Source organism: Rhinopithecus roxellana, chromosome 3 (assembly GCF_007565055.1).
Source record: "Rhinopithecus roxellana isolate Shanxi Qingling chromosome 3, ASM756505v1, whole genome shotgun sequence".
NCBI classification, from domain to species: Eukaryota; Metazoa; Chordata; class Mammalia; order Primates; family Cercopithecidae; genus Rhinopithecus; species Rhinopithecus roxellana.
The window spans coordinates 51079997-51152085 of NC_044551.1; the positions used below are offsets into that span (position 1 = coordinate 51079997).

The following is a 72089-nucleotide window of genomic DNA, read 5'->3' on the forward strand; positions in this document are numbered from 1 at the left end:
CATGCATTTTAAACACTTGTGCTAGAAATATACTTAGAATAAATGATTTATTTGCATAAATTTCCATATGAATACCAATGTAGAATGATGTCCTCAGACAATTTCAACACTCAATTACAGCAAATAGTTCACCTAAGACGAACGACTATTCTAGAACAAAGAAGCTAAACTGAAAAAACACCCAAATAATCCAAGAACTAAGATCAGATCTTAGTTTAGGAGGAAATTAACAAAGCTTTAGATGCATTTTTCAGACTCAAGAAAATTTGAATTTATACTCAACTTTAGATTGTATTATGGTTTATTATTAATTTTCTTAAGCACAATCTTAGTTTTGTTTTATATAGAGAGATACTTTCTCTCAAGGTATGCTAAAGTAGATGGATAAAATATAAAAAGACAACAGTTTAAACCTTTGAGTCTACGTAGTGAGTATAAGTGATACTTATACCCTTCTTTTTTGTTTTTTTTGTTTTTTTTTTTTGAGACGGAGTCTCGCTCTATCGCCCAGGCTGGAGTGCAGTGGCCGGTTCTCAGCTCACTGCAAGCTCTGCCTCCGGGGTTTACGCCATTCTCCTGCCTCAGCCTCCCGAGTAGCTGGGACTACAGGCGCCCGCCACCTCGCCCGGCTAGTTTTTTGTATTTTTTAGTAGAGACGGGGTTTCACCATGTTAGCCAGGATGGTCTCGATCTCCCGACCTCGTGATCCACCCGTCTCGGCCTCCCAAAGTGCTGGGATTACAGGCTTGAGCCACCGCGCCCGGCCAGTCACCGCGCCCGGCCTCTTTTTTGTACAATTGAAAATATGTATAATAAAAAGAACTTTGGGGAATTTTTTTGTTTTTCACCAAGAGGTTTTGGAATCTGCATATCAGATTGATTTTCCTTGGTTTTCAATGGTTTCTGGAAATTATCAAAAAGTAATTTCTCTGTCTCTGTGCTAAAATATTAAGGCTGGGAGAAAAACAGCTTAGCTCTTTGTTCTAGGAAACATCAGCTCTTGGGAGATAAGTCTGTGAGCCAACTGAAATAGCTTACTTTTCAGGACTAGCGGCTTGTGCACCAAGGCTCACTTCAAGATTTCTGCCTTGGCTGGGTATGGTGGCCCATGCCTGTGATTCCAGAACTTTGGGAGACTGAGGTGGAAGGATCCCTTGAGCTTAGGTGTTTGAGACCTGCCCAGGCAACATAGTGTGATCCAGTCTCTTCAAAAATAAAAAAAGAAAATAAAGAATTGGCCAGTCAAGAGGCTAACAGGGTTTGGGGCTCACGTGAGTCCAGGGGTTCGAGGCTATAGCGGACCATGATCACGCCATTGCACTCAGGCCTGGGTGTCACAATGAAACCCGGAGAGAAGAAAGAAAAGAAAAGAAGAGAGACAGAGAGAGAGGCAGGCAGGCAGGCAGGAAGGAAGGAAGGAAGGAAGGAAGGAAGGAAGGAAGGAAAAAGAAAGGAAGAAAGAAAGAAAGAAAGAAAAAGAAAGAAGGAAGGAAGGAAAGAAAGAAAAGAAAGAAAGAAAGAAAGAAAGAAAGAAAGAAAGAAAGAAAGAAAGAAAGAAAGAAAGAAAGAAAGAAAGAAAGGGGGAGGGAGGGAGAGAGGGAGGGAAGGAAGGAAGGAAAAGAGAGGGAGGAAGGAAGGAAGGAAGGAAGGAAAAGGAAAGAGAGAGAGGAAGGAAGGAAGGAAAGAGAGAAGGAAGGAAGGAAAGAGGGAAGGAAGGAAGGAAGGAAAAAAAAATCCAATCTCAACCTCAACTAGATCTTGCTGCACAGTAGAATAAAATAGTTTAAGACAATTGTGTAGGTATTGGGAAATTTAAACATCATATGAATAGTAGATGATATTATACTATTGTTATTCATAGGTAATATATGTGGTTCATGAAATATATGGGAGGCTTTTTTTGACCTTACAACATGCTGAAATATTTTGTGACAAACTATTATTTATTTTTAGATGGCATAGAAAAACCAATGATATATAGATAAATAAAACACAAGTATATACAGAATAAATATGAAAATTTAGAGTGTAACTGGAAGATATACATATGTTAATCACATTCATTTTCAATCTTTGTATGAAAACTTTCATAATAAAAAGTTTAGGAAATGTTTACGTTCAAAATCTTTCTAAGAAAGCGTAGCAAACTTACTACTTCCTCATTGTTAATTGTGTCTCTCAGATGGTTATTTTGAGATTCCTGCAGTTTGTCAAAAATCTTGTGAATATTTTAGTTTGAGAATCTAAAGTATTTTTAGTATCCTACCAAAGAGCTTTTCCAGTTTTTTCAAAATCTCATTCTCAGAAATCTAAAAACAGACATTTACACTTTATGTCAAATGTTCTGTATTATTTCTTGAATAGATTCTTTAGGAAAAAATGCACATACACACCTATGCTTACATAGACACATACACAAACACATATACATATATATGCATAATGACACATATATTTAATATTAAGCAGAACTCCCTTCTAATATTTTAAATGAGAGAAGAAAAACAAAATAATAAACACAGCTATTTTAGCCTTTAATGAAAGCAATGGTATTCGAGAAACTTGAAAATGATAGAGTTCTCTGCTGAAGCACTCCACCAAATTCATGAATCACTGCTTCTGTGCTTCAAGAGTGTTATTACAATTTGAAAAAGGGAGAAAGAACAAGGAAAAAAAGTTTTAATTCTGATCTGAAAAAAAAAAGGAATAAAAAATCATGGCATTGACATCTGAACTTTCAAACAGGTTAACGAAAGGCCTATTTTCAATTGACAGCCCCTGACTTATATTTAATTCAAAATTACTATTCTTGCCATTTCAAATTCCAGGGAAATTGGCAATCTGGTTTTGCAAATGCTAAAAGTGAACAAGATCGTCACAGAAAGGCAAATACCATATGTGTCAGACTTAAAATAGAAGCAATTTTATTTTGAGGTTTGGATGATAAAATATCCACTAATATTGTCTTTGGCATTTACAATGCTAGATAATTCTAAGAAAATAATAATAATGTCTATGGTTTATATATTAAACATTTTAAAAATATTTATTATGAATGGATTTTAGACAGAACTGTACATAAACACACAGATATGTACATATGTATGTATGTATATAAATGCATATGTGTATATATGTATGAATATATATATGCAAACACATATTTGTGTAGGTATACATGTATAAATTCTATGTGATATATGTACATTATATATACATATGTACATGTGTTCACACATGCACATGCACACATTATGTGTATGTGTTTTTTAGAGAGAAAGGGTCTTGCTATGTTGTCCTGGATGAACTTGAACTCCTGGTCTCAAACAATCCTTCAGTGTGATCCTCCTGAGTAGCTTGAACTATAAGCATGAGCCACCATACCTGGAATCATGTGTATATTTTTAAAGCTTTGTTTTGTCAGGTTTCAACTTAAGAGAACAGAATCATTTTGAGTTTTTAAAACAGAATTTAAAAGGGCATTGCTTATGAAAGTAATCCAGTGCTGAGAAGTCATCAGGGTGCAATCCAAAGAATAGCGATAGCAGAAAACCACTCTTAGGAGGCCCTCTAGGAGGCTAGCAGAACAAATGAAAGGGCAGTTATTTTCAAACACAAAACCCAGTCTGGAACAAAACTAGCAAATTCTGCTTATTCTTAAACTTGCAACCAGAAGGAAACAAACTACTGCCACTTTTGCTCCAGCAGGAATTCAAAATGTATGAGAGGACAATAGTTTCATGGAGGAAAATGAGAAAATATTGTGATAGTTTCATGTTCTATAAGAGTTTATTAGATGAAATTCATAGGAGGCCATTGTTTTGAGCTGAACATTTACACTAGGCCCTAACAGACCAGACCAAATGCAAGATGCCACACAATCAAACTGAACTTTAAAACAGGCCAGTTTTAGAAAAAACAGGAGATTCAAAACAACCAATCAGGAGGGGCCCAATTTACCTGAGCCAGCAAGACAAGGAAGTCCCTTCTGTTTCAACCCTATGATAAAAACCAATTTTGAAAGCCCTATCCACTTGTTTCTTATTCAGCTCCTTTCTGCCTCTAAAGCTGACTCCCTCTGATTAGTTCGGTAGAACATCTTTCCAGGTCTTTCGATGAGATGCTGCTCTCTTCATAAATCACTAAAAAAAAAAAAAAAAAAAAATCTTTATTTTTGAGTAGGTGGGATATTTGGAAATGTGGTAGACTTTCTAAATGGCTTTCAAATATGTTTAGCAGCGTTTTATTGGCTTGCTATTGATTTTTTGCATGACTGGGAAATATCCACGATGGGCAGAAAAAGAAGTTTTCCTGTTTTGTAGGATTATCTTAAGATATTTGTCAAACTCTGGGTGGCAGGCAGCAGGAAATATCTGGGCACTGGCAGAATCCAGGCAGGGCTCTCTGCCTTTGTGCAAAACATGTTGTTCTTAATTCCCAAAGTGAGATGTCTCAGGAAGCAGTTGCATACTGCAATCAATGGGCCACACTGAGTCCATATGTACTGTACTATAGGAGCCAGCGCCAGATCAAACACTCAGTGGAGACCAGTTCAGGGAAAGGACGTGAGCATGGTAGTGTGGGTGGTGGCGAGTATGTCAAAGATAACCCAAACTGGATATTTGGTAAAGCTGTAAGTTCTGATAGTAGGGGAAGAGGTACGCTTCATTCCGATTTTCACAGAGATGACTTCAAGAGAAAAAAAAGGAGGATAAAGCGGGGAGTGATCTGGGACTCCAGAAGAATGAGGGAAGTAAAGAATTACTAAGGGTTGGTTAGCGTAAACGCAGGGGGCCAGCAGTGTCTGCTAGCTGGCAATGATCAGTTAGGACTCTATCCTCCCGTAAAGAGTGGAAGACACTGTCCTTCCTGACAATTACACTTCAAAGGAATGGTTTTCAGGTCCTTGAGACATCACTCCTGAGCTGTAGGAAGTACACATAAATCTCAAATGGACACAGGAAGGATTCGCAATTGAAAGCCCCTTTTAGTAATGGTCTATTTTCTAAAAAAAAAACAAAAAAAAAGGCCTCTATCAAGTGCTAGCTAGAACAAATAGTGAGTTGTTTTCACAGCCCTAAGCTTTATTAGACAGAAACTCAAAAGGAGTCCCCCCAGAGACACAGCCTTAGGCTGCTAGAAGCCAAGTTAAAGTTTGGTCAAGTCTTAGAGCAGAAGTTTGCACAGAGTCTTTTTTGCTGTGTGATGTCAGCTCCTCCACATAAGATGGTATGGAGTAATTTAAATTAATACCAGTTGTGTTAGCCACTGACAAACAACTTCAATCATGAAAGCTTTATTGATGGGATACTGTGATGGTGAATAAGGTATTTTGGAAAATACAAGAATTGTTAAATTAAATTTACAGAAGGCTCTTGGTTTGGACTGAGCTCCTGCATTAGACCCTACAGACCAAAGTAAAATGGAGTTACTCATAATGGAGTTCCACACCAACAAGCCAAAATGAGGCTGTTTATCTGACCTTCCAAGGAATTAAGAGAGAGAAATAGCCAAATCCCCAAACAGGACAGTTTAGCCAGCATGATAAGGAAGTCCCTTTTGCTTTAACCTTTACAAAAAAAAAAGCAACTGCAACAACCAATTCACTTTTTGTTCTCTGTTTCTGCTTTTGTCAAATATTTTCCATCTATAAAGCCAATCTCCGCTCAGTTCATCAGAACACTCACTACTTTACAGAATGAGGTGTTGCCTGATTTTAGAGTTTCAAAGAAAAGCTGATTAAGATCTTTAAACTAAATATTTGTAATTATGCATTGTATAGACATATAATGCTGTCAGGAGAAAGGCAGTGAGAAAAGGTAAATACATCACTAGAAAGATAAAGCTTCCTCCATGTTAGAAAAGTTCAATGTAAGCAATTATTCATCAAATAATGGTTTTATATTGGGGTTTACCATTGGCAATAGATTGGATTCTAAGCAGTGGAGTTAGCCAAATCAGGCTGTGTGAAACTAGAATCACATTTTGACCTCATTATGGCTGATGTTGCGTGGCTGTGTCCCCACCCCAACCTCATCTTGAATTGTAGCTCCCACAATTTCCCTTGTGTCATGGGAGGGACTTGATGGGAAGTAGTTGAATCATGGGGGCAGGTTTTTCCTGTGCTGTTCTTGGGAGAGTGAATAAGTTTCATGAGATCTTATGGTTTTATAAATGGGAGTTCCCCTGCACACGTCCTCTTGCCTGCTGCCATGTAAGACATGCTTTTCTCCTCCTTTGCTTTCCACCATGGTGGTGAGGCCTTCCCAGCCATGTGGAACTGTGAATCCATTAAACCTCTTTTTCTTGATAAATTACCCAGTCTAGGGTAATGTCTTCATTAGCAGCATGAGAACTGACTGATACAATGGCTACACAAAAAAATGGAGTACCACAATGGCGGTTGAAAACACTGATGAAAAGCCACAGAATAGATCTAGTTCTCTATTAGATTTGTGAAATCCTCCACTACATGCTCTATGTTGAGCATTCACGTGGGATATAAATGTCTTCACAGACCATCCACATTGTGTGAATTACTTCACGTATCTAGAACCCCAAACTCCTTGTTATCAATCTTCTAGCCTTCCTTTTTTAAAAGCCTTTGATGAATAAGATACAATATTATTAACCACTGCCAGTATCTCTATACTGCCAGTATAGAAATCCATACACCATGAGCTACCACTTTTCCCATACAAAATAAGACAACTGGATATCTCAGTTAAAGTTTAAGGAGAGTTGAAAAAAACTGTAAAATAATGCCTCTTTTACATTTATAGATCATTTGAAAAAATAGTTTCATAATCATATTTACATGTTATGAATTTGTTAAGTGAATTGTAAATCATAAATTAAAATATTTGAAATAAATATTTTTAAAATATCTGAATTCTACTTCTTAATATGATATAGAGGAACAATCAGAACAATTTAAGCCCAATTATTTGAGTTCCCAGACTTTCTGCTAGCAATTGTGAGTTCATTGCTTCTAATTTCAAAGGCCTTCAATTTGTTCCTTTGGAATTATTCTTTCCTTTTCTGTTTGTTCCCTATCTGTTCTTTATGTTTCTTTTTTTTTTTTTTTTCTGTTTCACACTTCACTTAGAACAAAGTATAGCTCTAGCTACCGCTTTCTCTTTAGTTTCTCATAAAGCGGCATTCCTCAATCAGGATCCCTTTATACCAGTGGCTCTCCACTAAGTGCTCTTTTGTTCCCAAAGTGAGCATTTAACAATATCCAGATACATGATTCCTTTTCACCAATGTGGGTGTGCTACTGAGATCTAGTGGGCAGAGACTAGGGATTCTGCAAAATCCTATAGCACATAGGACAGACCCCAATAATAAGGATGTTTCTGGCTCATAATGTGAGAAGTGTCTGTTCTACACTTTTAAACATCCAAGACCCCCATTACTCATTAAACATTCAAGAGTGCTTTCTTTGTTACAATACTTATATATTTAGAAGGAAGTAGAGTTTACGATGAAGATTTCTGTCTTAAGGACCACACATCTGTAATACTGGAAAGGCTTGAGTCGAGCCTGAGTAAAAGAATTAGGGAGGTTCATGTGAAAATGATAGGCATGAAATCAGCTATTGATATACAATTTGTCAGAACGGAGAGAAAAAACTACAGTCAGAAATATATAGGTTATCCACTGTTGCATAATACATTTTGGAAAATTCAGCAGCTCAAAACAGTGGACAATTATTATCTCACAATTTCTGTGGGTTCAGAATCCAAACAGTTTACTTATTCATTTTTTCAAGGTCTCTCATGAGACTGCAGTCAAGGCTTCTGCCAGGGTTACATTCTCATGTGAGGATCAACTGGAAAATAATCTGCTTTCAAACTCATGTGATTGTTGGCAGAATTCAATTCCTTGTGGGGTGTTGGATTAAAAGCTTCAGCTTGTGTGTGGCAGCCAGCTGGAGGTCATCCTCAGTCCCTTGGTCCCTGTTGGGAGGAGGCTGCCCTTCACTCCTTGACATGTGGACCTCCCTTACACACCTGTTTGCTTCATCAGAGCATATAAGCTAAGGAGGCAATAAAGACAGCCTGCTAACAAGATGCTGTTTTCATCCTAACATAGTATAAGCACAGAAGAGTTATCTCATTGCATTTGCCATATTATTTTGGTTAGAAGCAAATTATAGAACATAAGGTCTCACCCATGCTCAAAGGGAGGGTGTTGCACAAGGGCATGAATACCAAGATGCAGACATCACTGGAGTCATTTTAGAGCCTCCTTGCAGCACAAGATAAAAAGGAGTATTTGATCCAGAGAATCTCCTGAGCTATCACTGTCTGAACATTATAGAAAGGAGGTAGGAAATAAGGAATATAATTATCAGGTGAAATCAGCAGAACCGTGCACAATGAATTAATTGTAAGGAAGAGGATGTTTCTAGTAATTGCCAAGGATTATATATTATTTGCCACATTGAATAAGATAGTCTAACATAACACTTAAAGTCAATGATACCATAAACAAATCAAAGTTTGTATCAGTAAGAAGCCTAAATGTGTTAACATATGTGTTTCAAAACTAGCTGTTATAATAGAGTGTTAGCACTGACACCTATTAAATGTATTCTTAATCAATTATATCAGGGTTTTTGAGATTCAGGAAAAGATACTCAATATAGAATTGTTTATGAAATACCATGTCCCTCTGCCTTAAAGAACTAACTTATGAATGAATTAAATACAACTGGAGCTACTGGAAAGATAAAAGTATATTGACTAAATATTTGTCTGTATAAGCAGGCAAGAAAATCTACACTCTGCTATTGCAGAAGCCATAAAGTAACATTTTATAAAATCAGAAAAGTATATTTCACTTATATTTGAGTAAGAATGCATTATGAAAGGCTTTAGGAGATAGTTACTTAGTATTATTTCTGCCAAGACTTTATTTCTACACTCTGTCTCACTAGGATCTTATCAAGGTTCTCCATCTATGATTTAAGTGACGTGGATTTCTGACTGGTAACGAATAATCTTGCATTCATACCAGGACTGTGATCTTTCTTTATGTTTCCTTGTCTGCAGCCTTCATGTTTAATTATTCATTTCTAATCATACTTAATCATTCTTCAGCCTCTTATTTTGCCATTTAAAATCTGTATGATATTGAAAAAATAGAGAAAATGAATCTCAAATATATATTTTCCACCATGATTCCTGTTTTTAGGAACTTTAGTTTTTAAAACACTAAGCTTGTGGTAATTTGTTACTGCAGTCATACAAAATTAATACCCTTGTCTTCTCTGTCTCTGCTTCAAACTCTTTGCATTTTCATCTATTCTACCTAGAATGCCATTTGCTCTGGTCCTTACAAAAGTGCATCTTTTTCATCATGTTGGTAACATCTCAAAAGTTTCTTTCCAGAAAACGTTGTCCTAGCCACTCTGAATAAATAACATCTGTCTTCCAATAACCTGAAATCACAAGAATCCCGAATGAGACTTTTCCTTTTCTTTTCCTTATAATGGAATACCCAGAAAGCACCTTACCTGTTCTATATTTAATGTCTATCTTCTTCCACAAGAATATTAGCTCTACAGTAATAACTTTTAAATTTTTCTTATGGTAATTGACTTCAGTTACTAAAATTTTGTCCTCAGTCTAAGTTACTGAAGAATGAGTAGAAATAGTTTCACTGAGAAATGTCTATATCATGTTTGTTTGTTTGCTCTTCTTCTAAATATTGGCTTTGATCAATAGTCAATATTGTAGGTACCAACCTCCCTAAAGATGTTTTGTGATTGTATAGTTCCCAGCTTACTTAATTCTTTTGGTTATTGCCACTGACTCTCCAAGGAATCTGATACTGTATTTAAGGAAAAAAAATGAATAAGAAGTAATTATATGCATTACTTTCTGAAACATTAATGAATTTTAAAATATCTTTTATAGGAAAATAATATAATTATGCTTTTCCTTAATTATAGTCTTATACTACTTGTTTTTATAAGAAGCTCATATAATTAGTCATTGTTATTGGAACATGCAGTATGGGATGTTATTTAGTTAATAAAATTTCACCTAGCCCATCCCTCCATTTTTTATTATTTCAATCTAGTTTGTTAAATGATATCTTTTGTTTTTCATTTCTCCCTATTTTCCCCTTTTTCTATTTCAAGCAAATTGCCAGACTTTTCATAATCTCTCACTAGAGGGATATTGCCATATCAAAAGCAAATGATCTTGATTTAATTAATAGTTGCTGCCTTTTAAACCCCAAGCATAATGAATGGTATACATTAGGTTTGGTTAGGGGTGAACAGACCGGGTCAGGCAGGGAAGTTAATGACCTTTAAGAACAGTATAATCTGAGAGTGTGTCTTTTTTGACTTGGAAGGGGAGACATCTTCTTGTCTTTCTACCATACATCACCCAGATGACTGGTCCTAGCATCTGGACCTGACATTTCCTAGTATCATCAAAGTTTCTTTCACCCCAGTAATCACCCCAAAGCAGACTATTCCTAGAATCTGATGGAAACTTTTAAACTGGGACAATGTATTTCTCAGTATGAATTTGTGGGAGGTGATCAAAGAATCATCACTATGCTTTAGTGATGTGTGTAAAATCTTAGTCGTTTTTTTAATTTATTATTTATTTATTTATTTATTTTGAGACGGAGTCTTGCCCTGTTGCCAGGTTGGAGTGCAGTGGCGCGATCTCTACTCACTGCAACCTCCACCTCCTGGGTTCAAGCGATTCTCCTGCCTCAGCCTTCCGTGTAGCTGGGATTACAGGCATGTGCCACCACGCCCGACTAATTTTTGTGTTTTTAGTAGAGACAGGGTTTCACCATGTTGTCCACGATGGTCTTGATCTCTTCACCTCATGATCCACCCACCTTGGCCTCCCAAAGTGCTGGGATTATAGGCATGAGCCACTGGGCCCAGCCAAATCTTTGTATTGTTATCATCTTTAAGCAGAAAGCCTCCATCATGAACAAGATTGAATTTCCCATAAGCTGAGTAAAATGTGGCATTGCAATTAAATGAATCTAGATTTAAATAAATTTTAAAATAAATTTTACTTCATTCATACCTAGGTTTGTATAAAAACCATTCTTGTTATTTCACCAAATATATCCTTTATTGATATAGCTAATCATGTATTTTTTCTCTTAGAAGGAGTTTTTTTTTTCCTCTGACACTAAATTACCTATAAGCATCACAAACTTCTAAGGCATGTCAACAATATAAAGCTCTAATTAACTAACTGGCCCACATAAAAACCATTTAAAGGGGTAGAGATTAATAAATCCAAGGACGAATGAATCATTTATGAAAGCTGAGTCTGAATTAGCATCAAGTAGTGATCCAAAGCTCAAATTATATGCGTTTTGTGAAGTTACAGAGTAATGTCTGACATTTGAAGGTCATATAAAAGACAGTCTTCAAAAGATGGTGATAATTTTACATATATCTATCTATATGAGGTTAGAAAGACTGCATATTTCTTCTAAAGAGGTCTAAAGTTTGAAGGATAGTAGAGATTGTTGTGTATTCAACAGCTTAAACTGAAACTGCTTCTTATTATTTGTGACTATTTCCTGCTTCATTACCTTTCTTCAGAAAGAGGGAATAAATGCAAAATCTTCTGTCAAAACGCAACCCTTGTTCTTACATTACTCACACCTGCTTTCAGCATAAATGTCATGCAGTATGTAATGTGAAATTTTCAACAGAACTCAAGGCAGACTTTTTTCTAATTGCAACAAAATGTGCCTACCTGCATCTCTTCTTTCTCAAAGCTACTCATCTTCTTTTTTGTGTGTGATTTTTAGCATGAGACTTTTTGTAAAATTCAGTTCATATATGCAAAATATCATACAAACTAATTATAAGAAAATAGTGGAAGCTTTGAAAATGACATACCAAAACATTGCTACCCAGCAATGTAACTTTTATTTAGAAACTTCCTACATAGGCACTATGGCAGCAGTTTACTCAATTAGGCCTTCTTGTCTGATCCAAGGCACTTGTACCTACACTGTGAATTCGATAATGGATTATAAACAATTCTTCCCAAACAACCATTGTGTAACCATTTGCACATCTTTATGAGAAATGTTTCTTTAAGGAGGAAATTGGGATTTGATATTTAAGACATTTGAAAGAAGAAAGTCAATAGAGTGATAAAGATGAGATGGATGGTAAGACAAAAGCAGTGACCCTGTGTCTTAGCAGGTTGAGCTTGTGCAGTGTTGCATATCAGCTTATTGAAGACGGCTTTTAAAAGGTTATTATTCTATTCTACTGCAATTGTTGAGAAACTATTTTTTAACTGCAAATTTTTAACTCTCAATTTTTTATCTTATATGCCTGTTTCTTCCATTTGTCAACAATGAAATAATACACTGTGAAGTTATTGGTCTTACTCAGCATTTCTGGGTCTGGGAAATGGTCCACTTGAAAAATGTCCAAGACCTCTTCAGGCCTGTTTCAGTGGGAGAGGTATAACCCTTCTCTTTTCCCCAATGCACAGATGCAGTATTACTAGGAGGGCACTCTGTACCATCTTTATATGGGTGTAAAATACCAAGAAAGCAGGTCTGAGCAGAGTGTATTGACTATTAGAAAGTGGAAAAGAGCAGAAAGTCTCAAATGCCAGCCAAGACCCTTCAACTCTGCAGACATGGCTGTAGGACATTTATAATAAAATGCAAGTTTGATCAAATTGGAAATATGAAAATTATAAAACAAAAAGATCACAGATGTTCACAAAACATTGATACATACCTGAGGTTCATAAACAAACATGGGATTGTATATATTTTTTTCAGATAGGTAAATTATTTGGATATTAAATAGTACAAAATCTGAATTTTGAAGGAAACAAAAGTAGTTTATGTTTTTTAATAAATCAGAACTTGCAAAGTTAGGTAGCTTTTTCTAGACCATGCAAATAGTAAGTGGTGTGGTTTAAGATGTGTGGAAAAAAGATATACAGAGATATATAAAATTCAAGCTGAGACTTAGAACAATGAAACAGCTTATAAAAATTAGCTTATGGTCCTAAAAATAGCTTTCGCATAAATTATATTCTCAGACTTACAGTTTTATCTTATTTTATGGGGTTTATTATAAATAAAATTTTTACGCAGTGACTGAATTTTGGATAAAAATATAACAGTCCCTTCTTGTGCATATATTACTTAACCTATCAGTGTTGAAAAGTTCTGATCATTTTTTACCTTTTCAGATACATTCTTTTTAATTCTCATGCATCGCTGCATGGTTTTGTTCATGCAGCTCAGTGCACTTCAGTCTTCTAAAGGGCCTCCGGTATCAAATAAAATCTTACGTTCTGCTGTGATCTCCTGTAGTCACAGATTTAATCTCATTCTACACATCTCCATGTGGAGATGAGAATCTTCGGTTTCATGGACAATATCGCTATCAAATTGCAAACCAGAAAAGGGGGCAGCATAATTTTGTCTCTCTGTCTCACTCATGACATTTACCGATATTAACCACCACATCTCCATATTTAACAAACGCATTCCCTTTTCTTCATCCTTACACTCAATCACCTTGAACTCTTGTCCAAGCCACCATCAACTCTTGCAGAGATGACTGCGAAACCATCTTTTAATGCATTCTTCACACACCTGGCATGGCAAGGGCAGTTTTTAAAATGACATTGAGTGAAACTTTTCTTCTTAGAGGTATATTATTCATTCTTATTTTGACTTTCAGCAGTAATATTTACTTCATTTAAATTATAATTTGAAACTCTGAATTTTTAAAAAATTTTACATTTAGCTTTCACATGTTCTGTTTCATTTATGTCTAAGAACTATAAATCACATTTAATATTCTAATGCTTATTGTCCTTAACAGGTTAATTACTTAAACACCTTTAAATATTTTAAATCACACGTATTTTTAATGTATATGGTCTCTTGTTAAAGTGCTTAAGTAATGGGTTAGCATACAAACCTACATAATTCTTATAAAAATAATAAATTATAGTTATAAATATGGTTATTTGTAGCTTATTTAAGTGATACAAGTATGTTTATAAATTTAATGTGATTTTGGCTTAAAATCACAAATCATATATTTTAAAGTGAGATCCAAAGACTGATCTACTATTCAAATTTTGTACATTCTCATACATTACAAATGCAAGTAACTTCTGTTTAAGATCAGTAATCAGGTCCTATCAAATCAGATGTTTTGTGTGACAACAATAACCAGGAACTCAATTCTATTTATTTATTTATTATTATTATTATTGTTTTGAGATGGAGTTTCACTCTTGTTGTCCACGCTGGAGTGCAATGGCACAATCTCGGCTCACTGCAACCTCCACTTCCCAGGTTCAGACAATTCTCCTGCTTCAGCCTCCCGAGTATTTGGGATTACAGGCACCCACCACCATGCCTGGCTCATTTTTTGTATTATTTTAGTAGAGACAGGGTTTCTCCATGTTGATCAGTCTGATCTCAAAGTCCCAACCTCAGGTGATCTGCTGGCCTTGGCCTCCCAAAGTGCTGGGATTACAGGTGTGAGCCACCACGCCCAGCCAATTGTATTTATTGTAGGTAGATACATGTACAATACATGTCTAATTAATGTCAAACTTCCAATGATAATCAATGTAAAATGCAAACACAATTCAGAAAAAAATGCCTACATATAAGTAACAAACTATTATGTTAACATTTAAACATGCTTAAAACAACCTTTTCTCTTCTCTAAACATTTAATTTGGTTGTTATGAACAGGTTCTGTGCATTCATTAGCATTTATGTAGTTTGCATACCATCCCCAAACCTTTACATTTTCAATATGGCTTGGCAAATAACCTAAGATAAAAAAATACATCTGTTCAAAACATTGCACACAAAAATTCACAATAATAGACCAGGTGATTTTCTCGAGGGAATGTCACTCACTAAGTGACTGATGACTGAAAGGTTGAAGAAAATTGAAAAGAGAGGAAGGAAAATCATTGACGCAGCCATCATAGTTGTCAAGCACATGGTGACAGAATGTTGGCAAATTCAGACAAGTTGTCAGACTCCAAATTAAAGATAGATAGGAGTAATAACAAAAAATCAGTCACTGTAATTAAACACTTCAACAGAAAAAGTAATACACGCAGAAAAAGCATTTGACAAAAATGTATTACCAATTCCTCTCACAACCCTGGCCAAATTCAAATGATCACCTATTAATAGTAACAATACTTGTAATTACTAGATAAAGACAATGTCTGCCAAGATTCTCCTTTTTATTTTGAAGTTTGTAAGTATTTTGTGGGGGGTTATTTTTTGATTCTGTAAATATCTACAATCTCATGAAACCACTAATTTATCCATTAATGTACGTTTATCTCTGTAGACTGCGGATCCCTATTTTATTCAATGAGTTATAATCTCTTACTATCAGTGTTTATTTTGATGCTTAAATTTTGCCACATTTGGTTAGTGGAAGTCACTATCGGCTGGCTTGCTTCTATGTTTACTTTTTGCTTGCTTTTTTTTTTTTTTTTTTTTCCTATTTGATGCATCTCATTATTCTTTCTGGCAAAACAAAGTGACTCAGGCTCCTCAATTGGTACCTACCTTTCCTTAATTGTGGAATTAACTATATCTAAATATCTAAACATACTGAAAATATTGATTACCAGTGGTAGGCCCAATTCTGATTTAAGAAGGTAGTTCATTCTATTCATTCTAGTTTTCTCCTTTTTCAGATTTGTGATTCACTTAACTGACGTAAGAAGGCTTGCTACCATTATCCTCAGGGTATTAATGTATTTGACCAATCCTTCCGTTTGTAACCAACCTCTCTTTGTAGCGGACACCTGCAATACACATTTTACAAATATTCTGATGACCCCATACATGTTCCAATACCCACATTCACCTCTGTACCCCACCACAGAGACACCCTTCTCTCACTATTCGGCCTTGAACACCCCATCCACTGGATCAGCCTCACAAACCGAAGTCCTCCTCACTTAGCTCAGAATCTAAACACCCAGTAGGAACTGCTGGAGTCCATCCTTTCCCGCAAGCCAGTACCTACATGTCTCAGCCACATATAGGAGTTTTTGGACCAAATAGCTTCAGAAAGAAAAAAAGTGGAAAGATAAAGAGGAATGGATAAAACTGAAAACCTTTTCTATATTTAAATGACGGAGTTTTTAGATGATTGAGAAGTGCCAATAGCCAACTGTAAGAAGGAAGCAATTATAATGGTTTGAACAAAGGTTAAGCTAATGTAGGAAAAAATAACATATTCCTTCTTTATTTCCATTTAATTGATCATACATGTGTGGACATTTTTTCTGCTTAATTATGTATTTGACTTATGACTAGTCCATTGATTAGTACTGGTCAGAGAAGGAAAAAGGAGTCAGGCAAAAATAATCGCACATATTTAAGTATATAATGGAAAATAACAAATAAGATATTCTGTAGAAGTACTTATAGGACCAAGATACATATGAGCATGGGAGAGATAGAGACAGGGAGAAGGAGAGATAGAGACACAGACAGAGACAGAGGCAGAGAGACAGATGGACTTAATCATTGCAGCCTTTTTGATCTCAATGCAGTTTAAGAATTCTTTAGTATCAACACCTACTAGAATAGAAAAGTTAAAAAAGAAAAACTATTTAAAGCATTTTTTACCTATATCATCAATTTCATGAATGTACTTTTTATTTATCTTATGATCCATGTCAATAACGAAATCATGTTACATTTTCATGTTTAAGATAAATTCAGCTGGCACAAGAGTAGGCTTTCTCATTCAAATGTTTTGAAATCAGTAGCATTTTTTTGTTTGTCAGTCTAGCTAAGAGATGCATTTGTTCTAGGGTGGGTTATTTTGTTTGTTTTCAAATCTCATTTCAATATTATAAATATAATATAAACATGACTTATTGAATATAACTACATCATTTAATATTGAAGGAATTTAAAATTATTTTTATATGCTTCAGAAAGGTGGAAGATTTTCCTGTTGGAAAATATTATGGTTGATTCAATTTTCATTTCCAAAGTGGAGAAAGAGTTATCATTTTCTCTAACTGAAATTTTAATCTAAGTTTTCAACAAAAAAGAATAGAGATTTGTTGGGCTGATTTTTCAAAATGTCACGGCATTCATGAAATACTTTAATATATATTTTTTCTTATTAAAACCATCATTGTTTTAAAATAGCAACATACTTCAACTAATTGTAACATCATAAGATATGACTAAATAAAAGGAATACAAGAAAAATATAATTGAATAATGGCAGATCTGCTTTTAAGAGAAACCATAATTTATTCAAGTAACACTTGAATAGAAGTTAGATAAAATGTACAGCAAGCTTAGGCAAGACACTACATAACAATAGTTTAGAATACATAAATCTATACTTTTTTTCCTATAAGAAGTCAAATAGTTAAAACAATGTGTTTTCAAAATTCCCTTAGCTCAAGAATTCTTTGGTCACCTTTGTATACCTTCAATTTATTTATTTTATTATTTTTTAAATCTCTTTTCTTTAATTCAGTGCTGTTCTACCCATGACATAACATACTATTCTGTTTCTCCTTTCCTTTAGAATCTGACTCTATTTTCTAAATATTGTTTATTAAGGCTACTTTTGGCCATTGTTGCTTTTCTTTCTTAGCGATAGTGAAAACAGGGCACATCATCCTATTTTTTTTTTTTTATTATACTTTAAGTTCTAGGGTACATGTGCCATCCTATTATTTAATGTATTTGCTATTGTCCCATTCTACATAGTGAGTCAACTTCCAAATTCACTCACTTTAAAGGGCAGTCACTTTTTTTCTTCGTGCATCTACATGTCAGCTGGTGACTGATTGGTTGATCCAGGTCAGAAAGGCTGTGATTGTCTCAGAACCATAAGTCAAATCTAGGTCTGCTTCACAAGTCTCTCATCCTCTTTGGACAGGCGGGCTGGTAGGAAAGGTGCTTTTCATAGCATCACACAAGTACATTTGATACCTTTGTTACACGACAAATGCTAGTATCTCATTAGCCAGAACAAGGCATGCAGGGCCCAAATTTGAGTGGTAGGAAGGTACACTCCACCTTTACAGGGAGAAACTATGAGCTCTGATGCTTTTCATTCCAGTCGCCATACTTTTCATGCCTTTTGATATTAGGTATATTGTTTGTAAATGTTAACCTACTCAATGTCAAAATTGAGGCAATTTCTCTATTCTTTTTCATTCATATCTTCCCCGAAGCCATTTGTAGCCAGAACCCCTTCTCATCCTAGAATCAATTAAATCCTGCATTACAAGACATCAATAGTTTTTACTCAATTTGTAAGTGGTGTCTGTAAATAACATATTATTTTTGTGAGTGTTGCTCACGTTCAAGAGTTCACAGTTGAACTGATCACTTGTTTCGTGGATAAAATCATGGAAGCGCAAACAGTCTTTTAGTATTATTTCTGCTGACACACCTCGTATAATGCTTAATTATAGGAGGATAATTAGACTCCTAGATATGAGGCCACGCAAGGGGTGCCTTTGTGGTCTAAAAAAGGGCAGACAAAAAAAGTTATTGTGTTTGTTGACAATAGCTAAATATTCATAGGTAATTCCAGATCTATTTCGAAGAATACACATCCTAACCATTAAACGAGTTGGTTTTGTTTGTTGTTTGTTGTTTTTTAATCTGGAACACAAGCTATTATTTACCTTTGGAAAATAACTATTAGGTAAATGCTTAGTACCTGGTTGAATAAATGATCTGTACAACAAACCCCCATTACACGAGTTTACCTATAAAACCTTCACATATACCACTGAACCTAAAATAAAGTTAAAAAAAGAAAATAATTTATAGACAAAAAAAAAAATTCTCAGGTTATATATATATGTAATGTACCCATAGAAATTAAAAATTTTAAAAAAGAATATAGAGAAAATGGATCCAGTTTTTCACTCAGAAGTCAATAAAATCATAAGATACTTTTCTGAAAATTTTGCTTGCTAAGTCTTTTTCTTATATTGAAACATAAAACACTCACAATATTAATATTAAATATTAGGAGATTTTTATAACGTTAAGCAGGATAAGTAATCTGTCCTATAGACTCTGAAAGAAATGGATAAATTAATTTAACACTATGATTAATATATATTCTAATGAATACCATTTAATACTATGCAAACATTGCTTCTCAACATCAGAATGCATTAGAGCAATGTGTGTTAATTTGTCAGCTGTTATAATAATTTCTGTTGAATATGTTACACATGTAATAGACTCATAAAGATCAATATTTTTCAAAAAATAGTTACATCTAAAAATGTGAAGAAGTAGTGTAAAATTTCAGTGAGGCACAATTTAAGAACAATATTTCAAATTTGACTCTTCAGTGATAATAATGCTGAGACTATTGAAAATATGGTGAAAAAGTAGAATCACATTGAATACTATATGAAGTAAATTTCAGATATATTAAATACTTCAGTATTAAACGATAAAATAAGTAAGATAACTCAGGAAAATACATGAATTAATAACATATTTTTAACCAACTGGAAACTCTGAAATTACTTGCTAATAATCATTGAAAAATAAACTATTTTATTGCAGTTTTAGATGTGCAGAAAAATGCAAAAAGAGTATGGAGAGTTCTGATACACTTTGCTTCCAGCTTCTCTATCATTAGTATCTTACAAAAGTCTGCTTCATTCATTACACCTAATGAACCAATATGGATACTCTTGTTATTACTAAAGTGCATACTTTTTAGATTTGTTAATCTTTACCTCATTTCGATTTTATTTTTCAGGATTTCATCTAAGATTCCAGACACTTAGTTGTTCTATCTCCTTAGTCTTCTCTTGACTATAAGTCTCTCACACTTTTCTTGTTTTTGATAACCTTGGCAATTTTGTGGAATACTAGTCATATATTTTGTAGGATGTCACTCTATTTGGATTTGTTTATTTTTCTAATTATTAGACTGGGGTCATGTGTTTTGGGGAAGAAAAACATAGGGTAGAAGTGCCATCATCACAGTTTATCAAAGGTACGTGCCATCAACGTGACTATTACTGCAGATACTTACTTTAATCAGCTGGCTAAGGTAGTGTTTGTCAGGATTAAATTATCTTCCCCAAAGGTTTTTTCACACTGTACTCTTTGAAATGCACTTGCTCTGCACAGCTCACACTAAAGAAGCAGGAAATTATGTGAGCATAGAGTATCTACATAAATTATTTTACATTCTTCTGCATGGGCTATTTGTCCACACTCTCCCATTCACGTATTTATTCAATCATATATTTGTATCATTGTAGATTCATGAATATTTATTTTATATTTTAAGGTAAAATCCAATACTATGTCAATATTACTCATTTTAAAAATTTTGTTGCCGAAGTTGTTTTAGCTTTGGCCATTGGAGGTATTAGGATTGTCACCTGTGTCCTTGTGACAGACTCCCATCACATGAGTGTATGTGTTTGCTTGGTTTGTGTGTGTGTGTGTGTGTGCACTTTTTTCTTTTTGACACAAGACACTTCAGGCTCATCTTGTATTGGTTGGCTTAGAGCAATTCACTTAATAGATGAGTTCGTTTTAAAACACTACTTTAGACTGAACTGAACTGATCCATAAAACCTTTTTACAAGAAACTAAAGTATGATCCATAAAATCTTTCCAGAAAACTTTTTAAAAAGTGATGAACTCATTTCAATTATAGTAATATATACAGCTACCTTTCTGTTATAGATAGAAATGTGTGCATGTACTATAAAATAATCTATATATCCACGTACTGTAATATCTTCTTTTTTCTTTTTTATAAAATAGTTTCTAATTAGAAATTCAGTGAATATTCATCCCTTAAAGTGTTAGTAGCCTTTCTAGACTCTGGGATTCGTCTTGTTCCAATAGTTATTCAAAATCAGTGCATTTCTTTTTTCTAATAAAAATGGCTTATCTCAGGTAAATAGTATGTCATATCTAGAACATCAAATATATTGCAACAGAGAATCTCAGAAAATTAAAATAGGGTTGGTTAAATATATGAAGTTCATTTTATTGGCCCTGTGCTTGAAAGACAACCGGAAAAGTTGGTCTTGATAATCAGGGTAATGAAAAATGAATGTGATGTTTTCATTAGACATTGATCACATGAACATTAAGAAACCTCCATCATTCATTTGGTGTATTAACATTTTCCCAAATGTACAAGAAAATATTATTGAAACACACTAGTGCTGTGCACATGCATATTCACGCAGTAGTGAATTTTCCAGTATTTCAAAATTGGAGACAACCCCTGGACAAGGAAAAGTTTAGAACACTATTGTTTTAAGGGAAGTGTTTACAATTTGTAATGCCTTCAATCTTCAGGCAGGTAATATGATACTACAGCTGAGTTGGAGCTGATCACAAATCAGAGTGCACATAACCTGTCTCAGGACATTACAATTCAATGTAAATAATACAAAATCTTTCACCAAACAAAATAAGCCCCCAGGATGAACCTGCTTTGCAGTTCTCACATTTGTAAACTTCTGCCTCATAACAAAATACACTAATGGTTGAATAGGATCAAGAACCAAAATCACTTTATGGCTCTCTGCATATACTCTTTTGAAATTTTCAGAGAAGTCAAAGCTTATTAGCAATGTTTTCACAGTGATATTATCCAGTGTGTCACACTGACATAATTAGAAATCATGTGTTAGGCCCATTTGACAGAAAAATCAGGAGTTATTTAGTATGTTCCTATAAGAAAAGTATTCTACTTCTGACTGAGATGAAATGACAGAAACAAGATATACACTCTTCTAACCTTAAAGAATAAAATATAGGGAATCAAACAATTTTGATAACGTTAAAGATAGAAACCAAATCAGTTAATCCTTAAGAGTGCCCTAACTTTTTGCTATGAGGAATTTTCCAGGATGCAGAAAAAAATGAGAGAAACAGGTGAAGCCTGGTGCACTCTAAACTTAGGAGATTTGGGACCCCAAAGAGCCTGTAGTTCACAGGAGAAAATACTGACATACTACAAACAGAGAACTCTGAGGATCTGCAGAGGGTGCACCTCAATTACTGAGATGAATAATGATTGGTATGTGTAGGAGAAAAGAACCATCCAACATATTTGAGGTTACAGTGCCTGTAATCATTAGATTCTCTAAAGAATGTATGATTTACAAAGTGTTGGGTGCAGAACACACAAGGGTCATACCTCACGAATGTGGGATCCTTAGACTGAGAATTGATTCAGTTCAACTTAACAAACCTTAAAAGTAAGACTTAAAGGAAACAGCCTGTTTTCAAATCGTGTAACTATGTCCCAAAGTAAACTTAAAATATTTATAGAAATAAATAAAAAATATCTCCAGAAAAGATAAGGCAATATTTGCCAACCAATTAATAATTATCAGGCATCACGTTCCCAAAAAAAGAAACAAAAAATAGAACTTCCATATGATCCAGCAATCCCACTGCTGAATTTATATCCAAAAGAAAGGAAATCTCTATGTGAAAAGATACTTGCACATCCAGTGTTTATCACAGTACTATTCATAATAGCCAAGATATGCAATCAGCCTCAGATATCCATCAACGGATGAATTGAAAATGTGGTGTATATACACCAAGAATGGAAAGAAAATGTAGTATATATACACAATAGAATGTTATTCCACTATAAAAAAAAATGAAATACTGTCATTTTAAGCAACATGGATGATCCTGGAGGGCATTATGTTAAGTGAAATAAACCAGACACAGAAAGACAAAAATCACATTTTTTCATTCATCTATGGGAGCTAAAAAACAGATCTCATGGAAGTAGAGGGTAGCATAGTCGTTACCAGAGGCTGCAAAGTTTATGGGAGGGGGCAATGAAGAGAGGATGGTTAAAGGGTACAAAAATACAGTTAGAAGGAATAAGTCTCAGTGCTCATAGCACAGTAGGGTAAGTATAGTTATTAATAATTTATTATATATTTCAAAGTAGCTACACATGAAGATTTGGAATGTTCTAAACATGCAAAAATAATAAATGTTTGAGCCAATGGATATCCCAATTACTCTGATTTGATCATTACTGGTTGTGTGCATGTATCAAAATATCACATGTAACCCCTAAATAAATTATTAAGTATCAATGAACAAAATACCCAGGCATGAAAAAAGCTCTAAAATTTGGTTTGTAACAAAGATAAAAAACAATAAAATACAAATGATGTTGAACTAACACATACTTTGGAATTAGCAGGAAATATAAATTGAGTCTATCGCATATGTTTAAAAAAGTTAAGTAAATATGAAAACTATCTTTAAATGCAAATAGAATTGAGATGAGAAATAAAATTTGTAAGATAAAAATTACATTAAAAATTATTTAAAATTAAACATAGGAAAAGAGAGGAATCTGGCTCCAAGCCAAAATCTTGTGTGTGATCTTTGAGGCCCTGCCAAAGGTCATTATAAAAGCTTTCCATGAAGGTCTTGATGAAGAAAACTGCCCTCCACAGCTTGGTGTACACAGAGTCAGTGCAGTGCAGAGTCTGAAGGGAGTTACTGTCAAAGTTTAAGCCCACAACCTCCACCCAACCCATGTCTAGGCTAAAGTTGGCCACAATCTTTCCCTTTTACATAGATCTACTTTTCTAGCTCAAATGCCTCCATGGAGGCCTCCTTCTTAGGAGATCCTCAGTCAAGTCCAATCTCAGGTATTTCCTTGTGGGGAGATATTGAACTACTAATAACATGAATTATTATTAAACAAAGAAAATTTAATTTTTTTGATTCTGTCTTGGTAAAGTTATTCTTATCTAGAATTTTAATTTATTTTCCAACATACTAATTCCAACATTAATCATGTTCATTAATTTTATTTATAAGATATACAACATTGCATGTTCCTTCTTTCATGCCGAATATCTTTATCTGTGCCTTCCCAATTAAAAAGTAAATTTTTTGTGTGGTCACTGCAGTTTTTCAGCTGCCATTCTCTTAATTTAACCTCTCTTTGTTCCCTGACTTTGCTGTTTTCTGGATCTTTGGTTTCTTATACTTCAAGCAACTTTCCATATTGATTTCAGATTGTCTTAAAGTGCATCTTTCATCAGGTAACTTTTCAGCTCAAACACTTTTACCATTCATTTTTTTAAAGAAACATTTTGCTCTATCAAAATCTAACTTCTGTAATATAGCCTCAAAAGTTTCATTTATTTAACAGTAATTAATATGTGCTTATTATATGTCAAGTATGAGGTTTTGCTGGTCAGCAAAAACATAACAATTTCTTCTTTCATGTCCTTTCATAATAGTGAGAAAGAAAAATGTGAATTAAACAACTACAAACACATGAAATTTCAGAGGTGACATGGTACAAAGGAGAAGAACCAATTCTATGACTGAAATAGAAGTATTTAGCTAGCAACATCAGCAGTTCTTCCTTAAATAAGTCATGCTTCTATTAACAGCTGAAGAATAAATAACATTTGACTAGTAATTAACAATGACTGATAACATTAAACAGCATGGGCCAGGCGTGGTGGCTCACGCCTGTAATCCCAGTACTTTGGGTGGCCAAGGTGGGCAGATTAACTGAGGTCAGGAGGTCGAGACTAGCCTGATCAACATGGTTGAAACCCCGTCCCTAATAAAAAATACAAAAATTAGCTGAGCGTGGTGGCACACGCCTGTAATCCCAGCTACTTGGGAGGCTGAGGCAGGAGAATTGCTTGAGTCCATGAGACGGAGGTTTCAGTGAGCCGAGATTGTGCTGCTGCACTCCAGCATGGCCAACAGAGCAAGACTGTCTAAAAAAAAAAAAGAGCATGTACAAAGATCCTGTAGCGAAGTGGGTGGAGAATACTGTTGAAAAGAGAAAGAATGCTATCATGGCTGGAGTGGAACAAGCAATGTGGCGGTGAGTTTGAGGGATAGGCAGGAGTCAGACTCCAGAGGGCTTTCATGGCCATATTTAGAAGATTGTTCTTCAATGATTCACAGTCGTAAGTCAATGATTACATGTGTTTTGTAAAACGTACTTTATTAGCAGAGAAGTAAGGTTCAGAAGAGGCCAGAGAGCTACAGTCAAATACCTGGGGAATAATTCAAGGCAAGAAATGATTGTAACTTAAAGTTGTAATGGTACAAAGATTATTGGAACCAGACAAATTATATTTTAGAGATATAAATAATAGTACCTGCTAGGGCCTGGGTTTAGGTGCTGTTGAGGTGGTGTCTTTTTAGTTGTATCTCTCTAACATATTTCAAGTTTATTCAGTATTCTCTATGCTATCTATATGATCTGAATAGATTTAACATAATCTATAAAATACACTTCAGTAAAATGTTTTATTATATTTCAGTCATATCACTGGTTAACTGACTCTAAAACTAATCATCTATAAAATGTACTGTCCCTTCTACCAAAACTTCCCAGTTTAATATCATTCTGTGCTTTAAAAATGACATAAGTTCCTGAATATTTTATGCAAGGTGTTTTTTTTTTTTCATAATTCACCATTTCCACAATCTAACTTCTCCAAATAGACACTAATTGCCATGTTTGGTTCATGCATGTTTTTCTTAGCCTTTGGATATTTCTGGAAAGTCTTTTTGCTTGTCAAACAAGCACATTCTGATTTTAACATTCACCTAACAGTTTTGTTGTTGTTGTTGTTGTTTTGGCTTTCAATACTTTTGCATTTTGAAAGAACACTGTACTGGAATGGGTTAATATCATCATCTTTAGCATCCTGGTAGCATTATTCAGTAGTTAATAAACAGACTTTAAACTTCTGTCTGGCTGGTTTTTGACAAAGGAACCTGAGGGACCCCAAACTCAGGCACTATTGTAGCTTCCATCTCCAGTTCTTTTAATCTGGCCAGGATGACGGCAGTGGAGACTTTCTTCCGGTCCTAGGCGAGAGTGAGGGCAGCCATGCAACCAATGAAGAATGTGGTTAAGTTGATGTGACGTTTAATTCAAGTAAGTGAATGTCTTCGCCAAAGAACACTAAGCACTCTTTCCTTTGCACTAATTCTATATCTTGTAAATTCTTATATTATACCTGGAATGTTTAAACACTGTTTTTATTTTGTTACAAGTCTACTCTCAAGCAAACAAATAAAAATGCCCTTTTGTACATTATTGGTGTATTTCTAGAAGATATATTTGTTACGTGTTAGATGCTCATTAAATGTTTATTTCTTGTAAAACCTGAAGTACATGCTATGTGTTTACAAAAAATATATAAAGATTTCACTCTTTTATAAGGTGATATTTTAAAATGCAAAGTCTGAATCAAGGTTACAGTATTCAATTTAAAACTTTTTTCATGAATATCATTTTTCCTTTGAAGGTTTTATATATAAACAAGAATGCATATATTCATTTAATTTACCCTTTAGAGTCTAATTATAATCCAGTGAGATTAAGTTCTCCGTTGTGATGTATTAGACACTGTGGAAAATTTTCTAGAAATTTCAAGCATAAAATAATTAAAATTGCAAAAGCATAGTTGAAGCCATTGAATTTCTTTAGTATATTGACTTCACACACATAGAAAATCAAAGTTTAATTGCTATTCATGATGGATAACTCTGCTTCTATTAGCTCTGAGGAAGGTAAAATAGGCTTTTAGCAATAGAAATCCATCCAAACACATGTAATAGCATTTTCCTGGCTTGCTCATTAGATTAACACTCTTTGGAAATACAGTACTGATTCTATATATATTTTATATGCTCCAAATGGATGTTTTAAATTTTATATTAATGATATCAACTATATAATTTTGAATGCCATGGATGGAATCAAAGTCATTCTTCAATGTCCTTCTTATAGATTAAATAATACTTCAGAAAAACATAGAATTCTGCATGCTTTCAAATCTATCCTATTCAAAGAGAGTGTCTTTGATTATTGGTATAGTGACAGTTATGTGGTGTAGTGGTGCAAAAGATGGAATTAGACTTAACTCTGGTTCCTACTCTCCTAAGTGTTGATATAAGGGAAAACATGCCAAAGAAATCTTTCCAACAATTTTTCAGCCCCTAGACACCCACTCTGGGTCTTTCCACAGACATAGAAAAATCAATGTTCTAAAATTGGCACTTCTGTTTATATTTTCCCATAACCTCTAGAATTGATTTAGAAGTCTCTGTACCATGTAGACCTATAGACTCCAACTCAAAGCATTTTTATGGGGCAGGGAATAAGATGCAAAAAGTCATGGTTTTGCTGGTGTTTGTCGTTGACTTTCATTTTACTTTTGTCCTATCATATAATTGGAATGCATAGCTTACTTTTTCAGTGACAACCACTTACACAGTGTTTATTTTATCTTGAAATTATAAATTGTATAGAGCAAAATAAACATTGAATCATTGGTTAGATCCATGCCTCCCTTTCCCGTTTGTGAATTGCTTCTGCAGCACTATTGAATGATTTGAACATTAAGCCACATTTCATATTCTATCCCAGGAACCCATTACCATGTTTCAAACTCTCCCAAAATATGGATAACTGAAATAATAATTATTCTAAAGTTGTGAAATAGCCACTGTAAGTTCTAATTATGGCTACAATTGAGAATGGACATTTATGTTTATTAATAATTATTTATTTTAAGGGCTTTTTTTTGTTTGATACAACTTTTCAAATTTAACTTATGTTCATTAACTACAAGTATAAAGCTGCTTAGTTATGTTAAATTGACTTCCTAAAAATTAAACCGTAAATATATTTTTAAAACACTTATATTTTTATGTGTTCTAATTTTTGCTTCTTGACTCCCTTTTCTATATGGAAACTGCTAATGGAATTATAATAGAAGAATAATATCTAGTGAATAATCTTTGTTATGTTTTATCTCTTTTGTTAAAATGTATATGTGTTCTTCCTTCCTTCCTTCCTTCCTTCCTTCCTTCCTTCCTTCCTTCCTTCCTTCCTTCCTTCCATCCATCTATCTTTCACTCAGGCTAGAATGAAGTTGATCATAGTTTATTCAGCCTCAACCTCCGCGTCTCAAGGAATCATCTTACCACAGCCTTCGACTAACTGGGACTACAGATGCGCACCACCATACCATGTGACAATATTGGTAAAATTTTCCATAATAAGAGAAAGACACTTTGAAATATGTCCAGTTCATAATTAAACTTGCTATTTAAAATAAATCTTTGCTACTTTTTTTGCAGAGCTTAGAAACAAAACTCTTTATCTTTCAATATATTATACCCTAAAATATGTTTCAGTTTATTATAGAGATTTGATTCTCATTAGTTAAAAAAAAGAAATACAATCCTTAAAGATAGATTGAACATAAAGAAAACATTTTTACAGGCAAACAAAAAGCATGTCGATATGTGTACCTAAAATTAGAGATAATTGTATTTAAAAATATTAACATGAGGCTACATAGAAAGGTTACTCATCATTCTCTTGACATCATAATAATGATTGATTGTGGTTAAATATTGTGATCAGTTCTACTTAGATATGGTCATGAGCACTTTTTACAATGCAAATAATTGGTATTTTGAAGTTCCTGGGTTGTAATGGAGCTGTGTAGTCTATTCTTTACTAATTTGGCACAATGAAGTAATCAGCCCAGAACAATAAACTATGTAATTAATCTCATGAAGCCAACAGTTGTATGTAAATGCTAGTGATTTATTTCTTTGCATATTTGAAAGTTTAATTTCCATTTCTGCTCTGAAAATAATTTTGAAATAAGTTAATATATTAAAATATAAATCTAGCTTAATAAATTATTATAAATATAGTAGATATGCTAATGTTATTATGTATCTTCAATCCATATTTGAAAGAGATGTACTTTAGTTATTATCTTTAATACATGTTTCACTTTGTATTTGAGAGAACAATTATATATCATTTAAAGGTTCAAGGCTAAGTGTTACCACCAATCAAGAATGAATATGGATGGACATTTAGGGCAAATATGTTCAGATAAAAAAATGAAACAAAATACTGATATTAGTTTCATGGCATATTTTCTTCTTTTTCTTTTCTTTCCTTTTTTTTTTTTAATTTTTTTTTTATTTTTTGCTTTAGTAAATTCTTACCTGTCAAGAAAATAACACAGATATGTAGAGGTAATTGGTTTTGTCCAGTGCCTCCTAGCAGGGAAACATGGGAGGAAATATGATGCCTTTGTATCTTTATTTCTTTATTCGTTTTTTATTTCAGTAGGTTTTAGGGGAACAGGTGGTGTTTGCTTACATGAATAAGTTTGTACTGAACACCAGACTAAAAAAATTATTGAAGAAATGGTACAGATAATATAAATATAGATAAATGGCAAAGTACTTTTAATTCCATTATGAATTCTGGTTAAATGTCTCCATTTCTCCCATTAATGACAACTAGACAAGCTGGTTATTTTTAAAAAATCAATTTGATGCAATCAGAGAAGTAACATAAAGAATGATTTTTAGGCCCAGGTCTACAAGATATCCAGTTACAGAAGTGGCCAATATCAGGTGCTGCTTTCTCCATAGCAGTCATTGCTTTTATTAGAAAAGGGGCTAAAGGGCTCAGAAAGCGTTTTGAGATCTTCCAGTGTATACAGAGAAAGAGGCTGGAGACCAGGTCCTGTCAAGGTTTGGGGCTCTAATGACACTACGGTGCAGGTAACACCTTGGACAGCTTCAACACAATGGATTGATACTTTCATGTTCTGGAGAAATAAATGCTATCCTAGAGCTCTATCACCAGTGAGAAATGTCACTATATTTCATGAATGAAAGCTAAACAAGGACATATTTCACATACACATGAAGATGAACTATAAAGATTTAACAAGGCATGATTAATAAATAAGGTGAGACTGATAGCATTGATATGTAAAAATGCTGAAAATAATATACATCTACATACTATGAAAATACACAGTAACACCAGCATATAAATCAGGAGGAAGAGAATTGTTCCAAAATGTCTTTCACAGTTGCCAAGAAGATAAAGGTGCCAATCTATAATAGACTTAGAAAAGTCAAGTATACATGTTTTAATATTTAAAACTGCTAATGGAGTAGAAAAAAATTATAAAGCTCTTAAGATAATGGAGGGGCAGGTAGAATAATTAAAATACTCAGCCGTTCTAAAAGACAATAAGAAAAGACATAAAAAAGATGATCAAGCAGATAGAAAAACTAAAAGAACATAACACATTTTAAAGTCACATGTTAATACTTATGTTAAATGCAAATAGACCAAATTTCCTAGTTAAAAAACACATTTTTAAACTGAATAAACACACACATACACACACAGAGAAGGTACTGAGATTATATATTTAAAGTATTGAAAGAAAATAAAAATGCTAGCCAAGTCTACCGCATCTAGCAAAACTCTTCTCCAAAAATGAGGGAGAAATTAAGAAATTCTCAGATAAACAAAAGCTGAGAGTACTCATTACTACAAGACTTGCCCTACTAAAAAATAAATATGAAAAAATGAAGTGGATCCTTTCATTTGAGATGAAAAAATGCTAGACAGCAATACAGAAGTATAAGAAAACATAAAGTTCTCCAATAAAGGTAAATACATGGACAAATATGAAACTTGTATTATTGTAATTTTGGTTTATAACTCAATTTTCAATTATTTTATAAAATTTAAAATGCAAACATAAAAATAACTATAAATCCACATTAATTGATACACAATATATAAAGGTATAATTTGTGACATTAATAACATCAAGCAGGAGAGTGCAGAACTATAAAGCAGACGTTTTTCTAGCTGGGCGTGGTACACACCTCTGGTCCCAGCTACTCAGGAGGCTGCAGGGGTATGTTCACTTGAGCCTAGGAAGTCCAGGCTGCAGACAGCCATGATATACCACTGTACTGAAGCTCAGGTGACAGAGTGAGACCCTGTCTCAAAAAAAAAAATACATAATTGTTCTTATGAGTTAGAATTTAAGCTGTTAACAGTTTAAAATAGACTGGATATAATTTTTATATGTTTAATGTAATCCCTATGATAGTTTGACGGTTACAAATGGAATATTTTAGGAAAGTTTGATATTTGACCTTCAGCTAATAATACAATAATTGAGTTCATTATTGGGAATTTTAATAATTTTTGGAGATATTTTCTAAGGCTCTTAAAGTGACAAATCTTGCACTAATTTTTTTGTCTTTATTATTATATTGATTTTATCGCTTTATATTCGAATAAGCCACTTTTGTTCTTATTAATCCAGTAGGTATAATAGAAAAATTATTCATCGAGTCATTCATTTGTCTTAACAATATTCCTTCATATATTTTGAGCATAAAATATATTTTTGACATATATCATTGGTGTAAAAATAATTTAGTGATGTTTTAATATGAACTTATATATTTATTTGCAATATTTTATGGTCCTGTGTCTACGTCTATACTCACTTCCAGACACAGGATTACTTACATTCTATCCAATTTTCTTGTTTTTACAAGGTATCATTTTACTCAGTGTTTTGGAAATTGAGTAGAAACTACAGTATTTATTCTAATTTTGAAAGGCTTGTGCTTTATTATAAAATATCTTGAAAATAAATATGTCTTGAGAATGTATTTTTTATATATAATGTTATATTTATGTTTTCAAAAATAATTATGAGTGTTTTTTCACAGAAGCTTCTATTATGAAATATAGAATATGACTCACTTGTTAACTTTAACTATATGTGTACAAACAAGGCTAATGACTTTAGTATTAAGAATATATTGTTTGTGAGATATTGATTTAATAGCTCATTAAATATACAAATTATTCTGACTACATATATCACTGAACCTTATCTCCTTCTCAGGTCAAATAAATAAAATATTGCCCAAAACAGCTAAATAGTAAACTTACATCTTTTAAAAACTTGACACATTGTGTATGAGTCTAGCTTAGACTTAAGAAATATAGAATATTTATTAAGGTATTTATAAATTTCTTCTCTATGGCTAAAATTCATAGGCGTTTAAAAATATTTTATCCAGTGTTCTATCCCAGTCTTGTTTGTTATTACCCTTTCTGCAATTCAAACCTTAAATTTCTGCCATTAAATAAAAGTTTTATATTTGATCAAAAGTACTTTACATCCCTAAGCTATTCGTTTATTCCATAGTGGTGAGGTATTATGGTTTAAGAGCTTATCAAAGTGAATGGACCATCTTATGGGATCAATTGTAGTTTTTAGACTTTTAAGTATTAAATTGTAACAATGTATTATTTTGAGTTGAAAGTGAAGAATTATTGATAAATGGAGACAATCCAACCTCAGATCTACCCTTGGCTTGTATCTGCTACATCCATATACTTCTCATCAGAACTTCTGTCAATCCAATTGATAAACAAGAGTATTTAATATCACCTCAGGGTCACATTCAATATTTATTGTAACAACGTGACTTTCACAACATAATAAAACTCTTGAAGGTTTAATTTTCCCGTCAGTAAAATGGGATAAGTTCTACCCAGTTTTGGTGAGGATGTAAAACAAAATAGCTGTAGGTCTCTAACGTATTAGGTATTGAACAAATAAGAGCATTTCCCTCTCTCATTGTGAAAGTCAGTCATTGTACATGTTTGTTTTCTGATACCACTAATACATCCTATAAGTAGGAAGGCAGGATCTTTTTTTTCTTCTTCTGATATATTTTTCTGCTTCACCCACAGACATGGTCCCTGTCACCATCCACCTCAACTTCATGTATCTTCGGCTTCTACCTTTGTAACAAGTACATGTATGTAAATAATACTATTAATAACATTTGAAACTGTCTACGTTTTACATAAAATAACATGCCAGAGGTTTTTAAATACTATAAAATCTGCATCTTCAATTAATAAATTAAAAAAAGAAGAAAATTATTTTAAATAATCAAATATTAGTACCTAAATGTTTCAGAGTCAGATTATGGAATAGCCTCAAAGAAATTACATTTGCTGAAATTCATTAGTCGATTATTGATTACATGTCTCCTTTTTGGGGACTCAGTATCAATGGTGAAGTTTAAAAACATATCTGGGTCTGCAAACAGCAGCTTCCTTGGTAGTGTATGCAGCCTGTTTGTTGTATGGGTTGCTCTAAGGGACCTTGGAGACAGGCCTTTCCGATGGACATTCATGTTTCTAACTTTGCACTACCCCAATGTAGGCTCCAAACAGGCATGCGAGGTGCTTTTGGAAAGCCCCAGGGCACTGTGGCCAGGGTTCACATTGGCCAAGTTATCATGTCCATCCTCACCAAGTTGCAGAACAAGGAGCATGTGATTGAGGCCCTGCGCGGGGCCAAGTTCAAGTTTCCTGGCCGCCAGAAGATCCACATCTCAAAGAAGTGGGGCTTCACCAAGTTCAATGCTGATGAATTTGAAGACATGGTGGCTGAAAAGCGGCTCATCCCAGATGGCTGTGGAGTCAAGTACATCCCCAATCGTGGTCCTCTGGACAAATGGCGGGCCCTGCACTCATGAGGGCTTCCAATATGCTGCCCCCACTTAATACCAATAAATTCTACTTCCTGTCCACCTAAAAAAAAAAAAAAAAAAAGAAATTCCATCTCAAAAAAAAAAAAAAAAAAAAAAAGAAGGTATATAAGCTCTGGAAAACTTTGTAATTTTGAGTTGGTCTGGAGATATTTTCCAGGCCTTTTCCTTGTAACCAGTTACAGAAATAAAAACTCCCTCCTTTCCCCCCCCCAAAAAAAAAAAAAAAAAAAACATATCTGGGTATCCAGTTGGTCATGTGTGCACTAGCCAAAATAAACAATTTTAGAGTTCAGAGTACATGGGTTGAAATTTCATCCCGGCCGGGCGCGGTGGCTCAAGCCTGTAATCCCAGCACTTTGGGAGGCCGAGACGGGCGGATCACGAGGTCAGGAGATCGAGACCATCCTGGCGAACACGGTGAAACCCCGTCTCTACTAAAAAATACAAAAAACTAGCCGGGCGAGGTGGCGGCGCCTGTAGTCCCAGCTACTCTGGAGGCTGAGGCAGGAGAATGGCGTAAACCCGGGAGGCGGAGCTTGCAGTGAGCTGAGATCCGGCCACTGCACTCCAGCCCCGGTGACAGAGCGAGACTCCGTCTCAAAAAAAAAAAAAAAAAAAGAAAAGAAATTTCATCCCAATCTTGTATGTCCTGTATGACACTAGGAAAGTACTAAATCTCAGTTTTCCTATCTATAAAATGGTCTAGCAAAAACATACTTCTCAATGGGTTATTGTGAGGAAAACCATCAACAGGATAGTGGTAATACGCGAAGCAAATAAATTTTTTTTTCTTTGTGTGTGTGTGTGTGTTTTTTTTTTTTTTTTGAGAGGGAGTCTCGCTCTGTCACCCAGGCTGGAGTGCAGTGGCAGGATCTCAGCTCACTGCAAGCTCCGCCTCCCGGGTTCACGCCATTCTCCTGCCTCAGCCTCCCAAATAGTTGGGACTACAGGCACTGCCACAATGCCCAGCTAATTTTTTGTATTTTCAGTAGAGACGGGGTTTCATCGTGTTAGCCAGGATGGTCTCGATCTCCTGACCTCGTGATCCACTCGCCTCGGCCTCCCAAAGGGCTGGGATTACAGTCATGAGCCACCGCGCCCAGCCATAAGTTTTAACTATATGTAATTTACTGAAGTCTTTTACCGCGTCATCTGAACTTAAAAAAAAAAAACAAAAAAACCCCAAAAAACTTTATCTACATTAAAATAAAGTCTTATGAAAAATGTTTTAGTCAAATTTGGACATCGTAGAATTTAGCTAGCATAGTAGATGAGATAAATAATAAAATCTAGTAACAATAAAAACTACCTATAATTAATCACTTACAATGCGATAGACCTCTTAGTAAATCCAAGCACTTTTTTCCCCCTTTGGATTCTTTGTCAGAGCAGTACTAAACACCAGTGTATATTTCGGTGCTAACTTTGGTTATTACAATTGCTGCCTCTGCTGCATTTCTTTATAACAAGTTTGAATTAAACAAAAGTGCTTGAACATTGGAAAATTTTAACCTGATGAAAAGATTCATATTTTATTCATCATGTGTTATAGGGTTTATATGAGACTGTACAAAATTTATGCAGCTAGTGTTAAAATATTTAGTCATAAGGTAACATAAAAACTTTTAGTCATAATATTATTCTATGAAGTATGCATGACTGTGTTATATTTTAAAAATATATATGGATTTTTAAGTACGTATTTTCAGTTTTCTCTGACAATGTTTTCATTTTCATTTTTTTTCCAGATTGACCAGTACTTAAAACAACTGCAAAATACATGTATTTTCTCAAAAACAACTGCAACAGTAATGGACATTGAGATAGTAAGTTTCTTATTCCTCTTTATTTAAATTTGTAAAGCAAAGTGGCAAATTAAAACTGAGATACTATTATATTCAATTCATAATTTGATGCAAATGAAAACTTTTTTTACAAGGTAAAAAATAACTGAAAAATGAGTAGATCCAGCGCAAGTCAAACAATGTAACCATCTTCAGGCAATAACCTAGTAGGCCACTGTTGTGGAAACAGAGGCTGGAAGGAACACATAGATTAACTTAAGTATGGGGCTGCAAACTTAGTATTTTAAGCCATGTGCTTCATACATAAAGTATTGAGGTATTTTTGTGGTTTTTCTCAAAACTAAATAAATTCACTGAAATTTAATCAGCCTGAATAGCCACAATGTTTTCAATAGAGCATTGTAAATTTTGAGACATCATATTTGCTTTTTTTTTTTTTTTTTTTTTTTGCTAGGGTCCCAAGTTTTCCTATATTCAGGCTCATGTTACAGTAGTTTTGTTGTGGGATTACATTCCTAATTATTGTGTGTTAAAATGATGCATATTATTCTATTCATGATTTTCCCTATTCTCCTCCTCTTCAGCTATTTTCTCTCCTAATATAATTATAAAGCATAAATTAAACAATTGAACATATAATAATTAATGCATCCATTACTAATAACTCTATCATCATCTAAACCATCTCTTGCTTTTATGTTGTGTAAGTAAAGTAATATAGATGCCTAAGAATGTCAAATGACTATGAATTAATTTATTTGCCTTTGAACAACAAAGTCCTTACAAAATCAAGTCATTGTGAGGAAACAGAAATACTCTCAAAGAAAGTGTCACTTATTATAATGTTTAAATACAAAACAACTAAAAATAACTGTCTCATTGATACAGTTATTGTACTGGGAATATTGTACTGGGTGAGTGAGTTTGTACTGTGAGTACATTGTATTGTGATATTGTACTGGGAAAAGGATAATCAGATTCAGAGAAGTACTTTTATGTGTACTTTTCAATTTTTTGGTTTTTCGTGTGTCATCATATAAATACATACATATACAGATACCTATATAGTAATTCTAGTTAAATTAGTGGATTTAAAATATGTGAGCATTTGATTATATTATTTTAAAATTGTGTGTTCATTCTTCAAAATATAACAGTGGTTATAACTGTGGTCAAATTAATTGTGGGTTTTAAGGGGTACTGTATAATTTAGCATGGTACATGTAAGAATATTGGTGGGCTTTATACTGATATGATGAACTATTTCTGTGATAGAAGGAAGATGCACAGCCACAAGAATTATAGAATGCTTTCTGAATTTTTTTTTTTTTTTTTGGTAAGCTAATATAATCTATATTGCCATTCTCTATGTCCCTGTCCCAAAAAATAATTCAGGTAAACAAAAGACCTGCAGGTGTCTGATCTTATCCAAAAACTGAAACACAACAAATGAGGTGATTAAACTAAAAGGCAAAGAAATATAGAAAACTGAAATGAAGTGTATACTGATGTGAGATAATGCTGGTAACAACATCAGTATTCATACCATAAAATAAATACATGATTATTAAATAAATTTTAAGATAAGTTTACAATATTTGTGAAAAATATTGATTTGCTGTTTGGATAGATGTTGATTATAAAATGTAGACTCTCTCCAAATCATCAAAGAATTATTTAAAATATACAGTGAATCTGACCAGTTTGTTGACTAATATGACTAGCTGCATATTAGATATCTTTTTTGAAACATTGTGTACACAGTAAAGATTTAAGAGAATCAAGGTTATGACTATTGACTCTAAAGCAATAGGCGAACAGTTTGCCAGACCTAATTGTCTTCAGCAATTGGTCTGAGCAAAACTTGAGATTTGATTCCTCTCATTTCTTCTTCCTCAATCCTTTATTGCTTTAATCTTTGTGATTGCTAATCACTTTTCTAAAATTTAAACAGACAGAATACACTTATGTATAATTAGAAGATAATATTCTTGCTTTTCAAATGTATCTGAGGCATGTATTTTATTACATGTATTCAGAGTATTTCTCTTATGGAAATTATACAATGAAATGGATGGAAAATGTAGTGCAGACTTCTAGAAAATGAAACGAGTTATTTCATTTAATTGAGACGTTCATATGAATATTTTTGGAAACTTACAATTAGATGCATGCTCACTGTAATTTTCACCATCTTTCGATAAATTCTGCCAGTTCTAAACCTTACCTGCATATACGAGATAGTAGATAAGGACTGTTTCCTGCCGTCTCTTGATCTGAATTATCTTTTTCATTCCCTTTTCTTGAAGACTTAATTATATCTCATTGTCTCCATCATCACTGTTAATTTCATATTTCCAAATGTCAACTTTTTAGCTCTTCCTTATGTCATAACTGCACTTGGATATTCAGCTTAACAAGATAAATATCAAAATCATTTACATATTTTAAAAATCACATTGCAGTGACCCTATTATCTTAATGATCCAACTAGAGTTCATGGGGAGAAATTCTGACCAGATCCCTCTTTTAGTATCAGCTTTTCTACAAATTTCACTCTTAAAATTTCCTTCAGACCATGTTCCCTGACTCCTGTTTCTCCATTCTATGGGTTCTTGTTCAAAATATTTGTATAAATGCATTTGTGTTTATAGAAGTTTGTTTATCTTTCAAGACACAGTCGGGAGTTCTCACTTTCTGGAAGCTATGTCAGAATTCTAAATTAATTTATATTACCACATTTGTACTTCGCTAGTTCCTTTTGCATGTCTTTATCACAGCAATCGCCATGTTACATTGACATACGGTTTTCAAGTATGTCTTCCCCAATTTATGAGTTGTTTAAGCAGCCAACAGATAATCTGAAGTTCAATAAAATTGGATGAACCAAACTGAATTAGACAAAAAAATGTACTATGGCTATACAGAGCCTGTCATTATTCCACTCAAGAAGTAAATAACTTTAAACTACTCACTTTGTACTTTACCTAGCCCTCCAAATCTAATTTATTTTTTAGGAAACAATATTGATATTTAACCACAATTTTTATTAATCACTACTTGTTTAGGAAAATTGTACTATCAATTGCTCTTACAATAAAATCATTACACAGCATTACATCCTTTAAGAAAGCTTAATTTTATTCATATATATTTTGTCACTTTTAAGAACTCATGTAGTGCCATACCTAAGTAAAAGACTGCATATCCCACGCTTTCCCATTCTTTTTTCCCATCATACAATATTTAGTTCATTCTTTAAGGTGCTATTCACGAGTCACCTTTAATGAGAGGAGGTCTCTGATATTCATATTCTAATGCACTCTGAACGTATAAAAACAGAAATTTGTAAGTTAGAATTAAATGATTAGACATGTTTCTGAGGACTCAACATGGGAAATAATATTCCCTCTAACAAATAATTTTTACTTATAAAAATGATTTAATCAGGTAAGTCTTTAAAATTTTGGTGAATCTTCAGTATATGGAAAAATTAAACCTAACCAAAACGAAAGGATTAACACATTCCCTAGGAGATGGATCTCTGCTTTTGAAGAAAGAGTAGCTTGAATTAACTTTAAATTGCTTTATTTCCCAGAGCTGGAATGTGGTCCCCAAACTAGATTTTTAATTGGTTCCTGAAGCTCTTTTTTCTTAAATAAAATCATCAAACTCACTTTAAAATGGAATTTGAAACCACATTAGCCCAAGGCAGTAAAAAGCAAAACAAAACTAAAGTTCAAAGTTTTCTTTAATCTAACTGTTTTAACTTGTTGTGAAATCCCTAAAAATGAAAAAATCAACATTGTTTAGTCTATTTTTTTTTTTTTTCTTGAGCGGTGACAATCATAGGAGGAAACTCCTTTTCATATAAAGCAAATACTGAAAATATGTATTAGATTTTAAAAACTAAGGGAAAACAATTCAAATATAAGAATTTTAAACATAGGCCAGGTGCGGTGGCTCATGCCTATAATCCCAGCACTTAGGGAGGCCAAGGTGGGACGATCACTTGAGGACGGGAGTTCGAGAGCAGCCTGGCCAACATGGTGAAACCCCGTCTCTACTGAAAATACAAAAATTAGCCAGGCATGGTTGTGCAGCTTTTAGTTCCAGCTACCCAAGAGGCTGAGGCAAGAGAGTTGCTTTATCCCTGGATGTGGAGGTTGCAGTGAGTTGAGATCACGCCACTGCAGTTCAGCCTGGGTAACAGAGCTAGAATCCGTGTCAAAACAAAAAGAAAAAAAAAATTTAAACATATTTGGCAGCGGCTTTATAATATTAAATTAAATGGATTAGAGGAAAGAGTAATTCTATTTTAGCATTTATTTTATCTGTTATTTTCTCTTGCCATATGTGTATCGTGCCTGCCATGAAATAAGTCATTATTTAACTTAAAGAGGGTCAATGAGGTGTTGAACATGGAGTTTTCTTCTTTTACTCTTAACAATGGGTATGTATAATTTGTTTAAAAGAAATTTAAACCTGCTTATTGAAACCAGAAAAAAACAGAGAATACTCTCCTAGCTCTCAGCATTTATGTACTGCACAAAGCTTATTCTATTACATTTGGTGTAAAACTTTACCCTGTTCTGTTTTAGTCCATAGTAAAGTTTTAGTCCATTTCTCTGCACACCACAAAGCTCTTTCTTTCTTTTCTTTTTTTCGAGACGGAGTTTCGCTCTTGTTGCCCAGGCTGGAGTGCAATAGAGCAATCTCACCATAACTCTGCCTCCCAGTTCAAACAATTCTCCTGCCTCAGCCTCCTGAGTAGCTGGGACTACTGGCATGCACCACCATGCCCAGCTAATTTTGTATTTTTAGTAGAGACAGGGTTTCTCCATATTGGTCAGGCTGGTGTTTTAACTCGCGACTTCAGTTGATACGCCCACCTCAGCCTCCCAAAGTGCTGGGATTACAGGCTTGAGCCACTGTGCCCAGCCCACAAACCTATTTCTACATGATGCAAAAAGTGACGTAAAGTTTTTACAGAGCCTAGCTAATATCATCCTTAATTTCTGGCCTTTTATCATTACTTCTGCTTACTAATTAGCTATATTTTTTGTTTGTTTTAGAAAATTAAGCGTACTGATCATGTTACTAAATTCTAAGCCATTCATGATGCTATTAATTCAGGATGACTAGACCATTTTCAACAGCAAAATCAACATCAAAGAGCTTACATATATACATTTATATGTATATATATATACACACAGAGAGAGAGAGAGAGAGACAGAGACAGAGAGAGGGATTTTAAAAAATGGAGAGAGAGAAATTCAGAGAGTTGATTCTCACCAATTGTTATGGCCTCAAAGTCACTGCAAACACTACATAACCAACACTAAGCTATTACTTCTATGGGAAATACAGGGTTAGGTTCCTGTAAGCCTCTGATCATAACATTTTTTAACCTGATAATCCATAACTTTGTTTTACGTGCATTTCTGTTTCATTGTTGGGAAAAAGCTGAGTGTTGGGAGAAGCTGAGGCAGGGCTTGCATGTCTGACATAATGTAAAAGAGTCTTGGAACATGTCTGGGGTACAGGGTCTAAAACCCCTTGTGGCCTTTGGAACACCAAGCTCTGTGCTAAAGGGTGAAAGGCTACCCTGATGCATCATAATCTAAGCCCAGGGCATAAAATCCCTTGTGGCTTGGATAGAATCTGGGGCTTGTGGCTCTGGAATGTGTCTAGACTTGCTGGCTTCTTGCTCCTCGCTCTCCCACAATCAATTGTATCTTGAGTTAAAAGAACCTGCTCCCTATTATCTCAAGTAGCAGAGCAAATGCTAAACCATCACAGCGGGAAATCATGTGCTTAATGCAACTTGTCCTTTTGACCTCCACATTCTTACCACCTGTTTCTGTGTTGGATTACCATTAAATAGCATGGGCTCCCAGAGCTCGGGGCCTTCGCAGCCTCCATACACTAGCGATGGCCCCCTGGTCCCAGCTTTCTCTCCCAAACTTTTTCTCAATCTTTTGACTCTGCTGGACTTTGTCACCTCCACGACCTGGTGTTGGGTCTGATCACCACAACATTTAATGACACCTTATTTGATATAGTATATACGTAAACTTTGAACTTATTATCAACAGTACTATAACTCATGTCTGAGCAAGCTTATTTAACACACGTATTTTTTCTGTAAGATGCATCAGCCTTCCCAGTATGATGCATTCTTATGATTTTATGTTGCCTTAGTATCTATTCTGAATTTAGGTTTTACTTTCTCATAGCAGAATTGGGGCTTAGTCACCCTTGACTCCGTTTCCAGTTCACCATTCCCTCCCAGTCCTTCCATGTGGTTGATCCAGATATCTGGCTTAAACATCTGCATCCAGGTGACCACTTTTCTATGGGATAGCTAGATACAACCTACTTGTATCCAGCTGAAAGCCCCCACTGACCTCCACACCCCACATGGACAAAGCAGACATGCAGCACTGCCCACTTCTCAGTCACAGAATGATTCCGCGGAACTCAGGCCATCAATTATAACTCTTTGAGAAAAACATGCTTGGGCAACATGCTGGACTCCAATAAAGGCTTTGACCTACAGGCCCCTCACTTTCTCTCTTGCTCCCCACATGCTGGCAGAGCTTGTGTTTCCTGGATGGCTTCCCCCTTGCTGTTGAAACTGCAAGGTCTGCTGCCCTTTGCTCTCTGGGATCTGTAAGTAATAAACCACTTCTGTTATTTCATATGTTTTATTGAGTTGCCTTCTCTAGTCTCACCTATCTGACACACACAAACCTAACTTCTTTCCTGCTCAGGGCTCTCTTACAGAATCGCTATCTTGGTAAGAATAAACTGGACACAGATCAGAGAAGAGCCACAAGGGAATCTCCCAGTATCAACTTTTCTGTGAGAGGAACACCTTGTCATGGGTTGACATCTGGGTATCAGGCATTTGCCATAATAATGAAGAATCCTATGAAAGGCACACTGTAAACCATGCTCACATTCCCTGGAGCCGCATAAGGACAGGGCAAGCGTTTGTTGCCACTGTCCTGAAAGACCTCAAGACCAAATTTTTGAAAAAAAAAATATAACCCTTGAGCTTAGGAACACTAGACGGCACATCAGCACTGCACTTCGGGACCATTTTAAACAGTGAAATCAACATCGAAGAGCATATACATGTGAAAAACTTGACACTCAGGCCTCAAAAATGACACTTCTTTGCAGTATAAAAGCTAAAACAAGAAAGTACTTCTACATTCTGTGTCCAGAATTGGTGGGTTCTTGGTCTTGCTGACTTCAAGAATGAAGCTGCGGACCTTCTCGGTGAGTGATGCAGCTCTTAAAGGCGGCGCATCTGGAGTTGTTCCTTCTGATGTTCTGACGTGTTCAGAGTTTCTTCCTTCTGGTGGGTTCATGGTCTCGCTGGTTTCAGGAGTGAAGCTGCAGACCTTCGCGGTGAGTGTTATAGCTCAGGAAGGCAGTATGGATCCAAAGAGTGAGCAGCAGCAAGATTTATTGTAAAGAGCAAAAGAACAAAACTTCCACAGAGTAGAACGGGACCTAAGCAGGTTGCCACTGCTGGCTCGGGCAGCCTGCTTGTTACCTTGTTCAGCCTCACTTGGAAAGATGCACATCAGACAATTCAAACCTTTCACTGCTCTAAGCATGTCCACAAAAGACCATAAAAGTGATGTGAGCATTGATTTGGACTTTGTACGTAAATTGTAGTGAAGAGACCATTTAGCCTACTGTCAAATACAAAGCCTCATATACAGAAATATGAGAATAAGGAGAATTGACTTTCTCTCTCTCTATATATATGTATATATGTGTGGGTATATATACACACACATACATACACATGTGCTATATATACACATGTATATATAAAATATTTTCTACATATGTATAGAAGTGTGTATTTATATGTTTTTGTACATGCACATAGGTAACGTGTGTATTTGGAAATATGTATATGCATATGAATTTTGAAAATTTAGATGAAGGGGTATAGAAGAGATTTAATTTTTTACAGTTTAAAAATGCTTTCATAAATATACAGTAGTCCAGTAAACTTGGTATGAGCTTTACAAATATGTCATCTCATAACTGGCCTTTCAATAAACTGACTTTCTCTATAGTTCTTAATATTTAGGATATTTACCTGAATTAAGAAAAACTTCCACATTCTGTGTCCAGAATTGGTGGGTTCTCGGTCTCACTGACTTCAAGAATGAAGCTGTGGACCTTTGAGGTGAGTGATGCAGCTCTTAAAGGCGGCTCATCTGGAGTTGTTCCTTCTGATGTTCAGACGTGTTCAGAGTTTCTTCCTTCAGGTGGGTTCATGGTCTGGCTGGTTTCAGGAGTGAAGCTGCAGACCTTCATGGTGAGTGTTATAGCTCAGGAAGGCGGCATGGATCCAAAGAGTGAACAGCAGCAAGATTTATTATAAAGAGCAAAAGAACAAAACTTCCACAGTATGGAAGGGGACCTAAGCAGGTTGCCACTGCTGGCTCAGGCAGCCTGCTTTTATTCCGCTGTCTCCACCCACATCCTGATGATTGGTCCATTTTACGGAGAGCTGATTGGTCCATTTTGCAGACAGCTGATTGGTATGTTTTGACAGGGTGCTGATTGGTGCATTTACAATTCTGTAGCTAGACATAAAAGTTCTCCAAGTCCTCACCAGATTAACTAGACACAGAGCACTGATTGCTGCATTTACAAACCTTGAGCTAGACAAGGAGTGCTGACTGGTATATTTACAATCCTTTAGCTAGACATAAAGGTTCTCCAAGTCCCCACTAGATTAGCTAGACATAGAGCACTGATTGGTGCGTTTACAAACTTTGAGCTAGACACAGAGTGCTGATTGGTGTATTTACAATTCTTTAGCCAGACATAAAGTTTCTCCAAGTCCCCACCAGATTAGCTAGATACAGAGTGCTGATTGGTGCATCTAAGAACCCCTAGCTAGTCACAGAGTGCTGATTGGTGCATATATAATCCTTCAGTTAGACATTAAAGTTCTCCAAGTCCCCACCTGACTCAGGAGGCCAGCTGGCTTCATCTAGTGGATCCTGCACCAGGGCCCTGGCGGACTGCCCACCAGTCCCAGGCTGCATGCCTGCACTTCTCAGCCCTTGGGCGGTAGATGGGACTAGGCACCACAGAACAGGGGGCGGCACCCGTCAGGGATGCTGGGCCATGCGGGCGCCCACCGGGAGCCCACCGCGGGAGTGGGGGTGGGGGGCGGGGGTCTCAGGCATGGCAGGCTGCAGGTCCCTAGCCCTGCCCGGTGAGGAGGCGGCTGAGGCCCTGCGAGAAATCGAGGGCAGCACCGGTGGGCTGGCAGTGCTGGGGGACCCAGTGCACCCTCTGCAGCTGCTGGCCAGGGTGCTAAACCCCTCACTGCCCTGGGCCTGTGGCCCAGGCCAGCCACTCTGAGTGCAGGGCCCCCACAGCCCGCACCCATCGGAACTGGCACTGGCCCATAAATGCGGTGCCCAGCCCTGGTTCCCACCAGCGCCTCTCCCTCCACACCTCCCGGCAAGCAGAGAGAGCCAGCTCTAGCCTCGGCCAGCCCAGAGAGGGGCTCCCACAGTGCAGTGGCAGGCTGAAGGGCTCCTCAAACATATGCAGAGTGGATGCAGAGGCCGAGGAGGCCCCGAGAGCGAGGGCTGCTAGCATGTTGTCACCTCTCAATTCTTTAGAAGTATATACAACAGCAATCTCCTGGTGTTGTTGGAACTTTTTTCTTTTCTTTTTTTTTTTTTTTTTTTCTGAGACAGAGTCTCACTCTGTAGCCCAGGCTGGAGTGCAATGGCACAATCTCGGCTCACTGCAAGCTCCACCTCCTGGGTTCAGGCCATTCTCTTGCCTCAGCCTCCCAAGTAGCTGGGACTACAGGCACCGGCCACCACGCCAGGCTAATTTTTTTGTATTTTTAGTAGAGACAGGGTTTCACCATGTTAGCTAGGATGGTCTCGATCTCCTGACCTCGTGATCTGCCTGCCTCAGCCTCCCAAAGTTTGGGATTACAGACGTGAGCCACTGCACCCTGCCATGTTCTTGGAACTTGAACAAGAAAGCATTTATAGAAAATCCACTTCCCCAAATGTGGAATATATACTGTGTTAGGCTGAATGCTGATTCCCCCAAGGATACCCATGCCCTAATCCCCAAAATGTGTAAATATGCTGGGTTACATGGCAAGGAGAAATTAAATTTGCAGATAGAATAAGTTTGCTTATCAGTTGATCTTAAGGTAGAAAGGTATCATGGATTTCCTATCTCTAATCCTCACACTATGCAATAGTCAACTGTACATATATTTTCAGTTGACTCCCATGCAGCCAAAAATTCACTGTAGCATTTGACTTCCTAAAGACTTAGCTACTAATAGCTTACTGTTCACCAGAAGCCTTACCAATAACATAAATAGTCGATTAACACATAGTTGGTATATTACACATATTCTATACTGTATTCTCACAATAAAGTAAGCTGGAGAAGAAAACGATATCAAGAAAATCGTAAAGAGGAATTATATTTATTATTTATTGAGTGGACCGTCATGCAGTTCTTTCTCCTGTCATCTTCAGCTGAGTAGGCTGAGGCAAAGGAGGAAGAGAAGGGGTTGGTCTTGCTGTCTCAGGGGTGACAGAGGTGGCAGAAAATTCCCATATAGGTAGATCCACGTAGTTTGAACCTGTGGTTCAAGGGTCAAATGTAATTATAAAGGTCCTTAAAAATGGGATGACTAAGCAGAAGAGGAAAGTCAGAAAAAGAGGTAAGATGACAAAACAGTTTCAGAGTAATATGATGTCAGGATTTAACCCTCCATTGCTGGCTTTGAAGATGGAGAATAGCGCCATAGACTAAGGAAGATGGACAGCTTCTAGAAGCTGGAAAAGGCAAGGAAATGGATTCATCCCTAGAGTTTCCAAAGGGAATGCAGCCCTACTGATTTTAGCCCAGTGAGATTTTAGATGTCTGACCGGAAGAACTGTAAGACAATACACTTATAAGACAATACATTTAGTTATTTTAAGCCATTAAATTTTCAGTAATTTGTCACAGCAATAGAAAATTAGTACATCTCTTCACCCTCTGTTCTGTCTCTCTAGCTCTGTACATATATACATATGCTCATATATGCACATTATACATATATAAAAATACAGAAAGCATGTAAATTTTTTTGAGATGGAGTCTAGCTCTGTCACCCAGGCTGCATGCAGTGGTGCGATCTTAGCTCACTGAAACCTCCTCCTCCTGGGTTCAAGGGTTTCTACTGCCTCAGCTTCCTGAGTAGCTGGGACTACAGTTGCATGCTACCCTAGTAGCATTCAAGATGCTGGCAGATTTAGTATCTGGCGAGGGCCCCATTCCTCATCAATGGTGTCTTGTAGCTACGTCCACATATGGTTGAAGGGCATAAAGCTGTATTCTTATGTGGTAGAAAAGCAAAATGGATAAAGGTGCAAAGACTCCCTTAAGTCTTCTTATTGGCATGCTATTTCCATTCATAAGAGCAGAATTCTCATGATCTAATTACCTCCTAAAATCCTCACCTCTAAATTCTGTTGCATTAAGGACAACATTTCAACATGTATTTTGAAGGTACGCAACCATTCAAAGCAAACACCCAACTCCATAAAACATGTTAAGCTAAGCATTCAAATAATTTTTAAATGATGGTGAATGTTGAAAATATGCTTTCTTGTTTCAAAGAGCTGGCCACAACAAGCAAAAGACAAAATTATACTTAGATTTTTATTCATAACTGAAAACAAAATTCATTCTTGGAGGTACTGTGTTGGCTTCTGTACTGACAGTGCATTACCAACCATTGGGTCTAAGAAAGGTTATGCATCTTGTAAAATCAGACAAATCCTGCATCATCTCAACAAACGGAATGTTTTGCAGAGAGGCAGTTGTGCCAAAGACATTGGAGATTAAATGAAAAAAATATGGGTAATGCTACTAAAAGTCATATGTATATTATTAAACAAAGACTAGTACACCTGAGAATGTTTGAGGAGAACAAAAATGCCTGAATATTTGAGAAAAACCTCCTGTATGTGTAGAAATCCAATAGGTTACCAAAGGATGTGTTTTTCACAGAGTGTTCAGCTGAAAGGTGAAATGCATGAATATATACAAGAAAAAATAAGCCATATTTTGCTGAGTGCTTTGATGATAAAAAAAAAAAAAGTGGCTGCAGAATTTAGCCCACATAACAGACATTTACAATCATATGATACAGTGGAACAAGCATCTGCTAGACTCTGGAGAAACCTTTTTATAATATAATGAGATTTTTGGATTTTAAGTGAAACTGAACCTATGTAAAAATTATGTTGCAAAAATAAATTTTGAAATATTCTTATTGTGGCTTCGTATTCAGAGAGTAGGTGGCTATCAACAAGTCATTAAGTCTTATTGTAAGAAAACTGGATGATTTGCCCAACAAAGTTATACAATTTATTTTCCCCTTTCAAAACAAAATATGCTTGGATGGAAATTCTTTTCTCTGACTCTTCTGCTGAGCCTGAAAACTTGATTTTGATAGAAGAGGAAGAATTTTGCAAGGTGAGTAGCAAATATAATATCTTGAGGTCCTTATGTTCTAATGTCAATATATGTGTCATCTAGAATTTTGTCTGTGTTGATTATTTTTTTTTCTCTTAGAATGGATTATGCTTTCCTATTTCTTCATACATTTCATAATTTTGAATTGGATTCTGGACATTTTGAATGTTATGATATAGAAAATATGGGTTCTCTTCTATTTCTCTTAAGAATGCTAATATTTTTCTGTTTCATTTTAGCAGGCTATTGATTTGACAGTTAATCAAATAACAAAACTCTTGGTTTCTGAAGTAGGTGGCAGATCAGATTTTCGTCCTATTTTCTTTTAGCTTTAACGGACTTATGAGAAAGCCTGTGTGAAGCTGGCCCCATGATGGGTTCAGGAGTGAGCCATATATTTGGGCAGAATTTATACACAGAATTCATAGATCCTCTTCCCTGGATCTCTCCTTTCTGGAATTTTTCCCTTTAGATTCCAGTGGCTCTGATTGCCATAAATTCTGGCTTCTGGTGTTTTGAAAACAATGAGACTGTGAGTTTTTCTGTTGAAATGTTAGCCCTCCTGTCAGATATAAATTTGAACTATCTCATGATAAAAGCAATGAAATGAGTAAATCACTCTTCACCCTGTGTTCATCCCTGTTTCCAAGTGTAAGGATCCTTCCAGTGTCTGCTTTGTTTTTTCACAATCTTCTGCTTTCAAGTACTTGTTTTTATATTTTTATTTTTCTAGGAACTACAGTTGTCTTTCTTTACTCAGTTTAAAATCGCTGAAATCAACAGTATAAAAGTAAAACAAGAAAAACCTAATCTTTTACATACCACATGTTAGAGAACGTATTTCATTAGAATATTTTTAGTACAGGCCAGGGACTGTGGCTCATGCCTGCAATTCCAACACTTTTGGGGGCCGAGACCAGTGGATCACTTGAGACGAGAAGTTTGAGGTAAGTCTGGCCAACATGGTGAAACCCCATCTTTATTAAAATTACCAAAAAAAAAAAAAAAAAAAGTTAGCCAGGCATAATGGTGTGCATCTGTAATCCCAGCTATTTGGGAGGCTGAGGCTTGAGAATAGCTTGAATCCAGGAGGCGCAGGTTGTAGTGAGCCTAGATAGTGCCACTGCACTCCAACCTGGATGACAGAGTGAGATTCTTGCCTCAAATATATATATATATATAGTTTATATATATATAGTTTATATAGTTTCTATATACATATTGTTTCTATATATATATTAGTAGAAATTAGTTATAAGATATTTAGGCTGAATAGAAGACTACTTAGATAAATCAAAGTATCAAGCAGGACTTTTATTTTTTTTTTTTAACTAAAACACTGTGGGAGGCTGAAGTTTTGTTTGGTTTTATCCCACACTAATGACTTGCATTGTAGTCGATGTCCTTGTGGGAAGAGAGAACCAAACAGAAAAATCATATTTATTCATTGACCAAATAAATAAATCTGGTGGAAAATATGATCTACTTAAAAGATAATTGAAAATGATTAATAGGTTATCATATCCTCAAGCACGTATCATTTTTACATATGGTCTGCCATAGATAGAATGTTCTTTTACTGCAGAGCTTTTCTGAGCCTTGACCAGTTTTTCAAGTGTCTCTCCAGGACTAAAAAATCATTAAATTTTAATCATTTGAAAATGACTTAAAGTTACTAAAGATCTATAAAATATCATTAAGTAGGATGGTGAGATGGCAATACTTTGGTTTTGATTATGTAGAACTCAATACTTATTTGGGAAAACAAACATACAGCAAAATGATTAAATAGAAAAATCACCATTTTGGCACCACCACAGGCCTTCTGTTAAAACTGGGAAGTGTTGGCCTGGTGTGGTGGCTCACACCTGTAATCCCAGCACTTTGGAAGGCCAAGGCGGGCAGATCACGAGGTCAGGAGATCGAAACCATCCTGGCTAACATGGTGAAACCCCATCTCTACTGAAAATACAAAAATTAGCTGGGTGTGGTGGTGGGTGCCTATAGTCCCAGCTACTCAGGAGGCTGAGGCAGGAGAATGGCGTGAACCTGGGAGTCAGAGCTTGCAGTGAGCCAAGATCTCATCACTGCACTCCAGCCTGGGTGACAGAGCAACACTCCATCTCAAAAAAAAAAAAAAAAAAAAAAAAAGAGAGAAGTGTTAATTGACATGTGATGGGTATTTTGATTTATTCATGTAGTTATTAGAATTTTTCTTTTTTGCATTTCAAAAAACTAAATTTATTTTTACTAACATGTTTTGACAGTAAACCTGCCTCATCAGTCTCTTTAACACAAACATGACAGCAATGCAACTGGAAGGTTTTGGTGATAATGATGCAGGCTCATGGAATCAAATGTAGTTGAACTGGGGTGGGAGACACAGGTGTATTATTTATACTTGCAAAGGAGTGGTGACAGTTTATTATGATACTAATACTTCCTGGCTTGAATTGAATATATTGTGAAATAGGAATGATTCATTGAAAGGCTGAAGCATTTAACACTGACATCCAAGCAGCATTTCCTGAATTCCTGTTAGTACAGAAATAGAAAATATTATGAAATATCACTATGATATCATTGCAGTAACTTTCTTTTTTTGTACTTGTGGATTGATACTTCAAATCGAGTGCTGTAGATTGCATTGAGTGCCTGCAATTGATTTTGATACCCTTTATATCTGATTACAATGTTTAACTTGCCATGCGAGGCATATTTTATGCAAAAGAAAATATTTTTGTTTACATGGGCAATAGTTTAAGTAGTAGATTGACATTAAAAGAAAGAAACATTCAAGCATAAACTGAATTTGAAAGTAATTTATATTAAAGATTCACAACAACATATTATTCTTAAGTGCAAAAACAAATATTATATCATATTTTCCCAATGGCTAATATGGTTAACATATGGAGAACTAAAGCATTGATTTGACAATGACCCAAATAATGACGCAATTATAACCTTTTCAAGAATGATTTAAAGCATATTCTAACCTTTTCATCATTTCACTTTTTTACTATGAGAAGATCATTACTCAAAAGGGAAAGGAAGGATTTTGTAGTTGGCTCTTGCTGAGAGTTGTATTTCAATTTCTCATTACAATGAAATGTAAAGCACAAGAGGAGGAGGATGGGGGAAACTCTACCAACTGCCCCCCTTGCAGTTTTTCATGTGTGATACTCAATATGGTTTAAAAACCTAAGAGAACAACCCATTTTGTTTCAGCAGCAAATCTGTCAACCTGTTGATGGGGCAAAAACACAATATATTTCATTGGAATGCTGCCACATGTAACATTTATTTGCAAAATGCAAGGAAGATTTTAAAGGAAAAACTTCATAACCTAGGAATTTAATTTAATGATACCAAGTGAACAAAAATTATGATAGCCTGTGAACATTAAACTAGATGAAAATTGCAAACCTGAATCATGAAAATTAAATTATAACACTCCTTGATTTGTTGAACATAATAATGCTTATTGAAATGAGTCAAATGACATTTTTCTTGTGAAGGCCTTTCTGATACATGGCATTTGAAACTTCCTCCATCGTTCATGATCATTAATGCTTAATTTCAAAGATCATTTAATATGTACTTTGTAAAAAGTCTGGATTTAGATTTGTAGGTTTTCTTGGCTTGATTGATTTGGTGAGCTGAAAGGAAGACACTGCTTCATCAGAATTCAAACAACAGAAAACATCTCCAAGGTGAATTTTCAATTCTATATAACTTGATCATTTTTAAAGAAATGTAAAAATAGATTGTATAACTTTTGCTCATTTGCTTCCTAGGACAATTAACACTTTAATACTACTACTTATATTAAAACAAAACCATGCATTTTTTTCTCTATTTTTATGTAATTCAACTTAAAACTGTATGTATTGAAAGCCTACAGTGAGTCAAGTTCAACTCCATTTTCTTAAGATATGTCAATGAACCAAGCAAAAACACCTCCTTTGTGGAGCTTATATTCTAGAGGTGACAAGGAGACAGATAACAGTGCACCTGACACACCCAGGGTATGTTACATTACAAAGCAATGAGCCTTCTGGAGCCAAAGCTAAAATAGAGCAAGGAAAGGGCTTGCAGCTGTTGGTGGGGCCTGGGAGTGGGTTGCCATTTATTGAGGCCCATGAGAACAGGCCTCTTTTTGGTGATACTTGACCAAAACATTGAATGGCACATTTGGAGAGAGCTATGATGAGGCCAGTGTGATCAGGGAAGAAGATGAATAAACCAGAGGAAAGGTCAAGATGTGGAGAACTAAGGGCAGCATGATCACGTTGGTGGTCAAGTCATTATAAAGAGTTATACTCAGACTGAAATAGGGAGCTAAGTAAAAGTTTTTAGCAAACGAATGAAAAGATTTCATGTAGGTTTCTCCCCTCACTCCCCTCCCTGTCCCTGCCCTCCCCTCCCCTTTTTTGACAGAGTCTCGCTCTATTGCCCAGGCTGGAGTGCAGTGGTGTGATCTCTGCTCACTGCAACTTCAGCAACCTCTGCCTCTCGGGTTCAAAAAATTCTCCTGCCTCAGCCTCCAGGGAAGCTGGGATTACAGGCATGAACCACCAGGCCCGGCTAATTTTTGTTTTTTGAGTAGAGACCGAGTTTCACTATGTTGGCCAGGCTGGTTTCAAACTCCTGACCTCAGTTATCCACCCACCTCAGCCTCTCAAAGTGCTGGGATTACAGGCATGGGTCACCACACCCGGCCTGATTTCACCTAGGTTTCTACACAAGATTTCTGGCTATCATCTAGAAAAATTATGAAAGACAGATAAGGATCAAATCAGTTCAGCTAATTATAAGGCTATTGCTTTAGTTCAGACAAGAAATTATGGAAAATGTAGCAAGTCCAAATAGATACATCTACTTAAGGAAACATCTAAAAGCATATTTGAATAGAAGACTATCTTGTTTACATACTGATCATATCTAATATGCAAAGAGTTTTTATTACTTTAAATTGCAAGTTTTGAAAAACATATTCACTTCTCTTCTGTGATGAATCACTTTTGGCAACACGCCTTTGACCTAATAACTACATTTCAGTGTGACTGTATTTGATGGGCAGATTATATAAAATACTTTGAACACACCACACTGGTACATAGTAAAATTAAAGAGGATAATTTAGCCAGGCTTAATTCATAACTCTGGTGTTGCAAATTTCTTTTCATTTTATTCTTCCAAAACATGTTTCTTGGAGTTAGGCCTAATAGGTTGTGGAACAAATGCAATAATTAGGTGTGGGTCACAGGTCATTCCAGAGTTGGTTTATCATCTTAAACAGGATTTGAAAGATAAAATTCCCTTTACTGCAGTTTCTTGTTATGGCATTCTTGTGCATGTCATGTTTAATAAGTTTCTGTCTTCTTGAAAACGTTTAAAATATTTTTTATAAATATCTAGTTGAACACTCAGTCTTATTCTATCCAGGCATGATTCTAATCTGCGCCTCTATGATTTCAAACCTTGTCATTCAACATCTTAACTATTATACACTTTTGTGTCTAGTAGATGCAATAAGCCCCTGTTTTCACATGAATTCTTACATCAACAGTTCAAGGAAATTGCATACATTAGAATGGTCCTTTCTCCTGAAAACTCGTGATATATTTACTATAAAGAAAATAATGTCATCATTCAAACTCTTGCTAAATTTTTTACAAGATTACAAGTACATTATAATTAACAAAAAAATTGAAAAATCATTTATAAAATATAAATACATTTTTAAAAAATATGTACAGGTTGCATTAGTAATTAACAATTATTGATAATTACTTGAAGCATAATTTATATTTAACAAATCATGGTGTTGTAACTCAGAGACACACATTTTTGGGAAGGAAAACAAAACACAAGCAAATATTATAAATATCATCTGGAATGCAGAGGCCCCTCAGCTCCACCACTAGCTAATAATACCTGCTTTCCTTCAGTACCTCTCAGATTCCCTCCAGTTCTCAGAAATCACTGCTAGCAACACTCTTTCTATTTCATCCCTTTACATGTGTGCCAAAAGGCCACCTGAGTATGTTTAGCTAAGTTCATTCTGATATCAGATTGCTATGATTAATACTGAAGGTCAACTTGATTGGATTGAAGGATGCAAAGTATTGATCCTGGGTGTGTCTGTGAGGGTGTTGCGAAAGGATATTAACATTTGAGTCAGTGACTGGGAAAGGCAGACCCACCCTTAATCTGGCTAGGCACCATCTAATCAGCTGCAGCATGGCTAGAATTTAAACAGGCAGAAAAATGTGAAAAGAGAGACTGGCCTAGCCTCCCAGGCTATATCTTTCTGTGATGCTGGATGCTTTCTGCCCTCAAACATTGGACTCAAATTCTTCAGTTTTGGAACTTGGACTGGCTGTCCTTGCTCCTCAACCTACAGACTGCTTATTGTGTGACCTTGTTATTGTGTGAGTTAATACTTAATACTACATATACATATATATGTTTATATGTGTGTATATACACACACATATATATATACACATATATAGTTCTGTCCTTCTAGATACATTAGCTCTGTCCCTCTAGAGAACCCTAATACACAGATAAAGAGTAATATGTGAATAAACATAAATCAGTATATCTCATTTTATTGTGTTGCCCTTTACTGTGCTTTACAGAAATTGCATTTCTTTTCAAATGGAGGGTTTGTGGTAACCCAGCATCAAGCAAGACTATCAGTACCATTTTTCCAGTAGCACGGGTTCACTCTGTGTCTCTGAGTTATACTTTGGCGATTCTCACAATATTTCAAACTTTTTTTTCTACATTATATCAGTTATGGTGATGTGTGATCAGAGATTTTCAATGTTACTATTGTCATTGATTGGGAGGACACAAAGCATATAAGATGGCAAACTTATTTGATAGATATTACGTGTGTTCTGACTGCTCCACCAAACAGCCATTCCTCTTCTTGGTCTTCCCTACTCCCTGAGACACAACAATATTAAAATTATACCATTTAATCACTCTACTATGGCCTTGAAATATTCAAGTGAAAGGAAGGACCATACATCTTTCACATTAAATTAAAAGCTAGAAATCATTAAGTTTAGTGAGGAAACCATCCAAGTTTTTTTTTGAGACAGAATTTCACTCTTGTTACCCAGGTTGGAGTGCAATGGTGAGATCTCAGCTCACTACAACCTCCGCCTCCAGGGTTCAAGTGATTCTCCTGCCTCAGCCTCCTGAGTAGCTGGGACTACAGGGGCATGCCACCATGCCCAGCTAATTTTTGTATTTTTTAGTAGAGACATGGTTTCACCATTTTGGCCAGGATGGTCTCGATCTCAACCTTGTAAACTGCCAGCCTTGGCCTCCCAAAGTGCTGGGATTACAGGCAACCACCACCATGCCTGGCTAACTTTTATATTTTTTATAGAAATGGGGTTTCAATATGTTGGCCAGGCCGGTCTTGAACTCCTGACCTCAGGAGATATACCTGCCTTGGCCTACCAAAGTGCTGGAATTACAGGCGTCAGCCATGCCCAGCCGGAAACCATGTTAAAAGTGGAGATAAGCCTAAAGCTAGGCCTGTTGTGCCAAACAAGTAAACAAGTTGTGAATGAAAATGAAAAATTCTTAAAGAGAATTAAAAGTAATATTTCAGTGAACACATTCTTAATGCTGATCTGGAGAAAGCTTTAGTGGTCTGGCTACAGACAAAAAAGTGGGAAGCTAGAAGAGATTGGTTCATAAGGTTTAAGAAAAGAAGCCATCTCCAAAACATAACAGTGCAAGGTGAAGCAGTAAGTGGTGACACAGAAGCTCCAACAACTTATCCAGAAGATTTACTTAAGATCATTGACGATGGAAACTACACTAATCAACAGATTTTCAAGATAGACAAAATACCAGTCTTCTATTGGAAGAAGATGCCATCTATGACTTTCATAACTAGAGAGAAGTCAATGCCTGACTTCAAAGCTTCAAAGCAAAGACCAAATTTCTTGTTAAGGTCTAATGAAGCTGGTGACCTTAAGTTGAAGCCAAAGTTTATTTACTATCCTCAAAATCCTACAGCCCTCAAGAATTATGTTAAATTGACTCTTCCTGTGCTCTATCCAAGGAACAACAATATGCTGGATGCCAGCACATTGGTTTACAGCATCCTTTACTGAATATTCTAAGCGTACTGTTCAAACCAACTGCTCATAAAAAAGTTAACTTTTCAAATATTATTGCTCATTGAAAATGTACCTGGTCACCCAAGAGCACTGATGGAGATGTATAAGGAAATAAATGTTGTTTTCATGCCTACTAACACATTTCCTGTAGCCCACAGATCAAGGAGTAATTTTGACTTTTAAGTCGTATTATTGAAGAAATGCATTTTGTAAGGGTGTGGTTGCCATAGATAGTAATTCCTCTGATGGATCTGGACAAAGTACATTGAAACCTTCTAGAAAGGATTCACCATTCTAGTAGCATTAATAATATTTGTGATTCATGGAAGGAGGTCAAATTAACAACATCAGCAGGAGTTGGGAAGAAGTTGCTTTCAACCCTTACGGATGACTTTAAGGGATTCAAGACTTTCGTGGAGAAAAATAACCTGCAGATGAGGTGGAAATAGCAGGAGATTTAGAATGAGGAATGGAACCTAAGGATGACACTGAGTTGCTTCACTCTCATGATAAAACTTGAACGGATGAAGAGTTGTCTCTTATGAGTAAGCAAAGAAAGTGATCTCTTGAGATGAAATTTATTCCTGTGAAGAGGCTGTGACCATTGTTGAAATGACAACACATTTTTTTTGGAAATACCATGAACCTGCTTGATAAAGCAGTGGCAGAATTGAGAGGATTGAAATTATCCTATTTGAAAAGAAGTTTGACTATGAGTAAAATGCTAGCAAACAGCATCAAATGCTACAGATAAATCTTTCGTTAAGGGAACAAGCAATGTGAGAAACATCATTGTTGTCTTATTTTAAGACATTACCACAGCTACTCCAACTTTCATTACCCACCACTCTCATCAATCAACAGTCATCAATATGGAAACAAGACATTCTACCAGCAAAAAGATTCTGACTCGCTGAAGCTCACATGGTTTAACAAATCATTTTAAAGTAAGGTCTATACATTGCTTTGTAGACATAATGCTATTGCACACTTAATAAACTACAATATAGTGTAAACATAATTTGTCATGCATTGAGAAGCCAAAAATGTTGTGTGACTCACTTTAATGCAATATCTGCTTTATTGCTGTGGCCTAGAACTAAATCTGTAATATCTCTGAGATATGGCTGTAATCAAGGGGGTAAGCAATTTATCAAATCTTATATATCATACAACATCTTTACTAAAAAAAAGAAAACTAACAAAAACACAATACTTAATATTAGGGAAAAACCAATGAACTTCAATCATCACTCATATTCTAAATACCTGCTCCTTGAAAAAAGCTTTTGATAAGTCACACCTTCCATTTCTAGGACTTTGCAATTTATTGAGACAAAAATCTATGACGAGATAAACAGATCATTTAAATAGAACACAGACAACTAGGGAGGGGAAGTGGAAGTTAGTATCATAATGCTCTAGACTTTAATAGAGAGTTATTAAATCTTTATTCATAGGATATGTCTTTCATTTTACTAAATGACTCTCTGTAAACCTAGCAAAATGAATGTGTCAGATATTGTAAAAAGGGTAGAACTAAGGTATTTTATAGTATAAGTTCAATCTATTTGCCTGACTCTCGTTTATAAGCCAGTCTACTGAAGCCTTTTCAGCTACATCATAGTGATTTTAAAAGCAAAGCAGTTATGAATTTCCTACAGTTCCATGTCATTGTATCCCTAACCAGAAGTTATTGAGAGGACAGAGATAGCCAAACATCATACTATTGAAGAGCAAGTACAGCTTCTGTAATACCTGTGATAACTGGACCCTGCTTTATACAATTCAAAGAAATTACTTAGAAATATATTTTTATTTTAATCGTTTTTTTTTTTTTTTTTTTGAGACACAGTCTCACCCTGTTACCCAGGCTGGAGTGCAGGGGCATGATCTCAACTCACTACAACCTCTGCCTCCCGGGTTCAAATGATTCTCCTGCCTCAGCCTCCTGAGTAGCTGGGACCACAAGTACACATCAGGCCTAGCTTTTTTATTATTATTATTTTTACTTTTTGTAGAGACAAGGCTTTGCCATGTTGCCCAGGCTGGTCTCGAACTCTCTGCCCATCTGGGCCTCCCAAAGTGCTGGGATAAGAGTCAGGAGCCACCGCACCTGGCCAGAAATATATATACATATATGTATATATATGTGCGTGTGTGTGTGTGTGTGTGTGTATGAATATATATATATATATATATATTCTTTTTTAAAAGTTACACTTTAAGATTTGGGGTGCATGTGCAGAATGTACAGGTTTGTTACATAGGAATACACAGGCCGTGGTGGTTTGCTGCACCCATCAACCCATCATCTACATTAGGTATTTCTCCTAACGCTATCCCTCCCCAAGCCCCCCACCCCCTGACAGGCCCTGGTGTGTGATGTTCCCCTCCCTGTGTTCATGTGTTCTCATTGTTCAAATTCCACTTACAAGTAAGAATATGCAGTGTTTGGTTTTCTGTTCTTGTGTTAGTTTGCTAAGAATGATGGTTTCCAGCTTCATCCATGTCCCTAAAAAGGACATGAGCTCATCACTTTTTATGGCTGCATAGTATTCTATGGTGTATATGTGCCACATTTTCTTTATCCAGTCTATCATTGATGGGCATTTGGCTTGCTTCCAAGTCTTTGCTACTGTGAACAGTGCCACAATAAACATACATGTTCATGTGTTTTTACAGTAGAATGATTTATAATCCTTTGGGTATATACCCAGTAATGGGATTGCAGGGTCAATCTGGTATTTCTGTTTCTAAATCCTTGAGGAATTGCCACACTGTCTTCCACAGTGGTTGAACAGAAATATATTTTTTAAAGAAACATAAATGCTTTGAAGCTAGCCTGAAAAGTTAATTACCTTATACACAAGGCAGCAACATTTTCTTTCATAAGAGTATTTTATATCAAAAGCCAAGCCATTCACTAATGTCAGACAAATCACTGCCCCCTTGGTGACTAGAGTACCTTTTGATGTTATTAATTCTTTGCTGATTCCAATTAATAAAGATAAATCTGAAAAAGAAATTATATGGTGTTTCATTTTCAGAGTCTGAGATACATTTAGAGCTAAAGAAGAAATGAAGGAAGTCAATATTTCTGCAAATACTCCCTCTGGTTGCCTCTATTCCAAAGACAAGAACAGCTCCCAAGACCACACTATGAATTAGGCTTAGAATAACAGTTAAACTGAACTAACAGGATTCTAGCAAAGACAGACCTAGGTAATCAAAAATCATTTGGGGAATAATTGAGAATGAGGATCAGATACTGAGGGTGTTCAGATGTCAAGGATAGGAGATTCTTGCTAACCTGACTTAGCAAGTGTTCTTGCTAACACTGGATTTTACAGAAGAGTGCACAAATAGACCTAGGAGAAGGATCAGGAGCCTAATTAGAGTGGTCAAGCAAAGAGTCTGTCACCTCCGACCCCCGTGTTCTATTTTCCCTTTCTTCTAAACTGTGAATCTGTCATCCATAAGAATCACTCCCTTATATATACCCTTAAACCCTTTACCCTTATCGGTTTTTTTTTGGTTTTTTTTTTTTTTTTTTTTTTTTTTTTTTTTTTTGAGACAGAGTCTCACTCTGTCGCCCAGGTTGGAGTGCAGTGGCCCGACCTCAGCTCACTGCAATCTCCGCCTCCCGGGTTCAAGCAATTCTCCCACCTCAACCTCCCGAGTAGCTGGGACTACAGGCGCATGCCACCATGCCTGGCTACTTTTTGTATTTTTAGTAGAGATGGGGTGTCACCATATTGGCCAGTCTGTTCTCAAACTCCCAACCTCATGATCCGCTCGCCTCAGCCTCCCAAAGTGCTGGGATTACAGGTGGAGTCACCGTGCCCGGCCTCATTCTTTATACTATATGCCTACATAACTACAACCATGATTAATCTAACACTTCTAACTTTTCTACTGTCTGCAGGTGGCTGAGAAAGAAAAGAAAGTTAAATAATATTACTTCAATTTTATACATATTTGATCACCAACTTCTGGGACTCCACGTTATATTATCTCCCTTATTTGTATGATTCATCTCGATTTTGTATTTCTTTCTTTCTTTTTTTTTTTTTAGGTTTTTTTCAACTTTTATTTTAGATTCAGGGGGTACAAGTGCAGGTTTGTTACTTGGATGTATTGTGTGATGCGGAGGTTTGAGGTATGAATGATCCCATCAACCAGGTAGTGGACATAGTATCCAACGGGTCATTTTTCAGGACTTGCCCCACTCCCTTCTTCCTCTCCTCTAGTAGTCCCCAGTGTCTGTTGTTCCCATATTTATGTTCATGAGCACTCAATGTTTAGCTTCCACTTTTAAGTGAAAACATGTGGTAATTGGTTTTCTGTTCTTGCATTAATTCGCTTAGGATAATGGCCTCCAGTTGCATCCGTATTTCTACAAAGGATATGATTTCGTTCTTTTTTATGGCTGTGTAGTATTCCACATTTACATGTACCATATTTTCTTTATCCGATCTACCATTGTTGGGCCCCTCTGTTGATTCCATGTCTTTGCTATTGTGAATAGCGCTGCTATGAACATGCACATGCATGTGTCTCTTTGGTAGAATGATTTGCTTTCTTTTGAATATTTACCCAGTAACGGGATTGCTGGGTCAAATGGTCCAGATAGTTTTTGATAAGGACAATAGGAGGGGCCAGGTGCGGTGGCTCACACCTGTAATCCCAGCACTTTGGGAGGCCCAGGTGGGTGGATTACCTGAGGTCAGGAGTTCAAGACCAGCCTGGCCAACACAGCAAAACCCCATCTCTACTAAAATACAAAAACTAGCCGGGCATGGTGGTGCACACCTGTAATCCCAGCTACTCAGGAGGCTGAGGCAGGAGAATTGTTTGAACCCGGGAGGTAGAGGTTGCAGTGAGTCAAGATTATGCCATTGTACTCAGCCTGTGCAAGAGTGAGACTCTGACTCTTTTTTATTTTATTTTATTTTATTTTATTTTATTTATTTATTTATTATACTTTAAGTTCTAGGGTACATGTGCATAATGTGCAGGTTTGTTACATATGTATACTTGTGCCATGTTGGTGTGCTGCACCCATCAACTTGTCAGCACCCATCAATTCATCATTTATATCATGTATAACTCCCAATGCAATCCCTCCCCCCTCCCTCCTCCCCATGATAGGCCCCAGTGTGTGATGTTCCCCTTCCCAAGTCCAAGTGATCTCATTGTTCAGTTCCCACCTATGAGTGAGAACATGCGGTGTTTGGTTTTCTCTTCTTGTGATAGTTTGCTAAGAATGATGGTTTCCAGCTGCATCCATGTCCCTACAAAGGACGCAAACTCATCCTTTTTTATGGCTGCATAGTATTCCATGATGTATATGTGCCACATTTTCTTAATCCAGTCTGTCACAGATGGACATTTGGGTTGATTCCAAGTCTTTGCTATTGTGAATAGTGCCACAATAAACATACGTGTGCATGTGTCTTTATAGCAGCATGATTTATAATCCTTTGGGTATATACCCAGTAGTGGGATGGCTGGGTCATATGGTACATCTAGTTCTAGATCCTTGAAGAATTGCCATACTGTTTTCCATAATGGTTGAACTAGTTTACAATCCCACCAACAGTGTAAAAGTGTTCCTATTTCTCCACATCCTCTCCAACACCTATTGTTTCCTGACTTTTTAATGATTGCCATTCTAACTGGTGTGAGATGGTATCTCACTGTGGTTTTGATTTGCATTTCTCTGATGGCGAGTGATGATGAGCATTTTTTCATGTGTCTGTTGGCTGTATGAATGTCTTCTTTTGAGAAATGTCTGTTCATATCCTTTGCCTACTTTTTGATGGGGTTGTTTGTTTTTTTCTTGTATATTTGTTTGAGTTCTTTGTAGATTCTGAATATTAGCCCTTTGTCGGATGAGTAGATTGCAAAAATTTTCTCCCATTCCGTAGGTTGCCTGTTCACTCTGATGGTAGTTTCTTTTGCTGTGCAGAAGCTCTTTAGTTTAATTAGATCCCATTTGTCAATTTTGGCTTTTGCTGCCATTGCTTTTGGTGTTTTAGACATGAAGTCCTTGCCCATGCCTATGTCCTGAATGGTATTACCTAGGTTTTCTTCTAGGGTTTTTATGGTATTAGGTCTAACATTTAAGTCTCTAATCCATCTTGAATTAATCTTCATATAAGGAGTAAGGAAAGGATCCAGTTTCAGCTTTCTACTTATGGCTAACCAATTTTCCCACCACCATTTATTAAATAGGGAATCCTTTCCCCATTTCTTGTTTCTCTCAGGTTTATCAAAGATCAGATGGCTGTAGATGTGTGGTATTATTTCTGAGGACTCTGTTCTGTTCCATTGGTCTATATCTCAGTTTTGGTACCAGTACCATGCTGTTTTGGTTACTGTAGCCTTGTAGTATAGTTTGAAGTCAGGTAGCGTGATGCCTCCAGCTTTGTCCCTTTGACTTAGGATTGTCTTGGCAATGCAGGCTCTTTTTTGGTTCCATATGAACTTTAAAGCAGTTTTTTCCAATTCTGTGAAGAAACTCATTGGTTCTTGATAGTTTTCCTAATCTTCCTGTTCTCTAAATAATGGGGTGATGCAGGGCTCAATACTTAGAAAAGAATGCTTCATGCAAGTTTCTACAGAGATTTTTCCATCTAAGCATATGACACCTTTCTTGTGCTTGCAGAATCTTTGGCATCCCTATCCACAACCAATCTATCCACAAATTGTGCCAGTTTTATCCTGAAAATGTATCTGAGATTTAACCACTCACTTGTTAATAAGTATTCAAACACCAAGTGAAACTCATCTTTCAATTGGGTCTCTGCAGTAATGTGATAACTGAGTCCTACTTCCTTATCTCTTACCAATGTCACCTTCTATGTGCAATGTCTGAACAACCCTTTTTAATGGCCCCTCCCAATGCTTTCCTATTGCTCTTGGAGTAAAATTCAAAGTCTTAGTTGAATATGTCATCAAATATACTTCCCAACCTGGAATATTCTCCCATCAGATATTTGCATGGCTTCCTTCAGGCATCTGCCTAAACATATCTGATATGGTTAGGCCTACTGGCCCCGCACACATCTCATTTTAAATTCTCATCCTCATAATCCCCATGATCCCCACATGTCAAGGGAGAGACCAGGTGGAGGTAATTGGATCATGGGGATGGTTTCCCCCATGCTGTTCTCATGATAGGGACTGGGTTCTCATGAGGTCTGATGGTTTTGTAAGCATTTAGTAGTTCTTCCTGCATTCATTCTCCTTGTTGCCGCCTTGTGAAGAGGGTGCCTTGTTCCCCTTTGCCTTCCCCAATGATTGTAAGTTTCCTGAGGCCTCTGCAGCCGTATCGAACTGCGAGTCCATTAAACCTCTTTCCTTTATAAATTACCCAGTCTCAGGCAGTTCTTTACAGCAGTGTGAAAATGGACTAATACAATATCTGTGTCAGATAGGTCACCACTGATTACCCTATAAAAAATAACCGTTCCTCCTACTCACTCAGAGCATTTGCTATTCCCTTCCTTCTTTATTTTTTTGATATTACTACATAATATTGTGATTATAGATTCTATATAACTAATAAAATTGAATGACGGGTTGAGCATCTCTAATCTGAAATTTAAAATTCCCCGAATTTCAAAACTTCCTGAGAGCTGACATGATGTTGCAAGTGAAAAATTTCACACCTGACCTCTTGTGATGGGTCTGTCAAAAGACAGTCAATATTTTGTGTCATGCACAAAATTATTTAAGACATTGTATAAATTATGTCCAGGCTATGTGTTTTAGGTGATATGAAACATAAGTGAATTTCCTGTTTAGACATGGGTCTCATCCCCAAGATATCTTGTCATGTATATACTAATATTTCAAAAGCCTAAAAAAGTTTAGAATCTGAAACACACCTGGTCCTCGCCACTTTGGAGAAGGGAAATTCAACCTGTATTTGTTTACTTTAGTCCATAACCTTGAGAATGTAAGGCCTCCTAACGTTAGTTCTTTTTCTTATATTGTTAGTGTTAATTAAAGCTTCATTTTATTGAAACTCAGACTCTTTCACAGTTGTTGTGGACAGATCCTAGAAGTGGTTCCCAGAGTGTTCACATCATCTAGAATATTCTCCCTCCAAGTGTGAGCAGGACCTGTGTCTTGCTTCCTACCAATAGAATATGACAAAGAGCAAGGATTTTGCAGATGTAATTAAGTTTTACAAATCAGTTTATGCTGTGAATCAAAAAAGGGGATTATCCTAGGTAGGTCTAACATAATCAGGTTAAAGCTCCTAAAAGAGGAATTGGACTCTCTTTAAGGCGACAAATCTTTATGCTGTCTTAATGATGAAAGTGGTCATGTTGAAGAAGCCCAAATGGCAAGAAATTGTAAGCAACTTCTAAGAACTATGAGCAGTCCCTAGCCATCGGCCAACAAAATGCTAGAGCCTACAGTCATTGTACAGTCACCAGGAAATAAATTCTACCAATGACCTGAAGTTAGATGTAGATTGATCCCCAGTTGAACCTCTAGCTGAGAATGAACTCTGGGTGGACCCTTAGTTGTAGGTTTACGTGATTCCCAGTAGAATATCCAGCTAAATTATAACCAGATTCCCGACCTACAGAAACTATGAGGCAGGGCACAGTGACTCATGCCTGTAATCCCAGCACTTTAGGAGATTGAGGCAGGTGGATCACCTGTGGTCAGGAGTTCAAGACAGGCTGGTCAACATGGCGAAACCCGTCTCTACCAAAAATACAAAAATTATCCAGGCATGGTGGCGCACCCCTGTAATCCCAGTTACTCAGGATGCTGAGGCAGTAGAATCACTTGAACCTAGGCAGCAGAGGTTGCAGTGAGCCAAGATCGCACCACTGCACTCCAGCCTGGCAACAGAACGAGACTCTGCCTAAAAAAAAAAAAAAGAAAGAAACTATGAGATAATATATGCATATATTTATAAGCTGCTGAGATTGCACAACTTTGTAACATGTCAATGTGGTATTTATAATACTAACATGACAGCATCATGCTTTATAATTATTTTTTAATGCATGTGAATCCCTTGGGTACAAGGACTACCTATTATATTTTTCTTTACCTCAGGCTCAATTCCAACATGTTAAGATATATAATACTTGATCATTGAATAAATGGATGGATGAATGACTGAATAAATTGACAAAGTAGCTCTTCTTACAATCACAGGTACGGGAAGGAAGGACAAGCACAGAAATCTTCTTCTTAAGTTTGATTAGAACAAGCAAATAGTAATGATAGTTAGTTATTCATTTGCAGTTCAAAAATATTTTAAGACAATACCATTTCACTGAAGCCTTACAACTATTCTGAATAAGAGATGATCATGTTTATTTCAGTTATTATTATTGAATCCATGTAAATGCTCTGAGATTCAAATTAGCCCAAGGTCAGTCACACACATACAATTATGGGGCACTCCAGTTATATTTTTTTGACCTGAGATCACAAGCGCTATTTACTATATCACTTTGTCTATTATCACAGTATTAATTACACTGGGTTATATAGGGAATATTAACAAAATATTCACTTGGCTGATATCAGTCTTCATGTGCTAGTAAGATTTGTTCAATTTATTGACATCAAAGCAGGAAACATCTTGTTAGGAAAGTCAAGACACATATGAAATTAAGAGGTTAAAGGGCACTTGATACTCTTATCACAAGCGCAGTTGCCTCTGCCCCAAATGTTGCCTCTTTGTCAGTGTGAGTAATTAGTGCTTCTAACTACATTTAATAATGTTCAATATTTTAGGAACACTAATTATCCCACTCAACGTTGTCTCATCTGCATTTTATAAATTGAAGGAACTAAAGCAAATAAAATAAAGGTTAAGAACCTAGCCCAGGGTCACAACGCATTAGTAGCACAGTAAAGATTACTGTTCCAGACCTCTTAAAATTCCTTTTGCAAAAGGAACCTGGAGTTATCCTCTTGCCGTGATCGCTTTGCTGCTTGCAATTCCTATAGTGTTGCACAGAGTTGTTGCTAATTCCTATTGATAAGCCAAGTAGCATTAGAGTCTTCATCTCTCATCTCACATTCAGCTGCTGCTCCCCGCCCCCCGCCCCCAAGTTCTTGGCAGAGCCCTAGACCAGCTATACTAGGCCTTCATTTCTAGCAGTGTTCTCTTGCAGCATCCACAGTGGAAACATTTTCTATAAAACCCACACTGAAAGAATTTGGAAGACTACGTTGTTCGGATGTCCTCTTTGGTCCCACTTGTGGTTTTCTGTTTCTCTTTCTTTCCCTTTCATATGTCCTATCTCTATAAAGTAAATATTATCTGTCTAAGTTCCCTACAAACTTTCTTGTTATTCTCAATCTTCTACTTATGATTTTAGCTCTGAATCATAACCATCAAGTCCATTATTACTACTATTTTTTGAGATGGGGTCTCGCTCTGTCACCCAGACTGGAGTGCAGTGGCGCGATCTTGGTTTACTGCAACCTCTGCCTCCCAGGTTCAAGTGATTCTCCTGCCTCAGCCTCCCAAGTAGCTGGGACTACAGGCTTGTGTCATCACACCCCGCTAATTTTTTTTTTTTTGTATTTTTATTAGCGATGGGGTTTCACCATGTCAGTCAGGCTGGTTTCGAACTCCTGACCTCAAATGATCAACCCATCTCAGCCTTTCAAAGTGCTGGGATTACAGGCGTGAGTCACCATGCCCGGCACCCCATTATGATTTTAGCAGTGTCAGTATCCACATAGATAATCTGACCAATACTTATCACCATTTTTTTCTAGCCACACATGAGCAAATCACTCCTTTTAGTTACACTCCAAGCCTTCCTTAGAGGTAAAAACTTAGTTTCACTACCTCTTAAATCTCTTTTCTATCTATCATTATCCAAGCATCACTTCCCATATTTCCAAGTTACACAGTTTAGTACAATAACCGAATCAATTGTTTACCTCTACAATTATTTTAATCTGGTGTCCTCAACACTTCACTTTCCATGACCACTCTCTGTCCTGGTTGGCATTCCACTAAAGGAGACACTGCAATCTAAGTGCTTAGGTGTGTGTGTGTGGTTTATTTGTGAGGTGATTTCAAGAAGAAAAACCCAGGATGTGGGAAAAGTGAATTAAAGAAAAGAAGAAGCAAATACAGTGTGCAATAATAATCCATGTATTACAATAGACAAATGCAGCACAAGCTTCCTGAAGATCCTCTGTGGAACTGTGCAAGACACTTTAGAATTTTCCATAGAAGGGTGTAGAAGTTGGTGAATTTACTCAATGACTCCACAATTTCATGGGTTGAGATTTGTATATGGGGCTCAATTCTTGTTATTGTCAGGTGATAAGTATTGTGAATATAAGCTGAGAAAAATATTGAAGTGTTAGAAAAAGCCTTGGCCACACGCAGTGTCTCACACCTGGAATCCCAGCACTTGGAGAGGCTGAGGCAGGTGGATCATGAGGTCAGGAGTTTGAGACCAGCCTGGGCAACATAGTGAAATCTTGTCTCTACTAAAAATAAAAAAAATTAGCCAGGTGTGGTGGTGGGCACCTGTAATCCCAGCTACTCGGGAGGCTGAGGTCTCCTGTTTGAACCCGGGAGGCAAAGGCTGCAGTGAGCTGAGATCACGCCATTTCTCTCCAGCCCTGGGCAACAGTGTGAGACTCCATCCCAAAAAAAAAAACAAAAAAGAAAAAAAAGAGACAGAAAGCCTTAAGGCAGATAAGGCAGATAAACTGAGAACCAGTGGCACTTGAGGAAGGAAACTATCAGTATGCATGTGAACGGTTTACTGCACCTGTAGTTATAAGTTGAAGTCAACTGAGGGAATGTAAGGTAGAGACATGACACCCCTCAGATTTTCATCTTATTACCTGGCATAGGTTGCACAGAGCAGACCTCTCAACATTGACTTGATTCACTCTTGAGGTCTTCTGTTGAGTCATCCTTCTCTTATACTCCTCTGTTAGAAACTCAGAGGAGTAAACTTACCGATCCATTTTCTGGAATTATACCCCAAGTAGCTGATTATTGCCAAATACATGATGATGATTGGATTGACTTCAAATTTAGGATGAATCACATTTGGAAATTTTAACTTCATAAACCTAGACAATTATCTGACAGTTTCCTCATATGTAACTTTTCCTGTTTCCCAGAAGAATGTTTCATACCTCATGACCATTTATTACCTCACACCATAGTTCACAGACAAAGCATGTAGACCCAGCCTGCATGCCTGCAAACTCATATAATCAAACACATCTTCTATTACTCAGGGAAGTAGCCCTCCCCGATTTAAATCCAGACATTCTACCAACCGCTGAATCCGTCCCTTCTTACCTTTTATGGACCTCAGTTTTGCAGTCATTATCTAATTTTTTGTCCATAATCATATATACATACTGAATATCCCCCATTTAAATAGCAAAATAAAATACACAAGAGTACATTGAATGCACATAGATTTCTGGTTATCTCCTCATTTGGCTCAACTTTTTACAACAAAACTTAGAATAACAGCTATGAATATGTATGATCTCCATTTCCACCTATTCTCTATCACAACAAATCCAACTTCGACATCATAAACACTAAAATAACTCTTAATTGGCTCATAAATATTTTAAAATTTTGCCAGAACCTGTAATCAGTACTTGGTATTTATCCTTGACTTCATAATGGCATTGGAAATAACCCATTTTTCTTGAAACATGTTTCCTTTAGCTTTCATTGAGTCTCACTCACTTAGGTGGTTTTGTTGTTGTTGTTGTTGTTTTGGTGGAGGGTCAAGGGAGATGATTTTGCATTTGTGGTTGTTTTCTGGCTTTCCCCCATGGTCCCACAGAATACATTTTAGTCTCCTTTGACGAACCTTTTCACTCTGATGCTGTTAGGGTGCCGCAGGGCTGAGCCCTAAGCCCTGTCCACTACTCCTTCTTTACCGTCTCCTCAGACAAAATGATCCAGTCTCTGAGACTTGTGAAATATTTTCTGATGACTCCCATTTCTCTCTCCAACTCCATCTCCTCCTCTAAGTTCCAGATATTTAAACAAATCTAACAGCTGTTCTTTTCCACTTGTATATGTAACAACTCCCCAAACCTAAACTCTTTCCTGGCCAAGTCTTCTTCATTTCAGTTAAAGATTCTGTGTGTGTATGTGTGTTTATGTGTGTGAAAACAAAACATATTCATATAATAAAATATAGGGGTTATTAATGTAAGCGGAAACAAAGGGAAATAATAGAACAAATCATTTTAAAAATTGTATCTTTTTAAATTAACAAATAAAAATCATATACATTTATTGTGTATGATGTGGTATTTTGAAATATGTGTGTATTGTGGAATGACTAAATCGAGTTATTTAACATATGTGTTACCTCACATAGCTTTTGGGGGTGAAAACACTTAAAATCTACTCTCTTAGCAATTTTCAAGCATAAAATACATTATTATTAACTATAGTTGTCATATTATAAAATAGGTTGCTTGCATGTTTCCTTCTGTCTAACTCAAAATTTGAATCCTTGGTCCTACATCTCCCCAACTAGCGCCTAACCTCAGTCCCTGGTAAATGCTATTCTACTTGCTACTTTTATGTGTTTGACATTTTGGGATTCTACGTATGAGTGAGATCATGTGGTATTTTTCTTTCTGTGCCTGGCTTATTTCATCTAACATAATGTTTAATGATGCAATTTGTTATTGCAAATGACAGGATTTCATTATTCTTATGGCTAAAGAATATTCCATTGCATATATATACCACATTTTCTTTTGTTCATCCACTGCTGGACAACTAAGTTAATTCCATAACTTTGCTATTGTGAATAGTGTTGCAATAAACAAGGGAGCACAGATTTCACTTTGATATACTTATTTCCTTTCTTTTGGAGATATATATTTGGATCATATGATAGTTTTACTTTTAAGTTTTTGAAGAACCTCTATACTGCTTTTCACTATGGTTGTAAAAGAGTTCCCTTTGCGCCACATCCTCTCTTAACACTTGTCATTTTTTGTCTTTTTGATAATAGCCATTCTAACAGGTGTGAGGTGTTACCTCATTGTGATTGTAATTGAATTTCAATCACAGGTGTGAGGTGTTACCTCATTATGATTGTAATTGCATTTCAATCACAGGTGTGAGGTGTTCCTCATTGTGATTGTAATTGCATTTCAATCACAGGTGTGAGGTGTTCCTCATTATGATTGTAATTGCATTTCAATCACAGGTGTGAGGTGTTACCTCATTGTGATTGTAATTGAATTTCAATCACAGGTGTGAGGTGTTACCTCATTATGATTGTAATTGCATTTCAATCACAGGTGTGAGGTGTTCCTCATTGTGATTGTAATTGCATTTCAATCACAGGTGTGAGGTGTTCCTCATTATGATTGTAATTGCATTTCAATCACAGGTGTGAGGTGTTACCTCATTGTGATTGTAATTGAATTTCAATCACAGGTGTGAAATGTTACCTCATTGTGATTATCATTGAATTGTGATTGTAATTTGAATTTCCCCAATAATTAGTAATGTTGAACATTTTTAAATAAACCTGCTGGCCATTTATAAAAATCAAGTTATTTGTTTTATTGCTATTGAGTTGTCTGAATTCCTTACATATAGAATATTAAGCTTATTAAATGTATGGTTTACAAATATTTTCTCCTGTTTGTAAGTTGTCTCTTCATTCTGTTGACTGTTTCCTTTTCTGTGCAGAGCTTTTCAGTTTGCGAATCCCATTTGTGTACTTTGCTTTTGTTGCTAGTACTTATAGACTCAGCTCCAAAAAATGTGTTACTTAAGTCAGTGTCATGGAGCTTTTTTTCCCCCTCTATTTACTTCTAGTAATTTTACAGTTTCAGGTCTGAAATTTAAGTCTTTAATATATTTCGATTTGATTGTTTTTCTGTGTTATAAGAGTCTAATGTTATTCTTCTGCATGTGAATGTCCAGCTTTTCCAGCATCGTTTATTTTCCTCTAATTCATTTATTTTAAATTAACAGATATAATTGTATATATTTATCAAGTACATGATGTTTTTCCATGTATATACACTGTGGAATATTTAAATCTAGCTGATTAAAATATGTAATACCTCACAGTTATTTTTTTTCTGGTGTGAACATTTTATATCACACTTAGCATTTCTCAGCATCATTTATTGAAAAGACGATCCTTTCTCCATTGTGTGTTACTGGAACCTTGTCAGAAATCAATTAACTGTAAATTCATAAAATTATTTCTGGGTCCTCTATTCTGTTCCATTGGTCTATGTGTCTTATTTTTGTAACAGTACCATACTGATCTGATTACTATGGCTTTGTTTTAGATTTGAAATTAAGCAATGTGATGCAATCAGTTTTGTTCTTTTTGCTCAACATTGCTTTGGCTAGTCAGAGTTTTTTGTGGCTTCATACAAGTTTTAGGATTGTTTTACTAGTTCTACAAAAAACTGTCATTGGAAGTTTGATAGCTATGGATTGAATACATAGATTGTTTTGGGTAGTTTTCAGTGTACAAAGTTTTTCTTTTTTTTAACATCTTTGTTAAATTTTTTCCTTAAGTACTTTATTTTTCTTGATGTGGTTATAAATTAATTATTTCCTTTTCAGTTTCTTTGTAGTGCATAGAAGCACAGGTGATTTTTGTTTGTTTTTTATTCTGCAACTTTACTGTATTTGCTTATTAGTTCTAACAGTTTTTTTGTGGAGTCTTTAGAGTTTTCTATATATAAGATCATGTGTCTGCAAACAAGGACGATTTAACTTCTATTACAGTGTAGATGCCTGTACTTTTTTCTCTTATCTCATTTCTCAGGCTAGGACTTCCCTTTCAATGTTGACAGAAAAAGGGAAAGTGGGCATATTTGTCTTCTTCCTGATCTTAGAGGATATGTTTCAGCTTTTCGCAGCTGAGTATGATGTTAGCTGTGGGCTTGGCATATATGGTGTTTATTGTGTCGAGTTAAAGAAAATCTTAATTTAGATAAAAAAGCAAATGAGCAATGACAATTTAACTCC

At 35.9% G+C, this 72089-nt stretch overlaps 1 protein-coding gene and 1 pseudogene across 1 annotated transcript; both read left to right on the forward strand.

Annotated features, from left to right (window-relative positions):
• Window positions 1-33043: 33043 nt before the first annotated feature.
• LOC115896683 lies at window positions 33044-33143 on the forward strand (annotated as a pseudogene).
• LOC104680844 (60S ribosomal protein L10-like) lies at window positions 33072-33583 on the forward strand. The gene has a single exon (XM_010386931.2). The coding sequence runs from the start codon at window positions 33094-33096 to the stop codon at window positions 33505-33507; it is 414 nt and encodes a 137-aa protein (XP_010385233.2). The 5' UTR covers window positions 33072-33093; the 3' UTR covers window positions 33508-33583.
• Window positions 33584-72089: the final 38506 nt, after the last annotated feature.

Coding starts and splice junctions, on each gene's coding strand:
- LOC104680844 (XM_010386931.2), top strand. CDS start 33,094: ATGCAGCCTGTTTGTTGTATGGGTTGCTCTAAGGGACCTTGGAGACAG.